We start from the raw sequence: 60,948 nt of genomic DNA, 5'->3' as shown, positions 1-60,948 counted from the left end.
ATTTTCCAAAAAATCATCGCCAATGAAAGCATTTTAAAAGTTTTAACGGTATTTACAAATTTGACTTAATAGAAAAAAAATTGCACCTGTTTCATTCCTGCAAAGTTACTTAAATTGTGAAAAAAAGATGCCAATAAAATATGTCCAAATTGCATTGCTAAAACTATAGAGAAAGAATCCGTCGGCACACAAACAATTGTAAATGTATAATTGCTCGAGGACTTCAATCTTTGTCGCACTCAATCCGGTATGAATCCAAAAGTAGAATTTGACTCAAAAAAATCATATTAATCATGTCTATTCAAAGATTCAAATTATATTGATCAGTCTGTTCAAAGAATTCATAACGATCAATATGAATATTTTAGAATCAAGTTCTTTACCTTTCAATCCCATTATCCTTCCCGTCTCTTCATTCCGTTTCTGAATCAAATCAAACCTTTTGGAGCGATCACTAAACATTCTCTCCTTAAGAATTAAGAATCAAATATTGGCATTTCCTCCCATAGTTTTTTCACATTCTTACACCAGGATTCATAGAAAGTCCACTTTTGATCCATCGACAAGTGTGTCTAAGAGAGAGAGAGTGTCAAGAATCCTAATGCAAGTGTATAGTGAATGAATGAGTTAGTAAGATAAATGATTGATGAGCAGATTAACTATATGGTTACACGGGTTGATGTAAAGCTTTAGACAGTCTAAAGAAAGAGCTAGTTTGAATGTTTGTTCTTGAGTTATTTTTTACTTTTAATATGTTTTATTTGTATTTTAAAAAAAATATATTTCTATCATTTTTTAGTCATTATATCTATCAATTACAGGATTTTTTTATTTATTTATATTAAATTTTAATTTTAAATATATGAAAATATAAAATAATTTTTCTAAACAAAATTTAGATAACCCAACAATATTCTTAAAAGATAAAAATGATGTATGCTAAATTTCATTAGTAAATGCAAAATTCATGAAAATAGTAGCAATAATTTATTATTTTATCTATAATATAGTTTTTTTTTAATAAAAGTATGCCTTCAGAATAGAATAGGAATATATATTTTTTTCATTTAATGTAGGGGAGAGATAAGGAAGTATATATAATAGTATAGTGATTTACATTATTTTGAAAAACTTTCATTAATAAGTGAAATAAGGATCAAGTAAAACTAATAACAAACAAAAGTTATTAAATCAAAAAAATAAATAATATGAGTTCATATATGTAAGATTATATAGTAAGATAACAAAAGTAATTAAATCAAAAAAAAAATATGACTTTAGATTTTTAAAATTATAATAAGATTAGAGCAAAAATAAGATAGATAAAACCTGATAGTTTATCTCCATAAAGAACAATCACAATAAAAACTTATCGGAGAGATATACATTGAAATAGGATCTGCAAATATATCAAATCAAAATAGTGAGATTTGAACTACTAGAGAATAAGAATAAAAAATAACTCAAAAGATAAAGGAGAGAAAATAGAAAGAATAAATAGACAGATGTGAAGAAGACTGCAAATAACTCAAAAGATAAAAGGAGAGAAAATAGATAGATGTGAGAAAACTGCAATAAATAGAATAGATAGAGATGCAAGAATATAGAGAAATTTATTAGGGTTTTATAAGTGAAGAAAAAAACGGAGAAATCTTTTAGGATTTTGTAAGTTTTGTAGGTGGAGAAGAAGGCGTAAAAATTTATTAGGGTTTTGTAAGTGAAGAAAAAGAAGGCGAAAAAATCTATTAGGGTTTTGTAAGGGAAAAAAAGAAGAAGGCGGAGAAATCTATTAGGGTTTTGTAAGTGAAGAAAAAGAAGACGGAGAAATCTATTAGGTTTTGTAAGGGAAAAAGAGAAGAAGGCGGAGAAAAACCTATTAGGGTGTGTTTGATGATGGAGAATTGGAATTGGAATTGGTATTGGAATTCTAATTCCAATTCCATGAGAATTGGCATTGAATTACAATTCAATTTCTATGTTTGGAAAAATGATAGAATTGTAATTCAATTCCAATTCCTATGTTTGGGAAAATGATAGAATTGTAATTCAATTCTAATTCTAATGTTTGTAAAATAAAATATCGGTTCAAAATGTTAACTTTTAAAATATATTTTGACGTTTTGGCACGTTTAATACGTTTTTGACATTTTTTCACATTTTCACACGTTTTTCACGTTTTTCACACGTTTTAACACGTTTTTCACATAATTCATACATATTTCACGTTTTTCACACGTTTTAACACGTTTTTCACGTTTTCACACATTTTTCACGTTTTTCAAACGTTTTTCACACGTTTTTCACGTTTTCACACGTTTTTCACGTTTTCACACGTTTTTTACACGTTTTCACGTTTTTTACACGTTTTAATACGTTTTCATGTTTTTCACACATTACAACACGTTTTTACACGTTTTTCACGTTTTTACACGTTTTTCACGTTTTTCACACATTTTTCACGTTTTTCACACATTATTCACACATTTCTCACACGTTTTTCACGTTTTCACACGTTTTAACACGTTTTTCACGTTTTACACGTTTTTCACGTTTTTCACGTTTTTCACACGTTTTAACACGTTTTTCACGTTTTCAAACGTTTTCACGTCTTTTACAAGTTTTAACACGTTTTCACACGTTTTTCACGTTTTCCAAACGTTTTTCAGACATATTCACACGTTTTCACGTTTTCACGTTTTTCACACGTTTTAACACGTTTTTCACGTTTTTCACGTGTTAAACGTGTTAAAACGTGTTAAACATGTGAAACACTTCTTAAACGTGCCAAAACGTGCAAAATGTGCCAAAACATAAAAAATGTGTCAAACGTGTCAAAAACGTGTAAAACGTGTCAAAACGTGAAAAACGTGTTAAGCGTGCCAAAACGTGAAAAACGTGTAAAACGTGTCAAAAATGTGGTAAACGTGTCAAAAACGTAAAAAAAACGTGTTAAATGTGTCAAAAACGTGAGAACGCGTTAAACATGTCAAAAACGTAAAAAAATGTGTTACATGTGTCAAAAACGTGAAAACGTGTCAAAAACGTGTTAAATATGTGAAAAACTTGTTAAACGTGCCAAAACGTGAAAAACGTGTAAATCGTGTCAAAAATGTGGTAAACGTGTCAAAAACGTAAAAAAAATGTGTTAAATGTGTCAAAAACGTGAAAACGCGTTAAACATGTCAAAAACGTAAAAAAACGTGAAAACGTGTTAAACGCGTAAAAAACGTGTTAAATATGTGAAAAACTTGTTAAACGTGCCAAAACGTGCAAAATGTGCCAAAACATAAAAAACGTGTCAAACGTGTCAAAAACGTGTTAAACGTGTTAAAAACGTGAAAATCATGTTAAACGTGTTAAATGTGTCAAAGACGTGAAAAACATGTTAAATGTGTCAAAAACGTGTTAAACATGTCAAGGACGTGAAAAACGTGTTAAATGTGTCAAAACGTGTTAAACGTGACAAAAACGTGTTAAACGTGCCAAAAACGTGTTAAACGTGTTAAAAACGTGAAAATCATGTTAAACGTGTCAAAAACGTGTTAGACGTGTGAAGAACGTGAAAAACGTGTTAAATGTGTCAAAACGTGTTAAACGTGCCAAAAACGTATTAAACGTGTCAAAAACGTGTTAAACGTGCCAAAATATGAAAATATGTTAAACGTGTAAAAAACGTGTTAAAAACGTGCAAAACGTGTTTAATGTGTGAAAAACGTGTTAAACATGTCAAAAATATTAAAAACGTGTTAATTTGGAATTACAATTCCGACCTAAAAAGATAGGAATTGAGAACTATCAAATGAGGAATGATAAAGCCAACGAATGGCTAGCGAAAGCAAGGCCACGAATCCTACGTGGCCTTGCCAGCTAGGAGAGAGAAAGAAAAAAAAAAAAAAAAAAAAAAAATTAAAACGTTTCTGCTCCTCTTTCACCCAATAGGGTTTCATATTTCTGCATTTCTTTCTCTCTCTGAAAAACTTCATTTATTTCTCTTCTCCAGCTCCGGCAGCATTTATTTCTCTTCTCCGGCTGCATTTATTTCTTTTCCACGGCTGCATTTACTTCTCAATGGTATCCTTTTTAAGGATCTTTATTATTTTTTTAATAGATCCAGAGTTTAGATTTTATAGATCTAGGGTTTAGATTTTACAGATCTAGGGTTTTACATTTTACAGATGTATATATGGGATTTAAACGGTTTGAATTTTCAGGATACAGAAGCACCAAACTTGCACAACCCAGTAGATGAAGAACTTAACCTGAACAGATCCACCCCCGTTGAACCCCAAAGGTACCCTGAACAGATCTAGTGGTTTCGGGACAAGAAAGGGTCCTTCCTTGTCCCGAAATGGTTGGTTTCGGGACAAGAAAGGGTCCTTCCTTGTCCCGAAATGTGTGGTGTCTTGTAAGAAAATGCTGTGTTTTGGGTAAAAAAATTTTGTGTTTCGGGACCCGAAATGAGTCGTTTCGGGACAAGAAAGGGTCAAAATCAACCATTTCGGGACAAACATTGTTTTGTTTCGGGACCCGAAATAGGTCGTTTCGGGACAACATGGTGGTTTCGGGACCCGAAAGGTGGTTTCGGGACCCTAAACGGGTGGTTTCGGGACCCTAAACGGGTGGTTTCGGGACCCGAAACTGGTGGTTTCGGGACCCGAAAGGTGGTTTCGGGACCCGAAACGAGTTGTTTCGGGACCCGAAATGGGTGTTTTATGGACTTTTTCTTACGGTTTCACATAATTTTTGCAGTCACATTCCTAGTGTTGGAATGACATTTTCCTCCGAAGAACAACTTCTTGAATTCTACACATCATATGCCCACTTAACGGGATTCGGCATTACCAAATTAGGGAGCAAAAATGTAGGTGGTAAGAGGAAATATTTCAGCGTTGGTTGTGCCAAGAGTTTTATGAAAGAATCGAAGGCAAAAAATAAGTTTCATCAGCCTAGACCAATAACGAAGACAGATTGTAAAGCAAAGATTAATGTTGTTGTTCGAAATGAAGGGGAATATGTGATAACAAGTATTTCTCTTGAGCACAACCATACATTAAGCCCAAAGAGAATACGTCATGTTAGATCCTACAAAGTGATTGACGGAAATGTAAAAAGAAGATTGGATACAAACGATGAAGCTGGAATAACTGTGGCCAAAACATTTCAATCACTTGTAGTTGAAGCTGGAGGGTATGAAAACATGTCTTTCGATGAGAGGACATGTAGAAATTACGTTACAGAAGCACGACGGTTGAGGTTAGGGATTGGGGATGCTGAAGCACTCACTAATTATTTCTTAAGAATGCAAACCAGGAACTCAAACTTCTTCTACCTTATTGATTTGGACGAGGAATCCCGAATTAAAAACGTGTTTTGGGCAGATGGTAGGTGCAGGGCTGCCTTTGAAGATTTTCATGACGTTATCTCTTTCGATACAACCTATTTGACAAATCGCTATGACATGCCTTTCGCTCCGTTTGTTGGTGTTAATCATCATGGTCAATCCATTTTGCTTGGATGTGGATTATTGTCAAGTGAGGATTCAAATTCTTTCACTTGGTTGTTTAGAACTTGGTTGGAATGTATGCATGATAGACCTCCAAATGCCATAATCACAGACCAATGTCGATCCATGGCGATTGCAATTGAGAAGGTATTTCCTAAAACTCATCATCGATTTTGTTTGTGGCATATAATGAAGAAACTTCCTATAAAACTTGGAAGCCATACTGAATATCATCTAATAAAGAAGAGGCTGAAAAACATAGTATACAATTCCATAAATATTCAACAATGTGAAGAGGATTGGAATAGATTAATTGAAGATTATCAGTTGGAAGATAATGTTTGGTTGAAATCTTTGTATTTGGAAAGATCTAAATGGATACCTGTTTATGTCAAAGGACAATTTTGGGCCGGCATGTCAACATCTCAACGGAGTGAAAGTATGAACGCATTCTTTGATGACTACGTGCAGTCCAAAACATCTCTCAAACAATTCGTCGAGCAATATGATAGGGCTCTGTTGCGAAATATCGAGAGAGAAAAGAAATTGGATTTCAAATCTTTTAATTCTTTGATACCAACTGTAAGTGGATTTGCCTTTGAAAGACAATACCAAACCTTCTACACTCCTGATATATTTAGATTGGTTCAAGAAGAAGTTAGAGGTTTGATGTTGTGCGACATCTCAGTCATTGAAGAGGAAGGGTCAGTTAGTATATTTAGAGTTGAGGAAATCATTCTGGGGGTTAATGGAGAACATGTAAGAGATGTTTCTTACAAAGTACATTACACAGAAAATGATTGCAATGTGAAATGTCAATGTCGATTGTTTGAGTTCAGAGGTGTTTTGTGTAGGCATATCATGGCTGTATTGAAAAAAATGAGGGTGAATGAGGTACCAATGCATTATATAATGGACCGGTGGCGTAAAGATATTAAGCGTGGGTATCAAAATATCACCAACATTTATGATTCAGATATGTCTGTTGAAGAAAAAAAACGTCACAATAGTCTAACTCGATTGATGCAAGAGGTTCAACAAGTTGGAGTAAAATCTGAAGTCAGCTGTTCTTTTTGGATGAACGGAATAAAAGGCTTGATGGAACAGTTTCTGTCACTTAATCATGGAAGCCATACTGAAGCATCTAAAGACCAAAGCACAGAAGCATCTCCATCTCCATCTCCATTTCAATCTCCAGCTACATCCATTTTGATACACTCTCCTAACAAAGTTAGAAGTCGAGGACGACCACCAACAAAGAGGAAACAATCCTTAATTGAAAAAATCCCCAAGACTTCGAGATCAAAAAAGAAGAGAAATACGGCCACAACATCTACAGTTTTGGATTCAACACAACAACAACAGCAATGGAATGATCCACTTTCAACTCAATTATCCTTTACATCACTTTTGTCCTCTCAAGTATATGTCGAAGATAATGCGTGTGGGGATAACATTCAACGAAGATAGTATTTATTTGATAATGAAGAGAGTACTTATTTGATAATGTTGTTGTCACTTTGAATATTTTTACTTTTTTATCATATCTTTAACGAAGATAGTACTTATTTGATAATGTTTTTATCCCGAAACCACACGTTTCTTGTCCCGAAACAACTTTTCGGGTCCCGAAATCATCCATTTCGGGTCCCGAAACCATCCATTTCGGGTCCCGAAACCACCTTTCAGGTCCCGAAACAACTTTTCGGGTCCCGAAATCATCCATTTCGGGTCCCGAAACCATCCATTTCGGGTCCCGAAACCACCTTTCGGGTCCCGAAACCACCTTTCGGGTCCCGAAACAACTTTTCGGGTCCCGAAATCATCCATTTCGGGTCCCGAAACCATCCATTTCGGGTCCCGAAACCACCTTTCGGGTCCCGAAACCACCTTTCGGGTCCCGAAACCACCTTTCGGGTCCCGAAACAACCAGTTTCGGGTCCCGAAACCATCCATTTCGGGTCCCGAAACCATCCATTTATACTATTTTTGTCCCGAAATGGCATTTTCAACTCATATTATACTTGTTTTATTGTCACGAAATGACATTTTCAACTCATATTATACTATTTTTGTCCCGAAATGGCATTTTCAACTCATATTATACTTGTTTTATTGTCACGAAATGACATTTTCAACTCATATTATACTATTTTTGTCCCGAAATGGCATTTTCAACTCATATTATACTTGTTTTATTGTCACGAAATGACATTTTCAACTCATATTATACTATTTTTGTCCCGAAATGGCATTTTCAACTCATATTATACTTGTTTCTTGTTTTTTAACTCATACTATAATTGAAGACTATAATTGAAGACTATAATTGAAGACTATAATTGAAGACTATAATTGAAGACTAGAAAATAATTGAAGACTAGAAAATAATTGAATACAAAAAATTTATACTTGGCTTATAATTGGTTGAAACAACCTATATGTATCAGGACAATCTTCTTTTAAAATTTCCACATACTTCATGAAGAGGTTCCTCAGATTTCGGTTCAAACTTGAACGGATGATCATTGCGGTGTATTTGGCTCGCAAAGCTTCAATGATTCCCTTTGCCTAAGAAAATGATAATTCACCGGTTATTTATTAAAGATTTGTGAAACAAATAAAATGTGAAAATATTTAACTTACATTTTTTTGGCTTATAGCACATTCCCAATCTGCATTGCCAATGTAAGTATGAATATGTCTCATGCAGTATATTCCGCAATCCGTTTTATTTGAACTGTCTTGCCAATGTAAATTTAAAACATTGACCGGGAATTGGGCAATTTGGGTTGAGATCTCTTGGTCGATAGTATTGAAGTACTCCACAACGTTTTCAACCTGTTTTACAAAAGAAGTTAATAAACATAAACACTTTAACATACATTATGTGTAAAAAACACTTCAACAATACCAGTTTCCGAACTGTAACATATTTATGTTCCCATTCTATATCTGGGTCGAGTGGTAGATTGTCGAGGACTTCAATTACTTTCTTCGCAATGTTGATGACAACAACATAATAATGACTTTCGTATAAAATTGGGAAAAATATCTGCAAAATTATGACCATGAATCAGATGACATATATGAGCAAGAATAAGTATTTAATATAAGCATATTGAACTTACCAGATTAGTAGTTTTCATGTCTTCGGGTGTTATTTGGAAAATTCTCATTTCTTCAATCAGTCTTTCAATAAAAAGCTCTTTCGTTCTCCAAAAGTCCTGCAAAGACAACATGACAATAAGACAATTGGTTTATACAATAATGAAAGATATAGAGACTTACCGTAAGGACTGTTGAAAAAACGATTTTCGCTTCGGAGCCCATTTTGCAGTGCAGTGTCATAACGTTTGCCCAAGCATCAATAATACCACTTTCAACATGGCATCTACTTTTCATCGATTGAAATTGCTCTATGTTGATATTGGTATTCTCGGATACAAACACTACTTCCTTCCTGAAACCACATAAAGAAGAAATGAAGTTAAAAAAAAACAAATTTGGGTCCCGTAACCACCCGTTTCGGGTCCCGAAACCACCTGTTTCGGGTCCCGAAACCACCTGTTTCGGGTCCCGAAACCACCTTTCGGGTCCCGAAACCATCCATTTCGGGTCCCGAAACCACCTTTCGGGTCCCGAAACCACCCGTTTCGGGTCCCGAAACCACCTTTCGGGTCCCGAAACAACCAGTTTCGGGTCCCGAAACCAACCGTTTCGGGTCCCGAAACCACCTTTCGGGACCCTAAATTCAGCCAAACACATAAAGAATATTGACAAAAACAAATGAACTAAGAAAGATTGATTTACCTCGCATCCTCATCAGCTTTATTGTCAAAAACCATTGCCAAAACGATCTCATCCTTGTCACTTAAACGGACAAAATTGAAGAAATTTTTATATCTTTTTCTGTTCTCTTTCAAATATTGACATTGAAGGCGTGGTGGAATTTTCGTGACTTCTTGGGGATTTTTTTTAGGTTTTTTGATGACAAATTTGTTTCCTTTGAACACCGATATAGGAACTTCTTCACCACCCTCTTTTTGAACCTGCAATTCATATCCTGCATCCCGATGAATTTGGGCAGACTCGAAGTTCTTTGGCTTGTCCTGCGTCATATATGGAGATTTAAGGTTTGCTGGAACTTTCATTTGTCGCACGGGATTTTTCCTTCTTTTTCTTGGAGGCACCTCTTTTCCATCGTCATCTGTGTGATTCCCCTCAACATTTTCAGCAGCAGGCTCCTTGTCATCTGTGTGATTCCCCTCAACATTTTCAGCAGCAGGCTCCTTGTCACCGGCCTCATCAAGACCCACCTCCTTGTCAGCGGCCTCATCAAGACCACCGTCATTTTGAGCAGGCTCCTTGTCACCGGCCTCACATTGTGTTTCAGAAGGTGCTTCATCCTTGAAGTATTTATGCATGGCATCCCTGAAAAGTTTATTCTTGTCCATTGCTCTGTAAATGATGTGCATGGCGTTGTCATACAATGGTGTTGCATCCCAGCCTGAACTTAAACATTCCATTTTTCTCATCGCTTTTTCAAGCATCACTGTACATTTCGTAACGCACACCAAATTCTCTGTAAATGTAATTCCGACCTCATCCGGAGCTGTGTTCAGAGGAGGTGACCTATTCCTAGGTTCTGTTGCTGCTGCCGCCGCCTCCTTTGGGGTCTGAGACACCCCATCAATATCACCCTCCTCGTTCTCCTCCTCGTCGTTCTCTCTGAAATCATTATCCTCGTCGTCGCTCTCATCCCACATCCCGGGTAGTGGAATGCGTCCCAGAACGCTTCCACGTCCGAATCCTCCATTATCCAACTCTGTATCCAGCCTAAACTTCAACGTTGTGTCATTCCAACATGACAGTATAGGAAATCGTCGCTCAGTAACTCCTCCCAGTACAGGGTTGCTCACCCTATACACGTAGCATAGCTGAAAACATACATATGTTAAAACTAAATATTTTTGAAAACATGAAAATGAATGAGTGATAACTTACGATAAAGAACGTATGTGGTCCTTGGAAATGTCGTTTTTCATTCTGCTTCACCTTTGCGCATGATTGAACTAATCCTTCAAGTACAAATTTGCACCAATTGAACTTCTTGATATTGTCAACATCTGAAATAGATTTCAGAATTCTATACCTGCAAATGAAAAAAACATATTTGAGGATTATTTAACAATACAAATTTGTTGTCAGGCAATTGAAAATAATACAAATGAGATATACCTGGATAGGTTACCTAGGTGATCACACCAGAGAAAGCAACTGACAACATATAATACGAAGTCTATCTTGAAATTGTTGTCAGCAGCTTTGTTCTCAATGATTTTGATCGGCATAGCAGTCGCTAAAGGAGCGCCATTATCGGGGTTACCCCATCGAGTCCTAAATGCCCTCAACTTGTCATCAATCTCGTTATTCTGATATTCTAAAATATCCAGCTCCCCTCTGGGGAGACCCAATACCATATGAACATCCCCTTCTTCGATTTTCACTTCCTCGCCATTCTCTAGGGTGAATGAACATTTATTGCAGTCAAACTTTCTGACTAGATAACGAGAGATTTCCCCGGGGCATTTTGAAAGCGATAATGAAAGTAGAGCGCCAAAGCCTATTGACTTCACAGCATCTTTTTGTTCCTTAGACAGCATTTGAAGAAGATTGAAAAGGCCACTAGACGATGTCCTAGTTAAAAATAAGTTGTGGGGGGCTGCTTTGGGAGCTGTTGCTCTAGGGGATTTTGGAACTGATTTGGGAGCTGCATTGGGAGCTGTTGCTCTAGGGGATTTGGGAACTGGTTTGGAAGCTGCTTTGGGAGCTGGATTGGGAGCTGATTCTTGGACAATACTTTTACGTTTATTTGCCCTACAACAACAAATGATAAACATTTAAAAGCCATGAAGCAAATAATCACTTAAATGAAGCAATTCGGGTCCCGAAACCACCCGTTTCGGGTCCCGAAACCACCTTTCGGGTCCCGAAACCACCCGTTTCGGGTCCCGAAACCACCCGTTTCGGGTCCCGAAACCACCTTTCGGGTCCCGAAACCATCCGTTTCGGGTCCCGAAACACACTTTCGGGACCCTAAATTCAGCCAAACATTAATTAATCCTACTTTCGGGTCCCGAAACCATCCGTTTCGGGTCCCGAAACACACTTTCGGGACCCTAAATTCAGCCAAACATTAATTAATCCTACTTTCGGGTCCCGAAACCATCCATTTCGGGTCCCGAAACACACTTTCGGGACCCTAAATTCAGCCAAACATTAAGTAATCCTACTTTCGGGTCCCGAAACCATCCATTTCGGGTCCCGAAACACACTTTCGGGACCCTAAATTCAGCCAAACTTTAAGTAATCCCACTTTCAGGTCCAGAAACAGCCTATTTCGGGTCCCGAAACCACACTTTCGGGACCCTAAATTCAGCCAAACATGAAGTTATCCCAATTTCGGGACCCATAACAGCCTATTTCGGGTCCCGAAATCACACTTTCGGGACCCTAAATTCAGCCAAACATGAAGTTATCCCACTTTCGGGACCCATAACAGCCTATTTCGGGTCCCTAAATTCAGCAAATACCCAAAAAATTTAGTTTTGGCTAACCATAATACAACCATACACAATTAAATCAGACTTTCGGGTAAAGAAAACTTTGTTTCGAGAACCATAATGCAGCAATACCCTAACCCTAAACTCTGAAACCCTAACCCTAACTGCAAAACCCTGACCCTAACCGCAAAACGCTAACCCTACGATTCTAAAATAGAAGATGTCTTATTTACCTTGTCCTTGGAGATCTTGGGGCCTTGCATGGAGATTTACCTGAAACACCAGCCTGAAAAGAAAATATTTCGAAATGAACACGAAGGCGGACGAATCTGAAATATTAAAGAATGAGAAGTGTCTTACCATTTTCGAGCGAGCGAAAGAAGAAAGTAGAAGTCGGGATGCCGGAGTGATAAATCGCCAGAGAAGTCGGGATGCCGGAGTGATAAATCGCCAGATAAGTCGGGATGCCGGATGTGATAAATTAAAAGAAGAAAGAGAGGGAAGAAGAAAGAAGAAAGAGGAGCAGAAACGTTTTAATTTTTTTTTTTTTTTTTTTTTTTTTTTCTTTCTCTCTCCTAGCTGGCAAGGCCACGTAGGATTCGTGGCCTTGCTTTCGCTAGCCATTCGTTGGCTTTATCATTTCTCCTATCAAATTACACTATATTGAATTCCATTGGAATTCTAATTCCAACTCCAATTCTTAATATTAAAGTGTCTAACAAACATAAGAATTGGAATTGAACCCTCCAATTCCAATTCCAATGCCAATTCCAGGGCTATCAAACACACCCTTAGGGTTTTGTAAGTGAAGAAAAAGAAGGCATAGAAATCTTTTGTAATGAAAAAAAAGAAAGTGGAGAAATAAGTGAAGAAAAAGAAGGCGGAGAAATCGGGGGGTTTTATAAGGGGAAAAAAGAAGGTGGAGAAATCTTTTGTAAGTGAAGAAAAAGAAGGCAGAGAAATCTTTTGTAAGGGAAGAAAAAGAAGGCGGAGAAATCTATTATAGTTTTGTAAGAAAAAAAAGGGAGAAATTATTAGGATTTTGTAAGTGAAGAAAAAGAAGGCAGATAAATTTGTAAGTGAAGAAAAAGAAGCCGAGAAATCTAATGTTTTGTAATGAAAAAAAAAACAGAGAAATCTATTAGGGTTTTGTAAGTGAAAAAAAAGAAGACGGAAAAATCTATTAGAATTTTGTAAGAAAAAAAAAGGCCGAAGAATCTATTAGGGTTTTGTAAGTGTATTTTTATTGTGAGAATTTAAAAATGAGATTTATATAATCTTTTATTTATAATTATATATTAATAAAAAAATTAGAGAAAAATTATAAATCACTTAATAGTCTAGTCAAATAAGTAATTCAAAATGAACCAATCATATTAATAAGTTTAAGATTTTAAAAATTACTTTATAACAATATAGGAATATATGATTAATTATTAAAAGAAAAATATTTTGTAGAGGACATTCTTCTTATTATCTAGAATTATAATTTTTTTAGTTTTTTTTATTATTATTATTATGTAAAAATTTTTTTGATTAAGTTAGCTATTTTATTTTTTATTTTAAATAAAAATATTTTAATAGTCATACAAATTACACTACAAGTGTATCTCTCTTTCAATACATGTTACAACATCTTCACAAACTATAAAATTGTGAAAAGAGTACTTTTGGTAAAATGGTAAAAAAATTAAAAAAAAAATAGTGACAAATTATGATAGAAAACAGACTAATAATTACATTAATTATCTTGTAGGTCACATTTTAATTTTCTGTCAATTCAACATTTCTACATGAATATTTAAAAGTTGTAGCTACTTTCATTGATCAACCAAACATGCTAATTGGAAAAACATAAAGTACAAACTAATGAGAATGCATTCTATGGACAGCAACCCCACAAGTGTAGTGTAGTCAAATGTCCTATAAGTACACATTATTTATGGCATGATACATGCTTACTCTTTTATTTACTTTGAAATACATATTATCAAATAATTTTAAATATTATAATAATATAATTATTATATTATAATATATATATAATTATAAGCATTAAATAAAATATGTAAAATTAATTAAGTAATAAGAATCATACTTAATTAGGTCTGGCTTGAATTTTTTTTTTCTATTAGTCCTAAGATGATAATTTGAAATCGCCTTGTTAACCAATTCGAACCGAATTGATTTTTCTGTTTTGACTGGAATCGGAAAACAAAATATGTTGAGCGAGGTTTAAAAGGTTTAAAACGGGATAATATTTATATGTCTCACAAGTCACCTATCCCTGAAACAAAAATATGCAATTATTTTTTAATGATAATTATTTAAAATAATTAATATACATACTTATTTAATATCATCATTATTTTTTCCACTAGAATTAATGCAATAGAATTATAAATCATTAATATTTTCATAATTTATAATTATAATTATATAAATTATTTTATTATTTATTATATTTTAAATTTAAACTATTTTTTGTTTCAGCGCACCATGGAGAAATCCCGTCACCAATTGGGCTGGAGAAGCTAATGTGTTTCTCCAAACCGAACCACCCTTTCTTCGATTTCGAGGAATCCCGCATAATATCGTTATATCATATTTCTTTTAAAAAATTATTTAACAAAATTATATAAACTAAATATATGACAAAATTATATAAACTAAATATATGAAAATTTATATTATTATAAAAAAATAAATTTAATAGTATTATAAAATATAAAATTTAAAAATATTATATATTTAATTATGTTAAAGAGTGTTTTAAGCATAATCATAATATTAGAACTGAAAACACAAAACACAAAGTATAAGCACCTTTCACGCTACAACAACATTACGCATTATAATATAATATTGACATTATATTTCTAAGCAACCAAATTCACAAATTGAATTCATTTATTATTCAACAAAATCAAGTAAAATTATGTATAACCTAATTTTAATGGGATAAGTAGACTTGGATCTTGATTTAATTTAATTTGTGTATATGAAATGAAATATACTAACACTCCAGACCAGTCTCTCTCACAGTAGTCACACAGATCTCGTATTCTCGTTTTCCTTCAAAAAGCTTCGATTTTGCTTTCATGGTGGGTGACCTCTCCTCCTCCTTCACCCTTGCTTGCCCCTAATTCTCTCACATAGTATCGGTTACAAATCCTAGATTACAGTCTATTCTTCCTCTTTCACAAGTATAGTTCAGTGAAAATCGGAGATATGTCTTCACAAGGCTCCAAAATGTCCAGACCTTCTTCAAGGATGCATAATCAATCCCACGGAACAACAACAACAACAACGCCCCCCTCAAGATCTTCTCTCTCCTCCCATCTCGCCATGATTGAGCTCAAGCAAAGGATCCTCACTTCTCTCTCTAAGCTTTCAGATAGAGACACCTACCAGATCGCCGTTGAAGACCTAGAGAAGATTATCCAGGACGTCTCCCCTGATGCCCTATCAATGCTCCTCAATTGTCTCTGCGACGCCACCATTGACCCCAAACCCGCCGTTAAGAAGGAATCCCTCCGCCTCCTCGCCGCACTCACATCTACCCATTCCGACTCCACCGCCGCCTATTTGACCAAGATTATCTCCCACATTGTGAAAAGACTCAAGGATTCCGATTATGGAGTCAGGGATTCTTGCAGAGACGCTATTGGGGCACTATCAGCGCAGTATCTTAAAGGAGACAACAGTACTGATAATGGTGGTCTTGCGTCAGTTGTTACTCTATTTGTTAAGCCACTGTTCGAGGCAATGAGCGAACAGAACAAAGGGGTTCAGGCTGGGTCCGCTATCTGCTTGGCTAAGATGATTGAATCTGCTTCTAATCCTCCACTTGCTTCATTTCAGAAGATTTGTCCAAGGGTCTGCAAACATCTCAACAATCCCAACTTCTTAGCCAAAGCATCATTGTTGCCTGTCGTTTCAAGCTTGTCTCAGGTTTGTTTGTTAATGATTGATTTATGAAGTTCTTAATAATGTTCTTGATATTATATTGTGTATTGATTGCTATTTGGTTATCCCATAATGTTGAAATTAAGATTTTAATGGTTTTTATTTTTGCATGAATTATACAGACACTAATATTTGCTCAGAATTTCACATCATGTACAATGATTAGGTTGGTGCTATTCCATCTCAGAGCTTGGAACCTCTTCTACAAAGCATCCATGATTGCCTTGGAAGCACGGAATGGGCAACTCGTAAGGCTGCTGCTGAAACATTGATCTGTTTAGCATCGAACTCCAGCGATTTGGTAATGGACACGGCAGCATCGACTCTGACAGTGCTGGAGGCTTGTCGCTTTGATAAAGTAATTTATGATATCTTTATTTCACCAAGCAGATTAACTGTTTTAGCTTATTTAGTGTTGTCTCTAGATTAACATTTTCGCGGGGTTTAATCAATAACAATTTCACCTCTTGGTAAAAGAAGATGATGAATTAGGCAACATAAGATGATTAGGCTTATTGAGTTTCCACCCAAATCATTGTTGAAAGGGAAAAGTTTTAGAATATACTCTATTGTTTGTTATATGATGAGGGTCATAGCGATGTGATGTTGAACTAGCCTTCTACAAGGAAGAAAATACTCTTTCTCAAATATATATGAAAGATAATCATTTAGAGCATCTTCAATGTGTACAAGTAAAACTGTAAAGATATCTGTCAACTGTAGAGACATATTTAGAAAGAAAGAAAAAAAGGTATATATCATTCCTCTTCTTTTCCAGATTAAACCTGTCAGAGATAGTGTCACGGAAGCACTACAGTTGTGGAAAAAGATGGTTGGAAAAGGTGGAGATGGCGCTTCAGATGATCAAAAAGCTTCATCACACGGTAAATCACCAGAAATTTCCTTTTGATTTTGATTTTTGATATTTCTTATAATAACCAATTTGTAACACTTTTATCCCCAACTCTGGATAAGAAATCGTCGATAAACCAATTTACCTCCCACTAATCATACCATATTTGCTTTTTTGGCCTTTTATCCCATAGATAGTGAAACTAGCGAAGCAGCTGCAGCTCAGCCAGGAATGAAAGACCAGAGTGAAAGAGGAGGTAGTGCGCCATCAGCTAAGGATTCATCCCGTGGATCATCTCCTTCAGATTCCAGTTCCAAGGGAAAGACTGCCAACATTCTGAACAAAGCAGTTGGGATATTGAAAAAGAAGGCACCTACTTTAACCGACAGAGAATTGAATCCAGATTTCTTCCAGAAACTTGAAACAAGAGGTTCCGGTGATTTTCCTGTAGAGGTTGTTGTGCCTCGCCAGCATCAGAACCAGTCTAGCACACAGAAACCGGAAGAATCAGAGGAACTAATAAGCACGGAGACAATGAGAAATAGCATGCCCAATGAAGTAACTGCCAATTCTAGAGTAAGTGCAATTGGACATTCGAGACAACAAGACTCCGATGATTTTGCACGTGACAAATTGGGAGAAGAGAGAGATAACGGTAAAGATTCTCGAACAAATTGGTTGGCCATCCAGAGACAACTGCTACAGCTGGAGAGACAACAATCTCATCTTATGAATATGTTGCAGGTACAATACATTTTTACCAAAAAATTTTTATCACATCACCTATCATTTCAACTATATAGTAACTTAATTTATCAATCAAAATACATTCACTTTACTTTTTATAATATTTAAATACAAAAATACATTTTAGTAATTTAACCCAAATAATCTAAAAAAGCCACGTTTTCATCCAACAATATTTTGATTTCATAACCTAGGTTTGCTTCAAATAACCCCCACATCAAACTACCTCCAACAGTTATAAGAGATTCTTCATCTATTTGCATCACATCACCTTTTTATAAGAAAAGTTAATTCTGGTTGCAGGATTTCATGGGTGGGTCTCATGATACAATGTTGACTTTGGAAAGCAGAGTGCGTGGTCTGGAAAGAATTGTGGAAGACATGGCAAGAGACCTGTCAATATCTTCCTCCGGTCGAAGAGGCTACGAAGGATCTTCTAGCAGGCTATCAAGCAATTACAACGGTTTTCCTCCGGATTACCCTAGCGGTAAGATTGGATGGTCTTGGGGTGAAAGGTTTAGCCAGTCAAGAGGAGGAAGGGCCCCTCCTTCTTGGCGATCGGATGGTTCTGATGCTTGGGATTTTCACACCCATGAAAAGAACGGATCGAAAAGAACCTTAGGAGGAAGAGTTGCACCAATTGATGCTAGATCGCCAAGATCTGAGCATGAAAATGAACAGATAAGTGGTCGGAGAGGGTGGGATAAAGGTGCTGGACCAGTTCGGCTGGGTGAAGGTCCTTCTGCAAGGAGTGTATGGCAAGCTTCAAAGGACGAAGCAACTTTGGAAGCAATTCGTGTTGCTGGCGAGGATAATGTTTCTGGGAGAGGTGGTGTTGGTGGTGGTCCTGTAATAGCTATCCCAGAATTAACTGCAGAAGCTATGGGGAATGACGAAAACAACAACAATGTTCCAGAGAGGGACCCTGTATGGACTTGTTGGAGTAATGCAATGGATGCACTTCATATGGGTGATATAGATTTAGCTTATAATGAAGTTTTGTCGACGGGCGATGACCTTTTGCTTGTCAAGTTAATGGACAGAACAGGTGCTGTAATCGATCAACTCTCTAACGAGGTTGCAATCGAGGTTTTGCATGCTGTTGCTCAGTTTCTCCAGGAGCAAAACGTTTTCGACATCTGCCTTTACTGGATCCAACAGGTATCAATCACTTCTTTTCAATCATGTTGTTATTCAAAGACAGGATATTGTTTTTTGATTTCTGGTTTTTCTTTTTGTTGTTTATATTGAACAAAACAACAGTTAACAGATATGGTGGCTGAAAATGGACCTGATGTATTTGGGATTCCAGAGGAAGTTAAAAGAGAGGTTTTGGTGAATCTTCAGGAAGCCGCTTCAACATTCGATCCACCCGAGGACTGGGAAGGTGCTGCACCTGATCAACTGTTTGTGCAGTTAGCATCAGCATGGGGTATTAGTAAGCAACAACATAAGTAGTAGTTTGTTCCTATTTGAGGTGTTGCATTTCCTTGCCATATTTCATTGGTTTTGAAATTAGGGTTTGTATCAGTTTGAGTTTGCAATGTGGGGGAGTAGTCATCAATATATTGGAATCTGATTTGTGTTTTTGCTTGTTGGTTTGTTGCTGCCTAAACATGATAAATCATAAATCCAATCTCTTGTATTTTTAAATATAAAATTTATGAAAAACAAAATACTATTAAATGATTTAAATTAAACATAACCAAATCACTAACCCTAGCAACACATTGTTGATTTGGAAATAACATTTTGACTAAAGGGAGATAATAAGAAAGGCAACTTACTCAATATGATAAATTCTGATAATGAAATGGTACAAGAAGAACTACATGCCTTGCTATATATACAGTGGAGGGTGGCTTTCATCAGTTAACTAATAATACCACCAAACAAAAGCAAAAAGGATAATAAGAGAAGCAATTGGCAAACACACTCCAGTTCAACTTCAGTACAAAAAGAAGACCACCTTCAACAAAACAAAGACATTGGTGGTACTGGTATTGTACTCCGTTTCTTGTGTGATCGAAAACAAATCCCATGCTTGTGCGGAACTCTTACTTGGCAGCGTACCAACTTTGAGCGCATTTTGCATCAACGGAAAGGTCAACCTTAAGAGAGAATCCTCCGTTGAAGGGATGGGCCATACAGTCAACAACAATTGCCTTTGCTTCCTCAGATGACTCGGTAGGCCCTTCAAGGATTACTTCATCGTGAACCTGTTCCAAAAGAAAACAATTTCTCTCCTCAAATATTCCTGCATTTCTTTCTTCTAGCTAGCCACACTAAGGTAGAAGAAGAGAAAGACGGCTTACTTGTAAAAGAAGCTTCCAACCTAGTTCTTTAAGACGCTCATTAGTTGATATTTTCAACATAGCACACATTGCGACATCAGCAGCACTACCCTGTTGTTTTAATTAGTCAAAATCAGAAATGATATATAAATGGAAATGCACATAATAAGAAGTAAATCCGCATAATATGACCTGCACTGGGGTGTTGATGGCAGCCCTTTCGATATGACCTTTATGAGAATAACTTGCATTAACCATTGAAGGAAACCGTCTGGCACGACCTAGAAGGGTATGAACACATCCATGTTCCAGAGCTTCTGCCTTACGCTTCTCCTGCCATTTCAACACCTCCTTTCTATCTCTATACCACCGCTGAACTGTCTCTTTTGCTTCCTTAACAGAAACCTAGGAGTAGTAGGTGAAGAAATATATCAATATATATTCTACTGGACGCTGAAAATTACTGCAGAATTTTGTAGTTAACAAACTCATAAAGAAGAATACCTTCCAATCACGGGCAAGACCCATTGGAGTTTTTCCGTATGCAATGGAAAAGTTGAGCATCTTTGCCTTTCTTCTTTCCGAACCAAAAGCATCCTAATAGAGAAAAATATAAAGCAAATTAGAAATTGCAAATGCAATATTAACAAAAATAACAGTTTACTAAGTCTTATAGTAAAAGAAAATAAAAAACAAACAGTCCATAAACTAGCCAATTGTTCCAACTAGAAAGAACTTAATATATATTGTTAGAGTTTTTGGCGAAAAGGTAGCGTTTATGATTGTCACTTTAACTTGAATCAGAGAAAAACTCCAGATGGTTTACCTTCAATAGAGGAACTGGAGGTTTATCTTCGCCTGGTTGAGGGTGCCATTCAAGAAGTACTTGCTCTTTTTCAACTGCTTCGCTAATATGGGAATACATATTCATTGCAGTCCTTGAATGGAAATCACCGCCAGCTTTAAAAGCTTCAAGCATACTCTTACAGTCAGCTAGATGGGCAAGAATCCGAAGCTCCAGCTACACACAAATTAATTATCAGAAAAAGAAAGAAATGAAGTTTATTTTATATACTTGAATAGTTTCCACTTACTTGTCCATAGTCAGCAACAATAAGAGAGTTTCCTGGAGCAGCAATAAAAGCCTGTCTAATCTTATATCTATCCTTCTCCAAAGCTGGTTGATTCTGATGTATAACGAAACAATTTTACGTTGGACAAAGAAAAAAATATATATACATTTATTTCAGCACGGCTTCAACCAATATCTACCTGCAAATTTGGTCGCCTGGCTGACAGACGACCAGTTTCTGTATTGATATTCAGGGAACAATGAACTCGACCATTCTTGCCCGATATGTGACTTCCCTATTGTACAAAGACCCATCCTTAAGAATATTGTGACTAATAGAGAATGTGTACATGACAGCAAAATGTAATTTTACCTGCAAGGGGAGGATGAAATTGGAAATCAAAGAATCAATGGAGCAAACTTTGCATAAAGCAGCAATGGCATGACAAGCCTTCTTCCCTTCTACCCCACCTCCAAATGCATTGTAAGCAGTACCATAGGAAGATATATCCTCGTCTGTTTTAGAGGATGAATTATCAGCTTCATCGTCAAATTCTGAAAAATCAAATTCTGAAGATATCTTCCCGGCAAGCCCCATTAAAGCATCTCCACTGACAGATGGCCAACCACTTGCTGTATACATCTCGGTTTTAATCTCCTTCTCAGCAATTCTTTGGAGCTTTATAGTGCGGAACTTTTTTGGAACTTTTTTTCCTTCTTCAATCACTTTATCCACATTAGGAACTTTAAAATCCTTCTCTTTTTCCCCATACTCATTTTGATTCTTGCTGCAGTAAAAAAAATATTCACAATCATGCACAAATACAAAGAATCCATTAACTAAAATAAAATTACACTTTACTTGCCTGTTCTGCGCATCGCCAAAGAACAGCTGGCGCAGTTGTGAATCACTTCCCACATTCATGTATTTTGCATCAGGACAATATTTAGAGGCCCAATTTCGGAACATATCAGCCGCAATCTGCTGCTCTTTTATAGCTATAGCCTCTATCTTAGCAAGATAGGCTCGATCAACCAACATCCCTTCAGTCTCCAATTCCACGAGAAGTTGACCAAACGGGCGCCAATATTTCTCATAGAAATCTAGCATAGTTCCTTCTCTAACTCCATTGACTTTCCATTCCTTACATGAAAGTTCTCTTCTTAGAATATAATAGAGTTCAAGTGTGCTTATTGAATCTAACGCCGAATAACAGATCCATGCTTTCCTATCTTCTCTTTGGAGATCCTCAACTGGCGGAATTACAACAATCTTTCCCTCTGATCCATCTTTCTTCATCTTTTTTCTTCCAAACAGTGTTTTCATTGACACTTTACTATTTTGATTGTCTCTTACCCCAAAAAGCTTTATTTCACGTGAAAGTGCTTCTAGAGAATACCCACCCTCTGTTTGTCTAGAAGAATCCCACAACCGAGCCATATGCATAGTGTCGGCATGAAAACCATTAACTTTGATTCCGTAGTTTTCTATGATATGCTTATCAAAGCTATAGTTGTGCCATACCTACACAGAAACAAACATAGACCACCTTATTAAATTCACATTTCTCCTTCTATGCTTAAAATGACACTAATTTTACCTTTTTTATAGACTGATCTTCAAAAAACGGAGCAAAAATATCTAAAAGTTCTTTTCCACCACCATCAAGAATGTCAACCCAAATACATGTCTTCCCCCCACCAAAATCAACTTTTGGTTCACAATAGATACTAAAACACGTTACTTCTCCATGATTAACAGGCGTTTCCTGCTTTACATCAATATTTGCCACCTGATAACAACAAACAGATAAATGAAGAAAATTAAACTAAAAATTTTGATTGAAACAGATAAAGCAAGATTTAGTAGAACTCGGGAATGGACATGCCTCTGTATCACATGCAAACACATGGTCCTTGTAATCATTTGTAAGCATGTTCACAACTTCATCTGCCATGGAGATATTGTTAACTACAAGAACCTTATCATAATGGTTAAGAAGCCTCTGACGAGAGAGTAATTGTTCTCTGTCATTTTCATTGAATGCACATAATGCCTCTTTTTTTGTGAATTCAACCTCCTCTATTTTTGTGAATTCAACCTCCTCATGTTCAACAGTGGGAAGAAGATGGGTTTCAAGATCAGTGCAGGTTTGAAGAGTTTGGGCCACTTGACAAATATGTGTTGCATCAAACCTATAGTTACTTGCACTGTGTGGTTGCTGTTGAGAAGAAGCTGAGTGGTTCAGATTCCGTGGCTTGGTGATTGTTTCCTTATCATGTTGTTTGATATTTCTCCAATAGTCACTGTTTTGCTTTTCTTTCCTTAGAGCAACCGTCTTTTCAACCCAAATCTCTTGAGGAGAATATGAAGTACAGCCTCCAGGAAATCTTCTCTGTCCAGTAGATGTCTCTTTCCCTGTGAGAACCATACGAGCCACCGATGATGATTTGGTGTCAAGGATGTCAAGTCTGTAATTTGTTCCCGTTGTTCCAGGGGCATTATTGGATTGTTTCCATCTTCCAATGGAGATTGCATGATCACCTAACCTGTAATTCAAAACAAATCGAATCAGATATGACATTTCAATCCTAAGAAAATCCCACAATCATCCTGAGCCCACTACTTCAAGCAACTTGAATCCCTATCTCCTTTTACAAAACTTGAATCCCTTCAACCAAATTTCATGTAATGGGTATTGAAATGTTGAGTCCAAAACCATATAGCACAAATATGTATAAAGTGTAAGAAAGAAATAAGGAAATGAAAAAGGTTTTGGGTTGACCTGTGGAGGGATGGTTCGGAATTAGCAGAAAGAGGCCGATGAAAGATAGAAGATGTGGCGCAAGAGCGAGAAGTGGCGAAGAAGAGAGTAGAACGGCATGGCTTAAAGGGGCCAATTTGGGGGGAAACCCCCATTGTCATGGCCTTCACAAGCCTTCCCAGCTTATTGCTCGAGAAGAAGACGCGATAAGCCGTCTTGATAAGCTTTTGGTGATGATATACTGTAAAATAACGGTACTAGGGTTCTACATGGGTTTAACGTTAAGCATAGATAGAGAGAAATGTGGCTGGCTCTCCACGTTAACCAGAGACAAAGACGCTGAGGCTGTTAAAACCCTTTTCTTCTTCTTTCCAAACCAAAATTATATATACTGTCAAACATTTCTCTCTCTCACTTCTCATTCAATTCCATACTAGGGTTCATAAAGATACGAAAATGCATCTTGTGTGGAAAATTTAAAAATAATATCCAAAATATTAAAAATATTGACTTTGTTTAATTTTAAAGTGTAATTTGACGAAATGACCTTAAAGATTGTCTTAATTTTAATGCGCTGGTGACCACTTTATATTTTTTTGACGAAATTGTCTCTGTCGCGAGACGTAAAAAGTCCACAATCGCGAGACGCAACCGGCATTCGCGAGACGAATATTTTTTTTCAAAAAAAAAAAAAAATCGTCTCGCGAATGCCAATTGCATCTCGCAACTGGGATTGCGTCTCGCGATTGTGGACTTTTAACATAGCATCCGATTGCGTAAAAAATACAAAGTGATCACCCGCACATTTTAAATTAGGCGGTGACCACAAATTCAAATAAGACAATCTTTAGGGTAATTCAGTCAAATTTCTCTTTGTCTAAGTGGGTCAAAAACTTTTAATTAATTTAGTTAACCACTTAACCTAGTTAAAATGTTAATATGAAAATACCAATATGCATAGAAAACTAACAGCCGTTTTATAAATTCTGTTAAGTCCAATAATTTTGAGCAAAACCTAAATATAAAAAAAAATGTTACAACACCCATATTTACACAGATCACAATTATGCTAAAAGAACAAAATCCCAGTTTACCCGTTCATTTTCTGCTTCTATAATACAATCGCCGGCAGGCGGCAGCGTCCGCCAACAAAAATAATTAAATAAATAAAACTCCCATTTAGCTATCATCATCGCCGCCGCCGTCGCCGCCTCATGAGGTGTTAAGCTCAAAAACAAACCCTAAACTAAAATTTGACAACTGAGCTCAAACAAGGAACCCTAATAAAGCAGCCCTCCTTCATTCTGCTTCATCCTCATCATCTCCATCCTCGTCTTTATCGCCGGAAGACAAAAACTCGAGTGCGGTCACCACGTCGCTGATTAGCGGCCGAGCATCGTCCTCTTCCTGCAGGCACATGGCTGCGATTGCAAGAGCTTGATACAATGCCCTTATTGGGTACTTTCCTTCTAACAATGGGTCTGCCATTAAACTAAATTTTCTCTTATCCTTAAACAACGGTTGTGCCTACAAAATGAAAATGAAAGATGTTGTTTTTCCTCAACTCAATCAAAACCCAAAAAGAAACATATACCCATGTGACAAGATTCTGTTCTTCACTAGGTCTTGAATTATCAATAACTCTCCTTCCCGTTATTATCTCCAAGAACACAACTCCATAGCTATAAACATCTGATTTTGTCGTTAACTGTCCGGTTAACGCGTATTCAGGTGCACAGTAGCCGTAGGTTCCCATCACTCTGGTCGAGACATGGGTCTTGTCCCCAGTTGGACCGAGCTTCGCCAGTCCAAAGTCAGATAACTTTGGGTTGAATTCTCCGTCCAAGAGAATGTTGGACGCCTTGAAGTCCCTATAGATCACGGGTGGATCGGCGGTTTCATGCAAATATTCTAATCCTCTTGCTGCACCTTCAGCAATCTTCATCCTGTTGCTCCATTCCAAAGGCTTCTTATTTTGAGCCAAATGATCTTGAAAGAATAGCCAAGAGTCAATCAATACAGACAATCAATAGCAGAAAGAATTGAAACATGAAGGGTACCGAGAAGGTGATCCTCAAGGGAGCCATTTGCCATATATTCATAAACCAATATTCTTTGAACACCTTCTGTGCAATAGCCTACTAAATTGACAAGGTTTTGATGGTGCAAAAGGCTCAATAATAACACCTCAATAAGAAATTCGCGATTTCCTTGAAACCCATTCCTGTTTAGCTGCTTCACAGCAACATCCTGTTTCCAATAACAAAAACAGATCAAGGGTTGTTTTTTTGTTCCTTCTTGATTCTCTTGAATTAACCATTACCTGGTTCATACTCTCGATGGTGCCTTTGTAGACGCGTCCGAAGCCACCTTCTCCAAGTAAACATTCGGGATTGAAGTTTTTGGTAGCAGCTGTGAGCTCCCTGAAGGTGAAATTTTTGGAAGTGATGTTGCCTTTGCCAATTTTGGCTATCTCTTCATTAATGTATCTTCTCTTGCTGGCATCTGCACTTCTTTTTTTTCAGAATTTAAAAATGTGAAGATTCCAAAGGAAGAAGATATTAATATATACCACTTTTCATGGACATGTTGCCAAATGAAGATAACTTCTTAGCATTATGAAGGGTTTGCCTCAATGATTTTCCTTTGGCCTTCTTCTCTTTACCATCGGGATCTTTCCTGCAACACCCGAAGCAGTTCTTCATTGTTCCTTAGAGTTTCAATTACACACACCTGAACATTTGATTTATCCTCTTCTCTAGCTAGCTGTTTGCCATCCTGATTACGATCTTCAATTGAAGAGCAACATACAACAAGCAAACAGCTAAACCCAGGTTTTTCCTTGAAGTTTTTATTTTCTTTTTTTGGTTTCTGAAGAAACCAAAAAAGAAAATTGTCTTCTTCATGACTGGAATAACTTCATCAACATCCTGTTTGGATTAGTGTTTGGAAATGGATGACTTGGTCAAATTTTTACCAATCTCAGTGGCAAAAAGATAACCATCAATTATTTTATCAATTTGTTGTAGTGTTAGTTAAATCAATGGTTAATATTGAAGATGAGAAAATTAAGGAAAATCCCCCTCCCCTTCAGTTTGGTTCTGTTTATCCTTAAATATAAGGAAAATACTTACTCACATAATCTATCATTAACTGATTTATCCAAATTCAATAAAAAATATCATAATCTTTCCAAATATCTGAAAAAGCATATATTCAAGAATATTTGGTCCATGTTAATGAATATGGGAACAAGAGTCTAGCTTCTTCTCATTGAATAATCAAAATATCATACACAGGAGAATCAAGCTGCTTACTTTAGCCTATATGAACATCATTTAGAGTGAAAGTTTATGTCTTAATCCTCTGTTTTGCCACTTCACCTCTTAATTGTGAATCAAAGATGGGTTATCCCGATTCCATCTTCTACTTCTCTAGTATATCATCTTGTCATACCAATGATAGAAACTGTTTTTCTTGACACTTTTTCAAATTCATTACCAAATTGGGGTTTATGAGAAGAAATCCTAAGAGAAAAATGATTCAAAGCACTCCCTTTTGCACCTTTTCAATTTTACAGAAAATTAGACAAGGTTGATTTTAGACTAAACCAGGACTCACAATTTTTTTCATAGGTAAAGTAACAATGTGATTTTCCATATATTGAAACTAAAGAAGGAATTGAAGTGAAACTTATAATGTATCATCATCCATCCCCGTAAATTAGTTTATCATCGACCAACTTTCAATCTACGTTTAATTAAATTGTAATGATGTAGGTAGAAGTATATAACCGTTAACAAATAAAGATATAAAAACATTAATCATATCCGAGTTGAAAATTTTAAATATTTTACAGCTTTTGTTAGTTGTATGCTTTAAATATTAAATATATGTTAATAACTTTGATATTAAATAACACTTGTATTACATAAAACTCTAAAGAATTTTAAAAATAATTTGTCATTATTACATAAACTAGTATGATGCAAATACATTTACACGAATAAAAATATAGTTAAAATATTTTTTTATCTATAAATATTTTAAATAAAATTAATATTATTTAAGTATAATTAATTTAAAATTGGTTTTAGTTTGTAAAAATTAAGTTTAATTTTAAACTTAATATTAACCTATATTTTATCCCCTTGACACCTCACTTAATCCCTCAATTGATCATATATCTTTTTTATCCCCTTCAAGAACCACCATCAATTTTAGTCGACCTCGATTGATGACACATCTTTTATCTCCACCCGCATGACCTCCATCTCATGGCATAACACTTTCAAATGCTCGTCAAACCAACCACTAATTCCGACCTCTCACTCGACAAACCACCCACCACCCGACTTTTATCTCGTGACCTCACATTTCCAGATGTCTCGTATCCTTTGTTTAAAAGTTGCGTCTAAATTTACATGTTGTTTTGGGATTCGAACCCTAGTGTCATACATAAAAATGTGAACACTTTAACCCTGGGATTCGAACCCTAGTGTCATACATAACAATGTGAACACTTTAACCCGTTAAACCACTTAAGATTCTTGAAATAATTTTATGAGTGTATATATATATTGTATTTAATATTTATTATTAATTAGTTGATTTTTATATTAATAAAGAAAATATTATATATATATATATATATTATAGAGAAAAAAATGTATAATAAAAGATAAAATGTTTTATATAAAATTAATAATGAAAATAATATAATATATATAAATTATTAATAAAAATATATATTTTATGATTAGTGAGAATATATATAATTAATGAGAGAGAAAATAATTAGAAAAAAAAAGATAAAATATATTTATAATCTTTAAAATTTAAAATTTAATTAAGAAAAAGAGAGTAAGAGAAGAGAAAATAACTGATGACGTTAATTATACTTAAGGATGACGTGGATTAATGTGGTATTGGTTGACTTTAAGCATCATTATAGATAAATTAATTTTTTTTTTAAAAATTCTAAAAGTTAATATTTTATAATGAATAATTTATATTTATTCACCAGTTTCTTATACACATTTTATATTTACATTAAGATATAAATAAATATATTTATAAATTGGCAAGGTTGCGTGATAGTGAACTAAATTCATATATAATAAATTTAAATTTAAGAATTCAATATTTAAAATTTAAAGTAAGTACACTTGAATTTAACTGACTTTTTAAATTAAAAAGTCAATAAATAAAATAATTAATGATATAATTTATGAGAATAGTATTAAATAGAGAGAGATATAATAATTAATCTTTTGATCAAACAATTTGGAAGGCCGTCGGTGGTCTTTGGCAGAAAGAGAGAGAGAGTACAGTGCTGCTGAGAGAAGAAGAAGATCGCAACAGCGGTTAATGGTAATGGAATCTCCGTCGAAGAATTTGGCGCTGTGGATTTTCCTTTGGGCACTGTTTATGACCTCCGGCGTTGTGACTGCATGGACCGGCGAAATCCGCGGCAGAGTCGTTTGCGACGTTTGTGGTGATTCCTCCGTCGGCCCCGGAGACCATATCTTAGAAGGTCTGATATTATTATTATTATTATTATGTTGATTGATTGTTTCTATCTTAATTTCTTACTTTTAGGGCTGAAAAAATTAGGGAGGGGGGAATCATATTATCTTATTTGTCATTTACAGTATGAATTGGATTGAATTGGATGGAATTGGATGGATCATAATACTGTATTAGATTATTTTTGTTAATTTCAAGTCCTGAATGCAATGCGATGGTGGTGGTGGTGGTGCAGGTGCTGAAGTGGCTGTTCTTTGCATAACAAAATCAGGGGAAGTTCTGAATTATCAAGCATTCACAAACGCAAGAGGTATATATTCAGTTGCAGAGACTATGTCAGAAAGCGAGCGATGGGATGCATGTTTGGCCAGACCCATCAGCAGCTTCAATCAAGCCTGTTCCAAGATTCCGTCCGGCAGCAGCCGAGGGGGTGTCAAGTTCACCTATAGCCGCCCTTCCGGTTATTCTCACACTGTTAGACCTTTCGTCTATCGTCCCATCGACTCCCCAACATACTGCATGTGAATTCAGTGTGTGGTAATGGCATACAAAATATCATATACACTTGAAGTTGGTGATAGATCAGGCTTATCAGCTGCTGGTTTAATGTTTAAATTATCTGCAAAGAAACTAATTTCAGCTTTTTGTCAATTAAGTGTTTATATCAATTATTATGCTGAAATCAAACCATGCCCCTTTGGCCTATCTAGCTAGTATCACTCTCAATTTTGTCTTCATTGCAAAGATTTTGGATGTTATAGCTCTACTTGATCATACTACAAATTGTTAATCTCACAATCAAACTTATACTTCAGGTGAAATAAGTTCTTAATGTGTATAAATGTATGTGTTCTAGCATCTACAATGAACACAATTTTCACAATATAGCCCTAAAACTGATCAATTCACAATCAGGGTTTAGGGCATACTAGTTCCATCACCATCGATAATCAAACAAACACACTGAAGGTAATGCCCTAGAGGGGAAGAGTATTCTTCTGTTTTTAGCCATTCAAGGCTCAATATTGATTATTGAGCACAAATTGTCTATATTCATTTTATATATAACAGTATAGCACCCAACAATTATTCAATTTTAGTTAAAACATTATACTACTTAGTTTGAATTACACTAGCTAGACAGGAAAACTTATTTTTTTTTTTAATTACAAATAAAATACTGTTAAAAATGTTTTGATCTCTTAAATTTAAACCTAATTCTTCATTTTTTTTCCCATCTCTTAATTTAAAACATGAGCATGACTTCTATACCATATATTTACAAGAAGGCGGAGGTCTCTTACACGATTTTCCTTAACTATCATCTTACTATGCACTCTAGAAGAAAACAAACTTCTATTCTCTTATTATTAAAAACGATAAAGTTAAAATAATATATTCCCCAAAATGGATAATGTCATAAATTGACATTCTTCAAAGAAATGTTCATATATATCTATAGGAGTAGAGCTGCAGTCCCATAACATATAAATGTAATTATAGATAGACAAAACGAACTTGCATAACATATTAATGTAATTAAAGATAGACAGAACGAACTTGCAATCAGAGAATAACTAGAAAGTACTTTGTAGTAAAATGGTAATAAAAGACAACTAAAGAAAATAAGATCAAATGTGCCTCGACACATGATGTGGGACACATCATTTCCATCCTCTTAAAATTTTCTCGTACGTTTCGACCCAACTTTATTTGTCTTACTCCATAGCTGCAAATAATTTTTGGATCCCTTCATCATTGCCTTCTAGTAAACATATTTGTGGAACTTTGCATTTATGATATTTTGTATATTTATCTCCACATTTGTAACGTAGCCCCTTTTCTCTTCTAGCTTGATAGAATGTTCCTTTGTGTGATTCCTTCTGAACTCATCGATCGTGTAATCATTATTATGAACGAATATGCTCTAATACAACTGTAGTGTCCCGTTATAAATGTAACATATAAACGTAACTAGAGAAAGAAGATCAAATATGCTCGCAACAAGAGCAAGACGGTATCAAAGAGAAGATTGTGTAAGATTCATCTTCGTTTTTAGCTTTAGAGGAGGAGGAATAAACTATATTTTTTATTTTGAAAATTAAATAGTTCTATAAATGGGAAAATCAAATAAAAATAAACATTAATTAATTACCTCTCTCGCCGTGCATTGCAGTGCAGTGCCCACTACCCATTCATTCTTCTTATAATTTTTGTTTCTTTTATCTTTCTGTTTCAGTCTGTTGGCCAGCTGTCAAAAAGTTGTTGTAACCGTAAAAGAATCTCAACACTTTTATGATCTTGTAATGAAATAGCAGTAGCCTTTGTTTTCTATTCTCTCTTCGTCTTCTCCGGTGGTAAGGTAGGTTTCTCTTTTCACCTCATTGCCTTCTTTCGTTCTTCAAACACTAGTAAGTATTACACTGTCTATGGAATCCTGTTAATGTTACAGGCTTACAGGTACTTCAACTTTGCGATTATGGACAATAATCGCCTTTTCGAGATCCAAGGACTAGAAGAAATGTTCACCATATCGCCTATTGAAATGAGTTTTATTATTCAGTGTGCTTCTGGTGTTATATCTAGGTCCACCACGACAACACCATCCACTACTCAGTTTAAATTATCAAAATATACTCAGTTGATGACTTCAGATCAGCCAGGGGCATTCATTCAGATCATATATCCTTCAATTTCTGATATCCAGCATCATAATGGACAACTGCTTACCTGTATTTCAACCATGGCAGCAAATGCCTTTCCATTAGCTTCAAACGAGCCATCTGCTAGAGGTTACTCTCGCGAGCAGAGATCGTACGAGTATAAGAGTCAATTTGCGAAGGCTGCACTTGGATTCGCAAAGCTCAGAGCAGTTGTGGAAGCAAGAGACGGTAATGTTGATGCTATCGATGTCTTATTTGGTAGAATGTGGGGACTTGAGATATCACAGGTCAAATCTCTACCTCATATTCATGTCCAAGGTAGCGAGGTTGAGAAGATCTCTGCATTGGACGATCGTCCTTATCCGATGTTGAGAGGTCATCCTGCACACACTGGAGGATTTATCATAAACATGGCTGCTGATGAGGTATCGCCGGAGGCGATTGGATCAAACATGCCTATTAATTGGTGTCGTTTACTTGCGGCTGTTGAAATCTTTGCGTTTAATATGCTTCATCAAGGTTGTGATGTTGAGTATAAGAAGAATGATTCTGTTCGAGTTTATCTAGATGTGGTGGAAGGGTCCCAACCGGTGTATGTTAGGTCAGATGCTTGGGAGAATTTACTGATTGAAAAACTTTCTGAAGATGATTTGATCATGAACAAGTGGAAGAAGATCATATTGGTAGACCAATTGAGTAATGAATTGAAACAGGCTATTGATGTCATAAATCAATATAATCGCGACCTCCTTGCGTTACCAGTGAAGCACCAAGATCTTGATGATGATGATGCTGATTATTATTATTTGGACACGTATGGATTTACCTAAATCTAATGCAAGCACGCCTCAGGGTTATGTATAATTAAGTGCAAAACATGGACATGGTTGGTGTATGACAATGGTAAGTTTTTTTTATCCTTTTATTGCTTTTGATGTTGAAAATATTTTTGTGTTTATTCTAAGGTATGTATGAATTAATGGATACAACTATATGCTTTATGTTTTGTTTAATTATTTATTTGTCCTTTAAAAAAATATATTAAAATGATGATAATACAAAAACATGAAAATAAAATAAATAAAAATAAAAAACAAAAAATGTTACTGAATAGGTTATCGAGCCCGTAAGTCCTCGAGAAGAACGATTAACTCTCCGATGATCTCTACCGACTTTTCGAAATGAATATCAGAAAACATCATAATAATAACATTATGAATGATACAATCAGACGACTACGGTATGAATGATACAATCAGACGACTACGATCAATAAAAATTCGACGATATCTCTCAAACTAGATATTCCACCAAAAAATAATTAGGATGGTAACACAATTATGTAGGTCTGTCATATTTGCCGCAAAATCCAAATATTTCAACAGCTACTCAAAGACTCGGACATCACCCAATGAATCCTAGTGATACTTCACAAAAAATTTCAAATACTAGTCACCATCGATAATGCAAAAGGAAGTGAGTTGTCGATTAACCTCCTCGTGACATATACGACTAACCATAATACAACATTTTTCCATTAAATATCATCCGTAAAAATTCTACCGTGAATAATGTTTCATCCAAAACACGAGATTTTGAATGGAATCTTTGACTCCCAAAGTTTATCCCAACAAAAATTATATGAACTCATCTTAACGAACAACTTGCAGCAATGTCTCACATGGAAACTATTCATGTTTTGACAACGCATAACGTCTTGTTCAGACGGGGACATTTGTTTGCGTCTTACCAGAAGTAAACTCTACTATGAGGTGACCTCTCTATAATTTTTAATCTTTTTCTATATCTAATTCGACTAACGAACTCATTAAATCGATGATCAAACATGCCCTTAAATGTGACATTTCTACATATAGCAATATAAACAAACTCATTATACGTCATAACTAGACTTTTGATAATATACCAAATGTCGTCCCAAAAATTGATTGAAGAATCATCACCACAATGAATCTATATTGCTCACGAAAACTTTTCCACATATAATAAATTCTCTTCTAAATGCTACATTTCGCTGAATAATTAGACATTTTTGTGAATCAGCCAAACCAATCATAACCATACTTACATTTGATTATCGATGCTCAAAAACTATTCAGTTCCGTGACAAATTCAGAACACAATTTTGATAGAAAAGTCTTATTAAAGAAAATAAGATCTCGAATATCCAAACCTTTTTAATCTTTAAAACATTTAACTTTATCTAACTAACTAAATGACAAAACAATGAGTTAAAAGATTCATATAAAAATTTACACATTATTTTCTCATTTTCATCGCCATTCTTGGGAAAAATAAATAAAGACATCATATACGTGAGAATAAATGACAACATACTTTTAATGAAGATTAACCGACATCTTTTCGAGATTATTTTATTTTTCCAACTATAGAGTTACATTCAATTTTAGTAATTATTTATTTGTCTTTCATTTTAAAATTATTTATTGTAATATATTTGAAAATCTATTTTATCAAATTTAATTTAAAATTAAATGAAAATGAAATTAGCTAGAAAGCTTTTTTTAACACAATTTTGTCAATCACAATTCAATAATTCAATGAGTTAATTTGTTAAATGAACTATTATCTTATTCAATACTCAGCAAAATAAAACTAAATAACAAGATTTTGAAAAATATGAGAATCCTTGGACTATCCTTATCAAGAAATCACATAGCTCCTTAGTGTTTTTTTTTAATTATTACTAATTTTAGCCCACCGTCTAATTTATCTTAGAGCATTTTAATTGGAATCACTTCTGATACTTAGGTCGATTTATTTTAATAAGTTGCTAGTGATACAAGTAATTGAGATATTAATTAGAATAAATCCTGATCATATATATTTTCATCTAAGACAACAACTTGTTTCAAATATCTTTATATCTAACCGGGGACAATAATTTTATTTTATGTTGATTTAGTGAAGAAGATATCAAATAAATGTTCAATCTATCGTTAAAAATTAATTATAATTTATAATTTCTTTTATTAAGTTGCTAGTGATATATTTTGAGTTATTTTCACACCACTCATTTCATAATTTGTACTAATTTTTTTTTATGAGTTTCACAATTTAGTTATATCTTTACGATTAAATGAATTAACAAAATAAATTTTATCCTTAAAAATATAGTATTTACATGTATTAAAATAAAAAATATTTTAAATATTAATTACTATAATAATAATAAGAAATTAAATTGTATTAAAAGTGATAAATTATAAAATAGGTTTTCTGATACACGGTAATTAACTTGCAGTAATAGCAAACTGTAGCAGTTTATAAACTCTTGCTTCACGTAAGTGGAATAATAATATAATATAATTTATGAATTCTTCTTCTTTTTATATTATTATTTTGAAATCGACTTGATTCTAATTATTGTCTCTATTTGTTTACTGTTTTATAATATATATAAATTTTATTTGTTATCATTTGGCTTATTGTCGGTTGACCATAGATTCTCTATATCCCGTCTAGCATTCTAGTTTATATAAAATAATAATATTTATTATACTTCTCATTTTTTTATATTATGCCTCAATAAAATTAATAGATAATCCTTGCATTTTCTTAAATTAATACAACTTATTAAGCTATAATAGATGTTCGATTATGATTTAAAAATAATAAAAGAAAAGTCTTACTTTTTTTTTCTATTTAAATCCATCCGTTAAAATATGGCCTCGTAAAAAGGTTCGGATGATTACGTGTTCTGTTTGTTTTCACAAAAAAAAAAAAAAGATGCTTGTACTCTTCTCTTTGATATGATGTCACTTTTCTCGCTTAAGTCTTGTTTGGTTAGGTAATGAGTTATAGCCAAATCCTTTCTGATGTCACCTTTCTCGCAAGGCTTTGTTTGGTTTTGAAGATAAATTTTAACCAAAATCTAGATATGAGATTTTGTATTTATTCAGAGAAAAAAATAATTATTAGATATTTTATATGATCTTTTCTTGTTTTACCCATTTTGTTTTTCTATTTACAATGTAAAAATAAAATTTTAATAACAATATTACACTATACTGAATTTCTTTCTTGGCAAACACTTTCTTTTATTGTATATTTTTAAATTTAAAAAATGAAAATTTTGAATTTTGATATCTTAAATATCTATTATTGTCCCTTGCATTATTTTTTATAATAAGATTGTATTATAGAAAAACATACCTATTAAAATATTATAATTTTAATTAGAATATGCTCAATTCATTGTTTAGAATATGCCATTTATTAATTATATAACCAAGGATCAAATTGAGGCTCTTGGGATTAATTGAGATTAATGATTTCTTTTTTATTTTATAATTTAGAGTTCAATTATTAAAATATTATTTATAATTATATTTTTAGTTTATTTATGTATAAAGGATCAATAACAGATTTTTACAAAACCAAAATCCAAAATTGAATTTCTTATAAAATCTTAAAAAAATTATAAATTAAATTAAAAAAATCCTAACTTGAATTTCAAATATTAAAGATTTAAGCATACGGTTGTATATATATATATATGCAAATTGCTTTTCTCACCTCCTTTCATATTTCCAAATCCTGTTTCACTCTTTAATTAATTAAAAAATGATTTATTTATCCTTATGACCTTTATATATTTATATATTCTAATTTTATTTATTTTACTTATTTTATTTTATTTAATTATTTAATTTTTTATTAAATATAATTAATTAGTTTTTAATATTTTCTTAACTTTATTTATTTAATTAAAAATACAAAATATTATTATTTTTATATTATAATTATTTAAAATATATTAAATATTAAAATGTGTACTAATTTAATAAAATATAAATATTTAATATTTTATTATATTAATTATATATATATATATTAAAATACTTATAAAAATTATTTATTAAATAATAATTAATAATTAATCTAATCATAATATTTTAATTAATAATATTATATATTAATAATTAGTCAAACATAATATTTTTAATTTTAATTAATAATATTATATATTAATAATCATTTTTAATTTTAATTAATAATATTATATATTAATAATTATTCAAACATAATATTAATAATTATTAATATTTTTATAAATAAAATTATCTATTAAATAATAATTAATAATTAATCTAATCATAATATTTTACTTAATAATATTATATTTAATATATTTTAAATAATTATAATATAAAAATAATAATATTTTGTATTTTTAATTAAATAAATAAAGTTAAAAAAATATTAAAAATTAATTAATTAATTATATTTAATAAAAAATTTAATAATGAAATAAAATAAAATAAGTAAAATAAATAAAATAAAAAATGTAAATATATAAAGGTGGTAGGGATAAATATGTCATTTTAGAGTTAATTAAGAAGTGAAGAAAGGGGGTGAGAATATGGGATTGGGAGGGGGTGGGAAAAGCACCTCCCATATATATTTAGAAAAAAAATGTTTATTAGATTAATGACTTGTATTTTCTTTTATTAAATGACATATAAATAATAAATTAACGGAATTACAATCCGATAAAATAAAATCTCATTTTTATATCTTTAAGTATAAAGAGACCAAAATGGTAAGATTTGATTTTTTTTTTTTTTTAAATTTCAATTTAACAATTCTGTTCAATTTCATAATGAGAAATGATAGGAATAATAAAATTGTAACGAAAACAAGTCAACGAATATTACGTGCCACATGTATAAAAGAGAGAAAATAAAAATAAAAGTAAAAAAGAAACTAAAAAAAAGTATTAACTTTTTTTCCTTAAAAACGTTTATTAGGTTAGCGCCAATGAAATATATGTATAACGTTTTTTATGTTCATTGTCATTGATTTGAATGTTCGGCGCTAATTAACATATATTCGACGCCTTTTTCACTTAAAAATTTAGTTTTTTTAAATTTGTTTTTATGTTAGCGCCAATAAACAGAATGTTTAGCGTTTTTTCAATTAATTTTTCTTTTTTAATTTATATTTAACGTTTTTTCAGTTAAAGAACTTTTTTTTTTTTTTTTTTTCAAGAAAAGAGAAAATGAAGAGACAAACTATTTAATTTTTTTTTCTTTACTTTGTGTGTTAGACCCAATTCATAAACTTGCTTGTATATAATATTATTTTATTTAAATAAAGAAATATTTGTAAAAAAGTTTTGAAATCAATTTAAATTATTATTATTTTTTTAATCTCAAACCCATATACATTATCCGTGTTTTTAAACTATATATTTAAATTAAATATTAATTTAAATTAAAGTAATAAATGTATATATTAAAAAAAAAAAAAAAAAAAGAGAGAAAGTGGTTAAGATGTGTGTATATATCTTGTTCATCAACTATATTAACGAAAGAAAGAAAGGTGGAGATCAGATCTACGATACATCTATCATCAATTCCAAATCTGTAATTTATTTAGTTTTCTCCACCAAACCTTCAAACCTTCAAGGGAAGAAGACAGATTAATAATCTCTCCACCACCATAAAGGAGGGAGACCAGAAGAGCTTCCATCATGATGTCTCGTTTCAGCAAAACTTGTTTAGCCCTAACTTTCTTCACAGCAGCTCTCTTCCTCACTTGGCACGCATATGCCGTGAAATCACTGTTTCATCCCAGGGACATACTTCCCCTCTTGCCCAGACAAATCTCATGGCCGATTCTCAACTCTCTCGGCGGAGCAGTTGACCTCTTGCCCTCTTTCATCGGAGCCGCCGCTTCCAACTCCAACCAAACCCTCAATTGGAAAGGGACTTGCTTTTCCGAGAACACCGCTTGGATGGAGTTTCACAATAAAAGCAACAGCAAATTCGGCGGTGGCACTCTTCATATCAAGGTACCACTGTTTACCTTTGTCGTTTTCTTCCATCACTTATGACCTTTATTCTTTCAATTGCGAACCATGATTTTACTTGTATGGATCAGGTCAATAAAGCCCACAGTTGGACGTGTATGGATATTTATATATTTGCAACTCCTTATCGAGTTACATGGGATTACTATTTCATTTCGCGCAATCACACCCTTGAATTCGATGAATGGGAAGAGAAGGAGGAGTATGAATACGTGAGTCTAGAAAATTTGGCAAATTTTATTTAATTAAAAGAAATAAAGAATACCCACTTTCTTTCTTTTCTTTTTCTGATGATCACAGGTGAAGTATAAGGGAGTGTCGATCTTCCTAATGCAAGCGGGGATGTTAGGAACCTTGCAAGCATTGTGGGATGTTTTCCCCTTGTTTACAAATACTGCTTGGGGAGAGAATTCTAACCTCAGGTTTCTCGAGAAGCATATGGGGGCAACTTTCGAAGCAAGGCCTCAGCCGTGGGTAACAAACATGACTGTCGATGATATTCAATCGGGAGATTTCTTTGCCATATCCAAAATTAGAGGTCGTTGGGGTGGTTTCGAAACACTTGAGAAATGGGTCACTGGAACTTATGCAGGTCATTCTGCTGTTTGCTTAAGGGATAGTGAAGGAAAACTATGGGTTGCTGAATCTGGACACGAAAATGAAAAGGTAATTTTGCAGTCTTCTGTTCATATTCTTTTGAACAGATCATTTCCATACTTATGGTTCCTTTTTTTGGTGGGGTTGAGCAGGGTGAAGATATCATAGCAATATTGCCATGGGAAGAGTGGTGGGAATTTGAACTTACTAAAGACGACTCTAACCCACACATCGCTTTGCTCCCTTTGCATCCTGATGTTCGGGCCAAATTCAACGAGACTGCTGCTTGGGAATATGCTCGAAGCATGTCTGGTCTGCCTTATGGCTATCACAACATGATATTTAGCTGGATAGACACCATTAGCGGAAACTACCCTCCTCCTTTGGATTCTCATGTGGTAAATTCACTTTTACTGTAGTAATATTAGATTTAACTCGAAGTCTCCAACAAACAATCAAAACTAAAACTTAATTGTTGGAATGATGGATACGGAATTTTAATTGTCGAATGTGTTAAGCATTTGAAAAATATGTGCAAATAATCCAAATGAAAATATCTAAATTTTAAATACTTGATCTAATTTGATTTGATAGAATGTGGAATTAATGTCGAGAAGGTACTTAAAGATTATTTTACCATTATATTGATTTAAGTTGATAAGTTGTCTTTTGGATGCTTGTGCTAAGATTACCAGTTAATTATTGATAACTTATCGAATTAAGCCATATTTTATAGCATAATTTGAGTTGAGCCTAAATAATTAAGTGATTTTAGATAATTGTTATAAAGGAATTTAATTCAAATAAACACTTAATCATTTAGATTAAGTGATAAGGTATGCTATCAAACACCACTATGTCTATATCTAATTTATGTTCTTGCAGGTTGCTTCTGTGATGACAGTTTGGGCTAAGTTACAGCCTGAATATGCAGCCAATATGTGGAACGAGGCTTTAAACATGCGACTTGGAACTAAGGTTTGGAAAGAAGTCTATTAGTTTTATCAGATCATGAGCCGAATATCTTAGTCTTTTTTTTTTCTAAGAAAATGATGGAAGATTTTTTTTCTTCTCAAAACAGGGTCTTGATCTTTCTGACATTTTAGTGGAAAGTGAAAAGAGAGGATCATCTTTCGATGAATTATTGGCCATACCAGAGCAAGATGATTGGGAATATAGTGATGGAAAGTCAACATCATGCATCGCTTTTGTTCTTGCACTGTACAAGGAGGCGGGACTTTTTAGTCCTTTCACAGATTCCATTCAAGTTACCGAGTTCTCAGTAAGTTCATCTTGAATGCAAAGTAAACCCTTGATTCATCTGATTAGATATAGTGGTGATTGTGTATTTGTGTGGCTGATCTGCAGATAAAAGATGCATATTCACTAAACTTCTTTGAGAACAATTCAAGCAGACTGCCAAAGTGGTGCAATGATAACGACAGTGTGAAATTACCCTTTTGTCAAATTCTGGGAAAGTACAGAATGGAATTACCTGGATACAACACCATGGCTCCATACCCACATATGAACGAGAGGTGTCCATCTTTGCCCCCAAAGTACTCGAGGACCGAGGGTTGCTGAAGAAAGGCTTTTCCCGGGTCAGTCTCCTGTCTATCTGTCTGTCGTCCCCCCTGTATATATAGATTACAAGTTGATGGAAGGATTCAGTAAAATAGAACGAACGCATAAGTATTAAGCAAAGTGAACAGATGCAGACTGTAAAGTAGAAGTTATTTGACTGATTGTGCATTTTGTTGTATATTGTATTGGGCTCATATATGGTTAACAAACAGCTTATGTATTCTCCTGTTAATCTTACATTGACAACTATATAAATCCTTGCCGCAATGGAAGAAGGAGAAGCTGAAAGAGGCTCGCTGCAAATAACTTTCTCTCACTCCACTACACAGCTTTTGAAGTTTTGATATAAAATCTGGATTGAGACATCAAATAATGGTAGGAGTAAAGAAACAAGAACCATAATGACATTTGATATCTTCCCCCTGAAGATTCAATCATGTCTGGGCTAAATTTGGAATTTAGCTTGAATTTCTTGTCCCAACATTCAAACTAGATAGCTTTTAATTGAACTTTTCTGAATAAATTCTCAACTTTAACACATTATTTTCCAGTCATCTAATCTAAGTAGTTCAATGACAATCAACATAGACTAAGTCAGTATATTACCCTAACATCTTTGGTTTGATTATTGTTGAAAACACCAAATTGAAGTGGGAAATTATGTCGGCGAGTTGTTGTGCTAGACATGGAACATATTTCCTTGAATAGTTGAAAACAGTTTCTTTTGGTATTCTTTTATTAGCATAGTACATCTGATTACAAAATACAATTTTGATTGCTAGCCAAAGAGAAACCATTTAGTGTTAATTGTTTACTTCTCCTCCCTAGAAACAATTTGAATGGGAAGTCCTTGAGTAGGCATTGGCACTGGATCACGTCCAAAGAAATTATCGTCGCAGCATAACTTCCATTTGAATCGGGTGACTATGTAATGGATTGTGACCAGAATCTCAATTTTAGCAAACTCGTATCCTGGGCATACCCGAGGCCCTGCTCCAAAGGGAATGTAGCAGTAAGGTGGAACGCTTCCTTGGTTATCAAATCTTGATGGCTCAAACTTGGATGCTTCTGGGAATATGTTATTGTCCATATGAGTCATGCTTGATACCCATAGAACCTTCATTTATAGAAGCGCCATTGAAAGAAGTATATTAATTTCTTTTGCAACCATACAATATTTTGTATTTATCAAATCATGCACACTTACTTGCCATCCTTTGGGAATTAGGAAACCTTCATACTCAATATCTTTTAGTGCTTTCCTAAACCCTCCAAAGACGGGAGGAACCAATCTCATAATTTCTAAAGCTACTTTCCATGTATATTTCATCTTCCCTAGATCTTCCCAAGTAAGCAGCATCCGTGAACCTTTGCTTCTGGATACCTCTTCTTGTTCTGCAATCAGATGTAAATATTTTGAATTCAATTACACCCGGTTGGTTGTAAACAACTAATTTACAATCACCTTGAAGAAGGGTTTCATAAACGACAGGATCGCGGCCGAGGAGCCTAATAATGAATATTAGGACGGTGGCAATGGTGTCATGGCCTGCAACCATGATAAGCTTGATGTTGTGAATGATCTCTTCGTCGGATAATTTGTTGCTGATCAAGGAAGTGATGATGTCCTCGTTAGTTGATCCTTTGGCAGCAGCCAGCTTTGCTTTCTTTTGGCAAATGAGGTCCTTAATTATGTCAGTGATCTTAACACCGGCCTTGAGACTTCTTCTGTATTGCGTGAAGGGAAGATTGATGGGGATCGTCCACATCCCGTTTACTAGGTCCCGAAAATAGTTTAATAACTCTTCTCTCCTTGATCCACGTTCTATCCCAATTAGAAGAGAAGAGATTATGTTGAAAGTAAGGTTTTTCATCAGGGGAACAACCTTGAAACAGACAAGATAGATTCATTTTTATAATGAATGAATGAATTAAACAGAGAGAGATAATTACTTACCGTGATGCTTTTCTGTGTATCCACGGAGGGGGTCCAATGAGTTTGAAGGTGGGTCTGGACTTCTTGGTCCATCTTTCCAATATACTCCTTCAAACACTCAGGCTTCAAGAACGACATAAGTGCGCCCCTCAGCCGTTTATGATCCTCTCCACTCATCTCTGTAATGTTCCGTTCCCCCATTAGTGTTTTCACCGATTCCGGCTGGCTGTTCCCCAACTGATCACTGCTGCTGCTAAATACGAACTTGTTTGCGGCCTGGCCGTGGATAAAGACAGTCGGCTTTCCAAACAGGCTTAGTTTGGACACGGCACCATACTTGTTTACTCTATCGGAGACCCATTTGTCGGCTGTGTTTGATTTCATCGTCCACAGGAGAGTCAGGCTCTGCCCCACCACTGGTAAGCCCATAGAACCAGGTGGTACCTTTGTATGATGATTCTCATGTGATCTCTTACGTTGATTGTTTATGAGAAACAAGATAAAGGGCAATAGAATGGACAGGAAAACGGTGGACATCTGAAGAAGATTAGATAGCTTCATGTCATCTGCCATGGTCATTTTCTTTATGAGTGAGTGAGTGAGAGACATATAGAAGGGTCTTAAATAGATATATAAATAGATAGTCAACTTTGAAGATGGTCATTAGTTTATTACAAATTACAATACTATATTGATATAAAATTTTAAAATGATTTGTCAAAACCAAAATGACTATTAGTTGACTTTAAATAACCTGCAACTTCACCCGGGGTCCCCCCAAATAACATATTAATTAATCTACCTTAAATAAAGTCACTATCACCTTTTACTAATAATAACTGAAATACTAAATAAAAGTAATCAGGTGAGACATGTCCTATAGTTGGGTCTTTTATTTTAATTAAATAAAACAGCTTAAAACCATTTTTTTTTTCCAAACAAAATCCTCCCATAAACTCATTATGCATTTACATTAGAGTTTAAATCAGTAAGGTTATTCATATTCATTGAATCTCGATAAAAACATATAATCTTACTACTTTAGTCATGCTATCTGCTTACTGTTCTTCAGTGGGACAATGAACTAATTCAATCACCTTGTCATTAGCAATATCTCGAATGAAATGATATCTTACATGAATGTGCTTACTCTCGTCATTAGCAATATCTAGAATGAAATGATACCTTACATGAGTGTCCTTACTCTTCCCATGTTTAACTGTATTTTTTTGACAACATTAATTATAGTAGATGCATTATCACAATATAGAATCATACAGTCCTCTTGTGAGGATAACTGAGAGCACTCAGAAATCTCTTCAATCAAATTGCTTGATAAATGCAAAAAGCAGCTGCCACAAACTCAACTTCAATTGTTGAAAGAGTCACTATAGACGGCTTCTTTGAGAACCATGCTTCACCCAACAAAAAAAACATATCCATATGTACTTTCCTATCATCATAGTCACCAGCGTAATCACTGTCAGGTGAAACCAATTAAATCTTTCAAATTTCCTCTTTTGTAGAATATTCCCCACTCCTCAGTTACCTTCAAATACCTGATAATTCTTTTCACCAAATTCAAGTGAATTTTAGTAGGACTTTCCATATATCTTCTAACCAGACCAATCACAAACATGAGTTCTGGTCTAATTACAGTTAAATATTTCAAGCTGCCTACAATGTTCTTATATTCAGTGACATCCACTCTAATGTCTTTCTCATTTTTAACCAATTTCATCCCTGGTATAATTGTATTTTTTACCAGATTATAGCCAACCATGTCAAACCGTTCTAAAATTTCATAGGCGTATTTTCTTTGATTGACAAAAATACCATCAATTTTTTTTTTAAGACTTCAACACCTAAAAAATATATCAATCTTTCCAAGATCTGTCATTTCGAACGCATGCATCATAGAAGTTTTAAACACTTTAATTAAATCCACATCATTTTTAGTAATTATTAAATCATCAACATAAAGACTTACTATCATAATTTATTTCTTTAAACCGCTTTATTAAAACCACTTAACAAATAAAGTATATTCAAATGAGCACTTTGTAAATCCTTGCTGCAGAAAGTAGTTGTCAATCTTACTGGACCAGGCTCTTGAGGCTTGTTTAAGAAGATTTTTTAAACTTGTATACTTTGTGCTCTTCTCATTTCTTTTAAAATCCTCGAGGCTGATCCACATAGACATCTTTTGTTAGTTCTTCACATTAAGTTGGTAAATGCTCCAACCATTTTGTGCAACCATGACAATCACCAATCTGATCGTATCCCATCATGCTACTTCATTGTAATTCACTCCATAATTTCTGAGCATAACCTTTTACAAGGAGTCTTTCTTTGTGTATATCAACTTTCCCAAATTCGTTAAGCTTTGTTTTAAACACCCATTTGACTCCTATTCTCCTTACACTCTTTGACAGTTCCACTAATTTTCATGTACCATTTTTCTCAATAGCCTTCAGTTTTTGTCTCATAGCCTCGCCACATTTGGTTCTCTGCTGCCTCTTCAAAATTTTTTGGTCCACTGTGACATAAATTCTAGTTGACTTGTTTCATCATCTTCATCAGATAGTTAATCTTCACATACATAATCTCTCTGACAAGTAGGAGCTCTTCTATTTTCCCTTCTCAGTTTTCTAAATCCAGCCACAGAAATTGATTTTGGAGCTACTTTATTAGTAGTGTCTTGATTGGAAGTTTATATTATTTATGTTGTTGCTTCTGTTTTGATTCTTGCTCACAATTTTATTGTTATTCAAGTTCAGAACTGTCACTTTTTTCTTCCAGAACATAATTTTTCTATTCTAATTCTTTACATTTCTATATTGAGTCTTTTTTCCAATCTTAACTTTTCTCCTCTTCAAAGATAACATCTCGACATATTATAACATTTCTTACAATTGGATCATATAACATATAAGTTTGGACTCACTACTTGTAACAAATAGGACACAATCATGACTTTTATTTTTTTATTTTTTTTCAACATTAATATTTTTCTGTAAAAAACATGCACATTAGCAAGACATCCAAAAGTTCTACTAGTACTCAATTGATGAAATGACATTGTTTCATGTTTCTCTGGTGTCTTTCCTTTTAATGCAACAGTAAATTCTGTTCATTATATGAGTATTCCATTCAACTGTCTTTTGCTTATCCGTTCAGTTATACCGCTTTGTTGTGGCGTGTAAGCAGTTGTTAATTGTCTCTTAATCTCACCTTCTTCATAAAAGTTGTTAAACTCTAGTGAAGAGAATGCTCTCCCACAATCAATACGTAAGCAAGCTAATGATTCTCCACACTCCTTTTCAACAGCCAACTTAAAGTTTTTAAAAACTTTAAGGGTCACAAATTTTTCACTTAAATAGTAAATCAACACTTTTCTAAAAAAAAAATCATCTATAAAATGAGCAAATACCATTTTCTACTTTGAGTAGTTGGTTATTGGTCCACAAATATCAGAATGAATTAACAGCGACCTTTTTTTATGAGCTATTGATCTTTTTTGGGTGTTGTTTTCCAACCAAACAGATTTGATAACTGGGCGAGCCCTTAACCATTTTTTGAGTCTATAATGCCAGAGTTGAGAAACATTTTCATCTTTCACTTGGAAATAAGATATTTCAAGTGGCTTCTCATCTTTATTGGAAGTACATCAACAATGATCACAAACATCTTGTTCTAGTTATCATCAATGTCATAAACATGCCCTTCCGAGTAAAGTACAGTTTGCAGATCCCTCATTGGCCTATGGTTACTCCGTTTTTTTGGAGTTGTCCCATACTAATCAATTTGTCCTTTACTTCTAGAACATAATAAACATTAGAAATGACTTGATTTAAAATATAAAAATCATTAAACTTTAGCAAAAATGACAAATAAGATACTTGAACATTAATAATAAAAATGACATATACTTGAATTGATTTGTACCTTCCATAAGTTTAGGATTTTTTTATCACAAGGATTGTTGTTCCGATAAAATTACAATCTCACCTGAGGTTGGGGCTGTCATCTAGGTGTTGCCAAGATTGGCGTTTTACAGTGGTGAGGAGTAAACAATTGAATTCCTGATATTGCATAATACATGTTTGAAATATTTATTCAATGGCTTAAGAGAATTTACCAAGAGATAGTCGACCTTTCTCTACAATTGTTTTAAGAAATAGTCATTTCGAGACAATATTAGCATCACATCATTGATAAGTAACATCATTATCAGAATTTCCTATGATACATATTTCAATAAAAAAGTATAATAATACTTTGAGGTAGCCTAATCTATTTGTTTGTTCACTTATTAGCATATATATGTATAGTAGTAAGCTTCTTCTAGCTACTCCTTAGAAACAATTTGAATGGGAAGTCCTTGAGTAGGCATTGGCAATGGATCACGTCCAAAGAAATTATCGTCGCAGCATAACTTCCATTTGAAGCGGGTGACAATGTAATGGATTGTGACCAGAATCTCAATTTTAGCAAACTCGTATCCTGGGCATACCCGAGGCCCTGCTCCAAAGGGAATGTAGCAGTAAGGTGGAACGCTTCCTTGGTTATCAAATCTTGATGGCTCAAACTTGGATGCTTCTGGGAATATCTTATTGTCCATATGAGTCATGCTTGATACCCATAAAACCTTCATTCATAAAAGCGCCAGTATATTAATTTATTTTGCAACCATATAAGATTTTGTATTTATCGAATCATGCACACTTACTTGCCATCCTTTGGGAATTAGGAAACCTTCATACTCAATATCTTTTAGTGCTTTCCTAAACCCTCCAAAGACTGGAGGAACCAATCTCATAATTTCTAAAGCTACTTTCCATGTATATTTCATCTTCCCAAGATCTTCCCATGTAAGCAGCAGCCGTGAACCTTTGCTTCTGGATACTTCTTCTTGTTCTGCAATCAGATGTAAATCTTTTAAATTCAATTACACCCTGTTGGGTTGGTTGTAAACAACTAGTTTAATATCACCTTGAAGAAGGGTTTCATAAACGACAGGATCGCGGGCGAGGAGCCTAATAATGAATGTTAGGACGGTGGCAGAGGTGTCATGGCCTGCAATCATGATAGCCTTCATGTTGTGAATGATCTCTTCGTCGGATACTTTGCTGCTGATCAAGGAAGTGATGATGTCCTCGTTAGTTGATCCTTTCGCAGCAGCAGCCAGCTTTGCTTTCTTTTGACGAATGAGGTCCTTAATTATGTCAGTGATCTTGACACCGGCCTTGAGACTTCTTCTGTATTGCGTGAAGGGAAGATTGATGGGTAGTGACCACAATCCAGCTACTAGATCCTGAAAACAGTTTAGTAACTCTTCTCTCCTTGACCCACGTTCCATCCCAATTAGAAGAGAACATATTATGTTGAAAGTAAGGTTCTTCATCAGGGGAACAACCTTGAAACAGACAGAGAGTTTCATTTTAATATATGGTTCTCATGAATGAATGAATGAATGAATTAAACAGAGAGAATTACTTACCGTGATGCTTTTCTGTGTATCCGCGGCGGGGGTCCAATGGGTTTGAAGATGGGTTTGGACTTCTTGGTCCATCTTTCCAATATACTCCTTCAAACACTCAGGCTTCAAGAACGACATAATTGCGCCCCTCAGCCGTTTATGATCCTCCCCACTTAGTTCTAGAATGTTCCGTTCCCCCATTAGTGTTTTCACCGATTCCGGCTGGCTGTTCCCCAACTGATCACTGCTGCTGCTAAATACGAACTTGTTTGCGGCCTGGCCGTGGATAAAGACAGTCGGCTTTCCAAACAGGCTTAGTTTGGACACGGCACCATACTTGTTTACTCTGTCGGAAACCCATTTGTCGGCTGTGTTTGATTTCATCGTCCACAGGAGAGTCAGGCTCTGCCCCACCACTGGTAAGCCCATAGAACCAGGTGGTACCTTTGTATGATGATTCTCATGTGATCTCTTACGTTGATTGTTTATGAGAAACAAGATGATGGGCAATAGAATGGTTAGGAAAACGGTGGAAATCATAAGAAGATTCATGTCATCTGCCATGGTCATTTTCTTTATGAGAGATAGATAGAAGGGTCTTAAATAGATGGTCAACTTTGAAGATGGTCATTAGTTTATTACAATACTATACTGATATAAAATCTTAAAATGATTTGTGCCCTTTTATTAATAGCTAAACAGCCGGCACATTATTTATTCAATAAGGAGACAGGCTTAGGCTTTGTTTGATTGTTATTTGTACACACTCCTTTTTTATACCATAATTTTATATTTTAAATAATTTCGAATTAATAAAAAACTTATCATTTTGTCTTTGTTTTGCGGAAAAAACTTGTTAAAAAAAGAAGTAAAAACCTGTGAACTAGAGAGACGTCGGTGACAGATCGGCTGACCACCCTGCATCAGCCAGCCCTGTAACCCTGCACGTCTCTGAGTCAACCCAGGAGTCGACCCAACGAGTGAGGTCAACACACCTTGGCAATGTTGTAAGCTAAATAAATAACTAATTTCATTAATAAAAGAGTTGACTTTAAATAGCCTACAACTTAACCAAATAACATGTTAACTAATCTACCTAAAATAAAGGCACTAATACTACTTACTTAATAATTGAAATACTAAATAAAAGTAATCATGTGAGACATGCCCAGACTAGCTCTTTTATTTTAATTAAATAAAACAACTTAAAACTATTTATTTTTTTCCAACAAATCCTCCCTACTAATTAAACTCATTATACATTTATATTAGAGTTTAAATATTTTATTGTTTCTCTCAATTTGATAAAAACATTCAATTTTATTGCTTTAGTCATGTCATATGTGGACTGTTCTTTAGTGGGACAATGAACTAATTCAATCATCTTGTCATTAGCAATATCTCGTATTTTTTGACAACTTTTTAGCAGATGCATTATCACAATATAGAATCATACAATAGACTCTTTTTGAGGATAATTTAGAGAGGGAGAGAGAATGACATGGTACCATCTCATTGATTGAAAACAAAAAAATTGAAGAAAAAAAGAAAAAAATATATATTTTTTTTATTTTCCTAATCATTTCTCTAAAATATTATAGTACTCAAAATTCTCTTATTCCAATTGCTTGATAAATGCAAGAAGCAGCTGCCACAAACTCAGATTCAGTTCTGAAATAGTCACTATATAGACTGTTTTTTTTTTATCATTCTATTTTTCATCGTCTAACAAAAATACAATGGACCCAAAATTTCGAACTGGGATAGGCTTGAAAAAATTTAAGGTAGATTTAAAATAATAATTTTTTTTTTTTGAAAAAACAAGTATATAAAAGTAAAGTTTTATAATTTTTTTTAATAATTAAATATAAAACAATGAATTATATTAATTTTTTTAAGAGACAAAGAATAATGTCATATTTCTATAAACAAGTATATAAGAGTAAAGTTTTATAATTTTTTTAATAATTAATTTTTTTTTTCGGAGTAGAGCCCACCCGAGCCCTGATTCGTCCCTCTAATCATAGTCACCAACATAATCACTGTCGTAGAAACCAATTAAATCTTTCAAATCTCCTCTTTTTTTAGAATATTCCCCCACTCCACAGTTGTTTTCAAGTACCTAAGAATTCTTTTATACCAAATAGGACACAATCATATGACTTTTATCATCTATTCTAAAGTACTCAACTTATAGAATGACATTGTTCCATGTTTTCTCTAGTGTCTTTCCTTTTAATGCAACAGGGAAACATCTGTTCATTATATGAATATTCCATTCAACTGCCTCAGCCAGAAAATTCTTGGAACTAGCTTTAGCTAACAACATGCTTCTAACTGAATTTATGATAATTTTGTTTGATTTTGTTTCTCTGTTAAGTTATACCGTTTTGTTGTGGGGTGTAAGTAGTTGTTAATTGTCTCTTAATCCCACGTTTTTCACAAAAGTTGTTAAACTTTAGTGAAGAGAACACTCCCCCTCTATCAATACGTAAGCAAACTAATGATTTTCCACACTCCTGTTTAACAGCCAACTTAAAGTTTTTAAAAGTCTCAGATTTTTCACTTAAATAGTAAATCTACACTTTTCTAAAAAAAAAACATCTATAAAAGTGAGCAAATACCTTTTTCTACTTTTAGTAGTTGGTGTTATTGCTGTCCACAAATATCAGAATTAATTAACTGCAATGAGCTCTTCTTAGGGATCTTTATTAGGTGTTGTTTTCCAATCAAACAGTGAGTATACACTATCTGGTACCTTGATAACTGGCAAGCCTCCATGTTTCTAGTTATCGTCAATGTCATAAACATGTCCTTCTGAGGATGACACAGCTTGCTGATCCCTCATTATGGTTACTCCGTTCTTTTGGAGTTGTCATACTAATCAAATTGTCTTTAATTCTAGAACATAATAAATATAAAAAATGATTTCGTAGGTACACAAGAGTACTTCGCGACACAACCAACTCATTTTTATATGTTCTACGGACTGATGCCTGCTACTGAATCTGGCAGCAAAGAAGAATAGATATGCCGGGTCATTAGAAGGAAAGGAAGTTAATAAAAAAAAATGTAACCAAAGAAGAATAAATGTGCCATCAATTACTTGATTTAAAATATAAAAATCATTAAACTTTAGCCAAAATGACATTATACTTGAATTGATTTGTACCTTCCATAAGTTTAGGATTTTTTTATCACAAGGATTGTTGTTCTGATAAAATTACAATCTCACCTGAGGTTGGGGCTGTCATCTAGGTGTTGCCAAGGTTGACATTTTCCAGTGGTTGCCAAGGTTGACATTTTCCAGTGGTGAGGAGTAAACAATTGAATTCCTGATATTGCATAATACATGTTTGAAATATCAATTCAATGGCTTGTGAGAATTTACAAAGAGAATAATAGTCGACCTCTGCTCTACAATCGTTTTAAGAAATAGTCATTTCGAGACAATATTAACATCACATCATTGACAAGTAACATCATTATCACAATTCCCTATGATACATATTTCAATGCAGAAGTATAATAACATAAAGTTTGGAATACTACTACGTATTTTGAGGTAGCCTAATCTGTTTGTTTGTTTGTTCACTTATTAGCATATATATGTATAGTTACAGCTTCTTTTAGCTACTCCTTAGAAACAATTTGAATGGGAAGTCCTTGAGTAGGCATTGGCATTGGTTCACGTCCAAAGAAATTATCGTCGCAGCATAGTTTCCATTTGAAGCGGGTGACAATGTAATGGATTGTGACCAGAATCTCAATTTTAGCAAACTCGTATCCTGGGCATATCCGAGGCCCAGCTCCAAAGGGAATGTAGGAGTAAGGTGGAACGCTTCCTGGGTTATCAAATCTTGATGGCTCAAACTTGGACGCATCTGGGAATATGTTATTGTCCATATGAGTCATGCTTGATACCCATAAAACCTTCATTATAAAAGGGTCATTGAAAGAAGTAAATTAATTTCTTTTACAACCAACCATGTAAGATTTTGTATTTATTGAGTCATTCACACACTTACTTGCCATCCTTTGGGAATTAGGAAACCTTCATACTCAATATCTTTTAGGGCTCTCCTAAACCCTCCAAAGAGTGGAGGAACCAATCTCAAAATTTCTAAAGCTACTTTCCATGTATATTTCATCTTCCCTAGATCTTCCCTTGTAAGCAGCACCCGGGAACCTTTGCTTCTGGATACTTCTTCTTGTTCTGCAATCAGATGTAATTAAATCTTTTATATTCAATTACACCCAACCGGGTTGGTTGTACACCACAACTAATTTATTATCACCTTGAAGAAGGGTTTCATAAACGACAGGATCGCGGGCGAGGAGCCTAATAATGAATGATAGGACGGTGGAAGAGGTGTCATGGCCTGCAACCATCATAAGCTTCATGTTGTGAATGATCTCTTCGTCGGATACTTTGCTGCTGATCAAGGAAGCGATGATGTCCTCGTTAGTTGATCCTTTCGCAGCAACTAGCTTTGCTTTCTTTTCTCGAATGACGTCCTTAAGTATGTGAGTGATCTTGAGACTGGCCTTGAGACTTCTTCTGTATTGCGTGAAGGGAAGATTGATCGGTAGTGACCACAATCCGGCTATTAGAACCTGAAAACAGTTTAGTAACTCTTCTCTCCTTGACCCATGCTCCAGCCCAAATAGAAGAGAACATATTATGTTGAAAGTAAGGTTCTTCATCAGGGGCACAACCTTGAAACAGACAGAGAGATTCATTTATATAATATACATGGTTCTCACTTCTCATGAATGAATGATAATTACTTACCGTGATGCTTTTCTGTGTAGCGGCGGCGGGAGTCCAATGGGTTTGAAGGTGGGTTTGGAGTTCTTGATCCATCTTACCAACATACTCCTTCAAACACTCAGGCTTCAAGAACGATACAAGTGCTCCCCTCACCCGTTTATGATCCTCCCCACTTAGTTCTAGAATGTTCCGTTCCCCCATCAGTGTTTTCCCCGATTCCGTCTGGCTGTTCCCCAACTGATCACTGTTGCCGCCAAATACGAACTTGTTTGCGGCCTGGCCGTGGATAAGGACAGTCGGCTTTCCAAACAGGCTTAGCTTGGACACGGCACCATACTTGTTTACTCTGTCGGAGACCCATTTGTCGGCTGTGTTTGATTTCATCGTCCATAGGAGAGTCAGGCTTTGCCCCACCACTGGTATGCCCATAGAGCCAGGTGGTACCTTTGCTCGATTCTCATGTGATGTCGTCCATTTCTTACGCTGATTGTTTATGAGAAACAAGATGAAGGGCAACAGAATGGATAGGAAAACGGTGGACATCGGAAGTAGATTAGATAGCTTCATGTCATCAAATTCCATGGTGATTTTCTTGATGAGTGAGAGATAGAGGGCTCCAAAATAAACCCAACCGTTGAAGATGATGATCATGGGTTTATTACAATATTATATTGTTAGAGAATCTTCAATTTATTTATGCCTTTTTACTACTAGACAACTACCACAATAACTATTTAATAAGGAAGCCGGTCTTGTTTGATTGATACCCAAAAAACAGAGAAAAAAAAACAAGGGAAAAACAAAGATTGAGAATATACAAATTATATTGAAATAAAAGATGAGCTCCTTAAAAGAGATGAAAATCATTTATGTGTTGTGTTAACTTTTTTTTATATATATATATATATATATATATTATTATATTATTATATTATTTGACTTTTTAAAAAATTATAAGGATAGTTTAAATTAACGATAAATAATGATATTAAAAATAAAACGTTACTAAATAGATTATTGAACTCGTAAATTTTCGAAACAAACGATTAACTCCGTGAATGACCTGAATGTCTTTTCGAAACGGATATTAGAAGCTCAATCAACTACATAAAGATCAATCATTTACAAAAGCTCAATCAACAACATTCAATAAAAATTATAGATATAAAGGTTTCGAGATATAAGACTTATAGTGATGATTAAAGACAATTTATCGATTATATTATGTTGTTTGATTTTTTAAAAGTAGATGTTATGATATATTTTGGACCATATTTTTTTGATATGTTTATTTTATTGATACTTTTTGATAATTTATTAATATAAAATAATAAATTAACCAAGTAAATGTTTTTAATTAAATATAACATAATTAATTATTATTTATTTTAATTTGATTCATTTTTATTGAAAATAAATTTTATTTTTTTATAATAAATAAAATGAAATAAATTATTGAGAGAGAAATAATTAAAATATTTATAGTGATATGTACAATAATTTTAAAAAATAATATTTATAATAATAAAAATTAAAAAAATAAATTATTAAGTATTTTTTAATAATAAAAATTGAATTTTTTATATTGAATGTCTCTTATTTAAGATAGGGGAAAATGTAAATAGTGAGAAGAGAGAGAAAATTATTAATGAATATAAAAGAGAAAAATAAATAAACATTGAGTCAGCAAGTCTAATCCGCGTTTCCCGTCGTTCGCTATCCCATTCGCTACAAATCTTTCAATTCCCCTATTATTACTTTTATAAATAATACGTATTTGATGACTACGATCATTGAAAATTCGACGATTTCTCTTCAATCATATAGTACACTAAAAATTAATTGTGATAATAACTCAATTATGTAGGTATGTCATATCAGCCACATCAATCCAAATTCCAAACTTCATAATAACTACTTATAACTCGAGCATTACCCAATTAATTCAAATAATATTCCATAAAATATTTCAGATACTAGATACTCCTAAAAATGCGAAAGTAAGTGAGTTACCGATTAAACATTCTCGTGACACTTACGACAACGACTAACCATAATACAAATTTTTTCTTATATATAATATCCATAAAATATTTAATATGAATAATAATCCATCTAATAAATGAGATATTAAACGAAATCTTTTAACTCTCGCAACCAAAAAAAAAAAAAAAATATATATATATATATATATATATATATATATATATATATATATATATATATATATATATATATATATATATATATATATATATATATATATATATATATATATATATATATAAATATATATATATATATATAAACCATCCAAATTATGAGGCACAAAAACTTGTCATGGAGAATAGAGCGGTGTAATGGGTTAGTGAGAGACCTTTTTGTCAAAATGTCCACAACCTAATCTAAATGGATGTCTTTTCTCTATTTAGATGAACATAGTACTAAAACTATCAAATATGATAAAACAGAACGATGTGAATGGTTGAATCTAGCAGGCTGTCATAACACGACATAACATATTAAGGATTAAGGGAGCAACTATTTGAAGTTGCTACTTAGAGGAGATAACACCTAGCCATATTGGCAAGATATCATAAAATATGTTAAATATTAAATTGCACAAACTATTACAACTCCACAAACACTAGCTAGATAATCAAAATTCGAACATCTTTTCATATTTTAATATACCAAACATGTTCATCCACGCAAAAATCAAATTGAAATAACTAAAAACGACTTCTTAAAAATGATTGATAAAACAATAAATCATGTTATTGTTTAACAAATTAATAAAAATGAGATAAAGTATTTGTATTATAAATACAAAAGAAAAACTTATAAAAAGATAAAGTTGAAGCATTAAAAAGATGGAGTCATTTTATAGTAGAGAAATTGATAGAAAAATTAAGTACGTTAATTTTCAAACCGGCCACACATTACATGTTTTGAATATTTATTCTAAATAATCAAAAAGGGAGAAATTGATAGAAAAATTAAGTAAGTTAATTTTGGAACCGGCCACACATTACATGTTTTGAATATTTATTCTAAATAATCAAAAAGGGAGAAATTGATAGAAAAATTAAGTAAGTTAATTTTTTGGAACCGGCCAGACAAACTAAACAGTTGTTAACTTTCATGTGCAGGTACAGATCAAAACCGTATGAACCGGTTAGGGTATCAAAACCGGTTGCTGCTACACTTCAAAGAAACCAGTTTCAAGTGATCAAGTTAAAGATCAGAGGAACCGGTTTTCACTTTCCAAAGCAACCGGTTAGCAAAGACAAAATTTACACACCAGCCGGATCATACTACACAAGACACAAAAACCGAAAAAATTAAAACTTCAAGAGTGACATACCATGACGAAAGAAACGTGTCTTGAAAGAATAAAAGAAGATCAGATACGATCGGAAGCATGCGAGGAAAGCAATGATGCTTTATTGATCCGAAGTTGACAACCGGAGGTGCATGTCCAACACGTGTCCAAATCTGAAAACCGGCTATGTCATCTTTTGCTCAGAGCTGCCTGCATGACTGCCAGGTGTTGAGGAAGATGAAGCGTGCAAGCAACCTCTCTACACCAGGCGTGATAACGATCAACCAATCCAGAAGAGAGAGAAGAAAAACGACCGTTGAGTCCTCTCAGCTATAAAAGGAAGACGAAACGTCTTCATTTAATGCATCATCAGTTCTGAAAGTTGTACATTATGGATTACGAAAAACATTAAGTTCTAGAGAGATAAACTGCTATATTCCAAAACCGGTGTGCCTAAAACCGGAAGCTTTTTGTGTGTTGTTGTGTTGAGTTGTTGTATTACATCAAAGTGTGAGTTTGGTGTAACCGGCGAGTAGCGAAGTTGGGCTCGACCGGAGGTACTGTTGTTAACTATAAAAGTTAGTGGAGATCCTTCTCATAACCTGAGAAGAAGGGGTGACGTAGGAGGGTTTGCTCCGAACATCCATAAACAAATCCTTGTCTCGTGTTCTTTCCTTTGCTTTTATTATTTAGCCTAACCTCAAACTAATCATACTCCTAAAACCGGTCACTCATATCCATAAAACCGACTCCTTCTAAAACATCATCTAAAGTCGCATAAGTTGCTTTAACCTGAAACAGACATTTTCGCCCTTGAACCCGGTTCAAGAGTCTGTGACAGTTTGCGCAGTGCTGAGAACGGTTTTAGTCTTTAACCGGACTATCACCAAAGAATGTTTTGTGTGTTGTAAGCGGCCACCCTTTCTAAAACCGGAAACACCCCGGTCCTCCCCGATCCTAACAGAAATCTCATTAAATTTATTCTTCAAAGGACCATTTATTGTATTTATTTATTTTTATCACTCATTATATATTATTATAAAATCACAAAATATTTTTAATCAATCATTTAATGCATCTTATCATCAAAATATATATATAGTTTAACTACCAACTATTTTCTAGATAAATTATATATACTATAATAAAATTTCTAATCATATTTTGTTTAATTAATCTAATTAAATAAAATATCATACAAACTTTTTTTAAACTATATATATATATATATATATATATATATATTTAATATTATTTATAACAAATAAAATCAATTCTCATTTTATTTATAATATTTATTAATCATAAATAATTTATAAATATACTTATAACATTTATGAATAAATTCAAACTTAATTATCATTTTATATTTGAACTTATTATTTTATTTCGTGTGTCTCGTCAGATCTTGAGTTTTTAATCGATTATAATTAACTTCAGTAAAGATGATATTTATAATAAAATGTTTATGACTTCTATCTTAATTGATATTACTTTTTATTTATAAATGCTTATCTTGTCACACTTATACTATGATAAATTATTTGTGTATAGTTATTGACTTTCAAATACAAGCATTCTTATTCCAAAACTTACCATTCCTTTAATCTATTCTTTGGAAATCATTAACCCAATAAAAACTGTTATGATTGAAATATTGAAATATTAAGTAATTTTGTGAGGTGATCATTTTAAATGATTATTTACCTTCTTAATTATATTAAAAGAATTGCGACTCTCATATTTATTCAAATATATGATTTATATATTATTTATTTGAGCATCTCAAATTTATAGATAATTCATCATAATCGTTATGAAAAGCATCATCAACACATATTTAGATTATCAACTATAATATCGAAGTTATAAAAACAAGTTATAGAAACAAACGTTTGATTTGAATGTAAATAGTATTATTTTTATTAAACTTATAATTATAAATTATTTTGATATGAACTTTATCTAATATAACAAAAGTCTTACTTCTTTAATGATTATTATCATAATCATTTTTATATTAATTTATATATATATATATATTATTCTAATTAATTAAAAATATTACTCTCCTAATTTATCTTTTAATATATATTATATAATGTTACATATTTATTTATTTTATATATAAATATTTATAACATATTTTTCCTAATAAAATTAAAAAAAAAACTACTAAATAAATTTTTGTATTTTATATATTTTATTTTTTATTTATATGTATATAATATTCTAATTTAATAGGATAAGTCTTCATTTATATATAAATATAAAAAAGATTGATATAAAATTAATGATAGTAGAGATTTATAAATGTTAGACGTCATCAAATTTTAATTTTATTTTTAACCGTTTTTAAATTTGTGGGCGGTCACCTCACGATCTCAACTCAAGTATTCATTTATTCTCACATAAATATCCAAATTAACCACAGTTCTCGACCTAACAAAAACAAACAAATTTAAATTAAGTATTAATTAGTATATATATATATATATATATATATATATATATATATATATATATATATATATATATATATATATATATAATTGTACTTTCACTTATTTAAATTTAATAAAAAAAACTGTTTTTATATTCTATTTATTTTCATACAATTTTATTTAAAAAAAAACAACTGTGAAGGTTAATAAATCATAAAATCATAATATTTGTAATTTTTTATCCAAGTCTATTTTCAGATAAAAATGTTAGGGTTGATATTCATGATTTTTTAAACATTTTTTTTTTTTTTTTGTAAGTTTGAACTACATTATAATTATATTTGTGGTTTTACGAAATTCTAAATTAATAAAATAAAAAATAATTTCATTATAGGTTAATTATGATGAATGATTAGTGATAGACTAGGATTACCGTGTTTAATAATTTAATTAAGATAATCATAATTATGATATTAGAGCATAAATCATTAAATGTATTATTGAGTTTGAATTTAAATAAATAAATGCTATTAAATTTATTAATATATACAAAATTAAACTATAATTTAATATATAATTTCATTTAAATCAATATCTACCTAATATATAAAAAAAAATTAAAATTTTTTAATATATACTAGTGATTTTAAATTGGGCAAATATATTTGTTATTAAATTAATTAAATAATGTAATAATAGAGCACGTGAGATGACAAGAAGCGCTAGCGTTCACACATCTCTTATAAATTAAAATACTATTAGTTTTGATAATTTTAATTATTAAAATGAGTTATTGAATAAAAAATATTATAGATATAAATATATTAAGAGTATATTTTAAAATAATAATCCTTAATATTTTTATATTTTGATTAGTTATATTAATAATAATAATAATAAGATGAGAATTTTTTATGACCATTTGAATGCTGTATAATATCTAGCTCGATGTTTCAATGAAATAATACATTAGGTAAAAAAATGAAGCAAAATAAATATTGTGTGTATAACTTACCCGCCGGGTAGTGAAGTATCCATCTCCAAACTCGATTTTTATTTTAATACCCGATCTCGACCCCGAACTCGACGGGTATCTCTATTTAGATTCTCATCCCCGATTTGTAGGGTACCCGATACCCGACGGGTACCCATTACCCGATTAAAGTGTAAAATTATATTTATTATTTTTAAAATATACAAAAATATTTTTTTAATTAACATATTCAGACTAAAATAATTTTAAATTAAATCTAATATCTTAACTAATATGTTATTACAAAATATAATTGACCAAAAAAATATTAATAAATATTAAATACTTAAGCAACAATATCATTCCTACTACATAATATAAATTCATTCATACCACAAAATATAAATAAATAAACTTAAAACAGACACAACAATATATACTTAATTAAACATAAACTTCAAAATATTCATCAACAAGATAATTTTTTCACAAAAAAAAAAGCACATTATTCTTGAAGCGAGTCTTGCAGAAGTTATAGAAATTTCACCTTTGTTGCTGCTAAAACGGAAAAAGAAATTACAAAATAGAGATCGAAAATTAAGTTAATAAATAAGTATAGGATTATAAAAGTTAAAGAACAAGCATAACTTTATTAAATAATAAATAACATTAAACTAATAATATCGAAATTTAAAAAACTCAAATGAAAACCTTACTTACTTGCATAGTTAGGTTGCATAGTTAGGTTGTAGATGTTGAACAAAAACTAGAAAGAATGTTGAAGATAGAAGTTGAAGAACAAAACTAGAGAGAATGTGAAGATAAAAGTTGAAGTAAGGTTGAAAAAAAATAAAAAATGAAGATTAAAAGTCATGACTAATGAGAGAAAAACAATTATTAAAATGATATTGGCGTGACTTATGATTTTGGGTAAAGAGAAAATAAATACTATATTTCATGTATTGTAACGATGGTTAAAATAATGATGGTTAAGAGATAGAATTTGAAAAGTT

The 60,948-nt window shown here is 33.2% G+C and overlaps 8 protein-coding genes across 9 annotated transcripts; 3 read left to right on the top strand and 5 right to left on the bottom strand.

The window, feature by feature from the left end:
• Positions 1-15,097: 15,097 nt before the first annotated feature.
• On the top strand, positions 15,098-19,229 carry LOC124940295 (microtubule-associated protein TORTIFOLIA1-like). Its single transcript, XM_047480805.1, has 6 exons — positions 15,098-16,023; positions 16,205-16,396; positions 16,817-16,922; positions 17,085-17,635; positions 17,942-18,799; positions 18,902-19,229. Exons 1-6 carry the CDS (start codon positions 15,301-15,303, stop codon positions 19,094-19,096), a joined length of 2,625 nt encoding a protein of 874 aa, XP_047336761.1. The 5' UTR covers positions 15,098-15,300; the 3' UTR covers positions 19,097-19,229.
• Positions 19,230-19,332: 103 nt separating this feature from the next.
• LOC124940294 (DNA polymerase I A, chloroplastic/mitochondrial-like) lies at positions 19,333-24,147 on the bottom strand. 2 transcript variants are annotated; one of them, XM_047480804.1, is made up of 12 exons: positions 23,791-24,146; positions 22,894-23,554; positions 22,606-22,797; positions 21,871-22,529; positions 21,378-21,792; positions 21,205-21,300; positions 21,027-21,119; positions 20,759-20,953; positions 20,437-20,529; positions 20,125-20,337; positions 19,954-20,043; positions 19,333-19,857 (listed from the first exon to the last, which is right to left on the bottom strand). In XM_047480804.1, exons 1-12 carry the CDS (start codon positions 23,928-23,930, stop codon positions 19,696-19,698), a joined length of 3,009 nt encoding a protein of 1,002 aa, XP_047336760.1. In that variant the 5' UTR covers positions 23,931-24,146; the 3' UTR covers positions 19,333-19,695. The 2 variants fall into 2 exon arrangements, with proteins under 2 accessions (XP_047336760.1, XP_047336759.1); XM_047480803.1 differs by having other exon boundaries at positions 21,378-22,529; positions 23,791-24,147.
• A 628-nt stretch (positions 24,148-24,775) lies between these two features.
• LOC124940297 (probable serine/threonine-protein kinase PBL23) lies at positions 24,776-26,055 on the bottom strand. The gene is made up of 3 exons (XM_047480806.1): positions 25,830-26,055; positions 25,364-25,758; positions 24,776-25,296 (listed from the first exon to the last, which is right to left on the bottom strand). Exons 1-3 carry the CDS (start codon positions 25,861-25,863, stop codon positions 25,069-25,071), a joined length of 657 nt encoding a protein of 218 aa, XP_047336762.1. The 5' UTR covers positions 25,864-26,055; the 3' UTR covers positions 24,776-25,068.
• Positions 26,056-29,049: 2,994 nt separating this feature from the next.
• On the top strand, positions 29,050-30,167 carry LOC124939927. Its single transcript, XM_047480391.1, has 2 exons — positions 29,050-29,305; positions 29,534-30,167. Exons 1-2 carry the CDS (start codon positions 29,140-29,142, stop codon positions 29,821-29,823), a joined length of 456 nt encoding a protein of 151 aa, XP_047336347.1. The 5' UTR covers positions 29,050-29,139; the 3' UTR covers positions 29,824-30,167.
• An 8,182-nt stretch (positions 30,168-38,349) lies between these two features.
• On the top strand, positions 38,350-41,233 carry LOC124937741. Its single transcript, XM_047478061.1, has 7 exons — positions 38,350-38,802; positions 38,892-39,032; positions 39,121-39,486; positions 39,570-39,815; positions 40,303-40,395; positions 40,499-40,699; positions 40,786-41,233. The coding sequence occupies exons 1-7, from the start codon at positions 38,482-38,484 to the stop codon at positions 40,999-41,001; spliced, it is 1,584 nt and encodes a 527-aa protein (XP_047334017.1). The 5' UTR covers positions 38,350-38,481; the 3' UTR covers positions 41,002-41,233.
• Positions 41,234-41,801: 568 nt separating this feature from the next.
• Positions 41,802-43,530, bottom strand: LOC124937742 (beta-amyrin 28-monooxygenase-like). Its single transcript, XM_047478062.1, has 4 exons — positions 42,959-43,530; positions 42,467-42,887; positions 42,209-42,396; positions 41,802-42,118 (listed from the first exon to the last, which is right to left on the bottom strand). Exons 1-4 carry the CDS (start codon positions 43,514-43,516, stop codon positions 41,813-41,815), a joined length of 1,473 nt encoding a protein of 490 aa, XP_047334018.1. The 5' UTR covers positions 43,517-43,530; the 3' UTR covers positions 41,802-41,812.
• A 3,620-nt stretch (positions 43,531-47,150) lies between these two features.
• LOC124940175 (beta-amyrin 28-monooxygenase-like) lies at positions 47,151-48,982 on the bottom strand. Its single transcript, XM_047480660.1, has 4 exons — positions 48,441-48,982; positions 47,933-48,356; positions 47,670-47,857; positions 47,151-47,588 (listed from the first exon to the last, which is right to left on the bottom strand). The coding sequence occupies exons 1-4, from the start codon at positions 48,969-48,971 to the stop codon at positions 47,289-47,291; spliced, it is 1,443 nt and encodes a 480-aa protein (XP_047336616.1). The 5' UTR covers positions 48,972-48,982; the 3' UTR covers positions 47,151-47,288.
• Positions 48,983-52,037: 3,055 nt separating this feature from the next.
• On the bottom strand, positions 52,038-53,793 carry LOC124939896 (beta-amyrin 28-monooxygenase-like). The gene is made up of 4 exons (XM_047480353.1): positions 53,215-53,793; positions 52,718-53,138; positions 52,448-52,635; positions 52,038-52,352 (listed from the first exon to the last, which is right to left on the bottom strand). The coding sequence occupies exons 1-4, from the start codon at positions 53,773-53,775 to the stop codon at positions 52,053-52,055; spliced, it is 1,470 nt and encodes a 489-aa protein (XP_047336309.1). The 5' UTR covers positions 53,776-53,793; the 3' UTR covers positions 52,038-52,052.
• Positions 53,794-60,948: the final 7,155 nt, after the last annotated feature.

This window comes from Impatiens glandulifera, chromosome 5, assembly GCF_907164915.1.
Source record: "Impatiens glandulifera chromosome 5, dImpGla2.1, whole genome shotgun sequence".
In the NCBI taxonomy this organism is placed as follows: Eukaryota; Viridiplantae; Streptophyta; class Magnoliopsida; order Ericales; family Balsaminaceae; genus Impatiens; species Impatiens glandulifera.
This window is presented reverse-complemented; position numbering and strand designations above follow the sequence as displayed.

Excerpts from the sequence above, each read along its gene's own strand:
- LOC124940295 (XM_047480805.1), top strand. The coding sequence starts at position 15,301 with ATGTCTTCACAAGGCTCCAAAATGTCCAGACCTTCTTCAAGGATGCAT. Across the intron at positions 16,024-16,204 it reads TCGTTTCAAGCTTGTCTCAG|GTTGGTGCTATTCCATCTCA; the intron begins GTTTGTTTGTTA and ends TACAATGATTAG. Across the intron at positions 16,397-16,816 it reads AGGCTTGTCGCTTTGATAAA|ATTAAACCTGTCAGAGATAG; the intron begins GTAATTTATGAT and ends CTTCTTTTCCAG.
- LOC124940294 (XM_047480803.1), bottom strand. The coding sequence starts at position 23,930 with ATGACAATGGGGGTTTCCCCCCAAATTGGCCCCTTTAAGCCATGCCGT. Across the intron at positions 23,555-23,790 it reads TCCGAACCATCCCTCCACAG|GTTAGGTGATCATGCAATCT; the intron begins GTCAACCCAAAA and ends TTTGAATTACAG. Across the intron at positions 22,798-22,893 it reads TGTTTGCATGTGATACAGAG|GTGGCAAATATTGATGTAAA; the intron begins GCATGTCCATTC and ends TGTTGTTATCAG.
- LOC124940297 (XM_047480806.1), bottom strand. The coding sequence starts at position 25,863 with ATGGCAAATGGCTCCCTTGAGGATCACCTTCTCG. Across the intron at positions 25,759-25,829 it reads CCTTGAGGATCACCTTCTCG|ATCATTTGGCTCAAAATAAG; the intron begins GTACCCTTCATG and ends TATTCTTTCAAG. Across the intron at positions 25,297-25,363 it reads AACAGAATCTTGTCACATGG|GCACAACCGTTGTTTAAGGA; the intron begins GTATATGTTTCT and ends TTCATTTTGTAG.
- LOC124939927 (XM_047480391.1), top strand. The coding sequence starts at position 29,140 with ATGGTAATGGAATCTCCGTCGAAGAATTTGGCGCTGTGGATTTTCCTT. Across the intron at positions 29,306-29,533 it reads CGGAGACCATATCTTAGAAG|GTGCTGAAGTGGCTGTTCTT; the intron begins GTCTGATATTAT and ends GTGGTGGTGCAG.
- LOC124937741 (XM_047478061.1), top strand. The coding sequence starts at position 38,482 with ATGATGTCTCGTTTCAGCAAAACTTGTTTAGCCCTAACTTTCTTCACA. Across the intron at positions 39,487-39,569 it reads CTGGACACGAAAATGAAAAG|GGTGAAGATATCATAGCAAT; the intron begins GTAATTTTGCAG and ends GGGGTTGAGCAG. Across the intron at positions 39,816-40,302 it reads CTCCTTTGGATTCTCATGTG|GTTGCTTCTGTGATGACAGT; the intron begins GTAAATTCACTT and ends ATGTTCTTGCAG.
- LOC124937742 (XM_047478062.1), bottom strand. The coding sequence starts at position 43,516 with ATGACCATGGCAGATGACATGAAGCTATCTAATCTTCTTCAGATGTCC. Across the intron at positions 42,397-42,466 it reads TTATGAAACCCTTCTTCAAG|AACAAGAAGAGGTATCCAGA; the intron begins GTGATTGTAAAT and ends ATCTGATTGCAG. Across the intron at positions 42,119-42,208 it reads TAATTCCCAAAGGATGGCAA|GTTCTATGGGTATCAAGCAT; the intron begins GTAAGTGTGCAT and ends CTATAAATGAAG.
- LOC124940175 (XM_047480660.1), bottom strand. The coding sequence starts at position 48,971 with ATGAATCTTCTTATGATTTCCACCGTTTTCCTAACCATTCTATTGCCC. Across the intron at positions 48,357-48,440 it reads ATACACAGAAAAGCATCACG|GTTGTTCCCCTGATGAAGAA; the intron begins GTAAGTAATTCT and ends GTCTGTTTCAAG. Across the intron at positions 47,858-47,932 it reads TTATGAAACCCTTCTTCAAG|AACAAGAAGAAGTATCCAGA; the intron begins GTGATATTAAAC and ends ATCTGATTGCAG.
- LOC124939896 (XM_047480353.1), bottom strand. The coding sequence starts at position 53,775 with ATGGAATTTGATGACATGAAGCTATCTAATCTACTTCCGATGTCCACC. Across the intron at positions 53,139-53,214 it reads CTACACAGAAAAGCATCACG|GTTGTGCCCCTGATGAAGAA; the intron begins GTAAGTAATTAT and ends GTCTGTTTCAAG. Across the intron at positions 52,636-52,717 it reads TTATGAAACCCTTCTTCAAG|AACAAGAAGAAGTATCCAGA; the intron begins GTGATAATAAAT and ends ATCTGATTGCAG.